Raw genomic sequence first — 71539 nt, 5'->3', positions numbered from 1 at the left:
AGCAGAGCAAGGACGATGGGCTAAGTACAGAAAAGGTCACAAGGGTGGAAAGCCCTGGGTGCCTAGCAAAGGACAATTGCCGGGTGGGACCTTGTCCCCAGGGTGACCGTTCCTCCCCTAGGGTATCCCTGGTCATGTGGTTTGGACCCCCTTACTTTTCCTCCCTAGAGATAATATCTAGGCCTCAGTTGTATTTCAGCTCCAGGCCCAGAAAACCAGCAAATCCAGTCAAGCGACCCCACAGCTGACCTCAGGACCAGCTGCATTGAATAATGACCCCCTGCCCAGATGCCAACCAATCAATCAGTGGAGACCCCTACCCTGAAAGGACACACCTGGAAGGCTGCTGAATATTATAATGAGATCTTCCCATGAGACCTCCCCTAAAATCTCCACCCTTAAAACCCTTAGGATAGAGGACCCAGTGCACTCTCCCTCTGGGAGCACGCCAGCTCCTTTCTCTTTTCTTCACCCTCCTCCTCCCTGCAGGCTCGGTAGCATTAGCTTCCTCACTTTCAAGCTCCAAGGCCCTTCCTTTACCTCTATAACTTGTTTCCTGAGCCCATTTTTTTCTACAAATTACTTCTCCCACCTCTGTAACTTACCAAATAAACATTCTCTTATAGTTGGAGCCTTGGCTCTGAATTCTTTCCTAGCCAGAACCCAAGTACCAAGGTTGCTGAACCCAGGTCCAGTGTGACCCCACCAGTCTCACACCTGGTGCTGTTCCCAGCACCCACAACAGCCTCACCAGTAGGAACTCTTGCAGGGCCTTGTTTCCAGAAACCAGAGCCATGTGCAGGAGTGCAGCATCAGCAGCACCCTGGGGCGAGAAGCTAGGAACACGTGGTTGGCAAAGGTCCCCGGATTGTCACAGGGGCAAGCTGCAGGGGTGGGGACAAGATGGCAATCAGCTGAGCTTCAACAGACTCAGGAGTTATGTGTGATGTCAGAGCCATAGAGGCCTCTCACGCTGGGCAAGCTCCACATCACACTGTGGAGAGCTGTAAAGATTCCATGCCAGGATTCCATGCCAGGTTTCCTACCATGCACGGCTGGAGGAAAGAGGTAAGTCCTGCATATGGTTAAGGCTAGAAAGGCATCTGACCAAAGTGTAGACTACGCATTCTGGGAAGCCCATCAAGTGGATGGGCAAATTATCACAGGAGTGATTTATGGCAAAATCAAACCAAGGATCTTAGAGACCTGAAAGGCCCTGACTTCTCATTGTGAAGCTAATTTCATTAGAGGAGAAAGGGAGACCACGCTAATTGTTCTTGGCTAATGAGACCAAATCATCACGTTGAAATGATTGGCACCAGTTCGCACTGGATGGGGGCAGGTGCAATAATGTGATTCAATTCCCAGGGGTCAGATGGAACAGGCAGAGTCCCAGGGAGTGGAGGTCAGTGGGTTCCCACCTCTGAACCTGAGCCAGTCTTCTGCTTTTGTTGACAACTCTGCCTGCAAATGTGCTTGTGAGCAGAGCAGGTGAACAGGGACTCACCCTGGCACTCTCAGGCCCTGGCCCACGTGGGGCAGATTGAGAAGCACTGCTGGACCAGATGCTGTTAGTGATGTCTGGAAAAGTATGGTCTCGGGAAGGAAACCATGGCCAAGGGGGTCACACAATCATAGTTTCAAATCCTGACTCCATTACTTGCCCCCATATGACCCACCTTCTCAATTTCCTCACCTGCAAAACAAGGACAATCACAGCACCAACTTCATAAGACTAGGGAAGGATTAACTAGGCTGATGTATGAGAGTGTCTGGTGCACAGCAGGTGCTTGGTGGGTGAGAATTCTCTTTCTGGAGCTTTCTTTCTGGAAGATTCATCAGGGTGGGGCTGAGGAATGGGTCTTTTAAAGGCTCCCAGGTAATTCTAGGGCAAGGGCAGGTGACACAGCTTTGTGATTTACAGAACTAACACCTGGAATTGTGCCTGGAGAGTACCCTTGTGCCCTGGATGAGGTTGACACGTGTTGGAAGGTGAAACTCCCTGCAGTGGGAAAAAGGGGCACCCTCCCATTGGCCATGGCAGTGAGCAATGGGCCAGCCCCTCAGAAGCAAGGTGGGAGATCAGACTTTTGAAGGCACAGTCCGACACCCGTGACAGCTCATTGAAAAGACAGGGGAGAGAGAAGTGGAGGCGGCAGGTTTAGCATAGACATTTCAGGTGCTTGGCTGGGAAAGGGAAGCCAAGATTTGTGATAGCAGAGAATCGAAGGGACTTTTAGAAAGGAGAGACCTGAGACCGTCTTGGGGAGGGTAACTAAATTAGCATTTATTCAACACCTACATTTTCTTCTGTAGGTTTGCTTTTTTAAAAAACTTCTTTTGGAAACTGTATAATACAGCATACATACAGAAAAGTGCACAGAACAAAATGTACAGTTGAACAACTAATTATAACTCCAAGTTGTGTGTAGCCACCGAGTAGCTGAAGAGGTAGAACCATGCCAGCACAGCAGAGCAGAGGTGTGCAGAGTGGACCCCCCGCAGGAGGTGGCACACACACACACACGCTGCTTTATTTGTGACCTTATTTTACCTATGAGGAAGCAGAGACTCAGGGAGCTTAACCACCTTCCCCCAAGTCCCCACAGCTTGTAAACTGCAGAGCCAGAATTCAAACCCGCTTATGTCTGATTGCAGGATGGTGTAGGGCTGAGCTCCTTCAAGGGAGGGGGTAGGGCAGGACTGGAAGGCCAGGAACTGGAGGAGGCAGGCAGGAAGGGAGTGGACTGGGCACCTGGGGTTAACTCTCCTGAGCTGGGGAGGGTGAGAGGAGAGGTAAAGAGCAGTTACTTTGAGCACACATCCAGAAGGTGTTCATCCTCACCATGGCTCTCACCTCTCCCAGGCAGTGCCAGGGTGGTCAGCCCTCAGAGAGGCCTGTGAGAGGCAGCCCCTGAATCTCACTATTAGACAAAGAGCTTGGCAAGCAGGTCTGGGATCTGGGCAGTGCAGGGTCACCAAATGAAAGACCCTCCATGGAGACATTAGAAAGCCAAGTGTAAAGATGGAACTGCCCCTCTCAGTGCCCCTGGCCCTGCTGCTCCCAGGGGGTAGGACTGTCTCCAAAGGAAAATGCTTTGCTGGGTTGGCCTGAGGGCTCATGCTAGGTTTCAAGTGAGATAAGACCCAAAAAAAGTCACTGGTCAATGGCAGGCCAAGGTGAACCCCACCAGAAAGAGCTATTATCCTGAGGAGGTCACATGGCCATTAGGTAACCTTTGAATAGGGACATTTCTGCTTTTCCATCAGCAGCTGGGAGTTTCCAAGACCTGTTGATATAGAATTAGAACTTCTTATAAAGGGTACGTGACAGTTGTCACATCTACCCTTGCCCTCCATCTGCTCAGTTCCCACACCTTCCTAAGTAAACTTGACTCTTAGTTTCTTATGCTTCTTTCCAGAGCTTTAAAAATACACATCCAAGCAAATCACTATTACTCATGCTGGTTTGCACCTTGCTTTCCCTCCCATTAAAAAATTTGGTAAAATACACATAAAACTCACCATCCTAACCATTTAAAGTGTACTATTTAGGAGTGTTAGGTACATTTATTTTGTTGAGCAGCCATCACCACCATCCATTTCCTAGTCTTTTTATCTTACAAGACTGAAACCTCAGCCATTAAATACTAACTCCCTATTTCTCCCTCCTCCCAGCCCCTGGCAACCACCATTCCGCTTTCTGTCTCTATGAATTTGACTGCTCCAGGTGCCTCAAATAAGGTTCCATTACGATGGCTTATTTCACTTGGCATAATGTCCTCAAGGCTCATGCATGTTATAGCGTGTGACAAGACTTCCTTCATTTTTCGGGCTGAATAATATTCCGCTGTGTGTATAGACCACCTTTTGTGTGTCCACCCGCCCCCTCAGTGGACAGCTAGTGGCTTCCACATCATAGTGGCACATAATGCCGCCGTGCATGTGGTGCACAACCACCTGTCTGAGTCCCTGTGTTCAATTCCTTTGGTATATATGCACCTCACATTTTTACTTAACAGTGTCTTAGAGATATTTCCGGGCCAGTAGAAGACTCATTTTATATATGAAAAGCTGGGTCCCAGAGAGGAAAACTTTGTTGAAACTAGAACTGGGCCTCCAGACAGGCCTCCTATTCCCACGTCAGTATTTTTCTCTAGCATGCTACCTTTTCCCAGTATTTGCTTATTTGTATTAAAATTAATACTAGTTCAGGGCCTAAAAATATCATTCTGTAAGTAGAAGATGAGGAAATTGAAAATGCAGTTTCCACCTCCAAGCTGCACTCACCCCCCCCCCCCCCGACAATGACCCTGGATGGATGTGGCTATACATTGGTTCTTATTATCACAACATTCCTTCTGGGGTGGGGGGGAGGAAGGCCCTCCCGTTTCAAGGAGGGAGCATCCTCACAGTACCTCACCCCAACACAGGGACACCATGTGACCAAACACAACTGTCCACTCTCCTTGGCAACACTGGTGTCCAGTAAGGTCTGTTATGGGTTGAATGTGTGTCCCCCTCAATTGCTCAGATGTTACAGCCCTAATCCCCATAACCTCAGAGTGTGCCCAGGACCTCAGCGTTCCAACTTGGTAGCCAGCTATCCGCTGCCTCCACACCCTCACCCAAGCCAGGTCCTCACCTCCCGGCCACCTGACCCAGGAGAGGAAGGTCACCAACAGCCACTGGCCATGCTCAGACAGGGGAGAAGTGTCATTCTACCAATAAGGAAATCAGAACATTTGTTTCCATTTGCCTGAGGGACACTCCAGGCCTGGGACAAGGGTGAGGCAAATGAGACAATATCTTCTTAGGCACAGAATATAAAGAGGTACCAGGAAAAACTCAGCCATCAAGATACACAGTATTTTAATGCAGAATTTAAAAAAATTGTGGTAGAATATACGTAACATAAAATTTACCATCTTAACCAGCTGAGTGGCATTAAATAAATTTCACACTGCTGTGCAACCGTCACCGCCATCCACCTGCAGACCCTTTTCATTTCCCCAAAAGAAAACTATGCCTTAAACAACTCCCCTCTTCCTCCTCCCCTGCACCCCAGACAACCACCATTCTAATTCATGCCTTTATGAATTTGACCACTCTAGGAACCTCATAAGTGGAATCATACACTATTTGTCTTTTCGTGTCTGGCTTATTTCACTTAGTATAATGTCCTCAAGTTTCATCATTTTTAAGGCTGAATAATGCTCCTTTCTATGGATGGAGCACATTTGGTTTATCCTGTATCTTTCAAGGGCCACTTGGGGTGCTTCTACCTTTTGGCTATTGGAAAAAGCACTCCAGTGAACACGGGCCTACAAATATCTGAGTCCCTGTTTTCAGTTCTCTTGGCTGAATACCCAAAAGTGGAATTGCTGGATCATATGGTAGTTCTGTTTTTAATTTTTTGAGGAACCACCACACTGTTTTCCACAGAAGGGGTATCATTTTCCCATCCTACCAGCAATGCATGAATTTCAGTTTCCCTACATCCTTTCCAAGGCTTGTTATTTTCTGTTCATCTGTGATAGACATCCTAATGGTGTGAGGTGGTGTCTCACTGTGGTCTGATTTGCATTTCCCTAATAATTAGTGCTGTGGAGCATGTTTTCATGGGCTTCTTGGCCACTTGTATGTCTCTCTGGGAAAAAAAGCCTATTCAAATCCTTTGCTCATGTTTTAATTGAATTGTTTGTTTGGTTTTTTTGTTGTCGAGTTTTTTGTTGTTGAGGAGCTCTGGATATATTCTGGATATTAATTTCTTACATAGATTTAATTTGCAAACATTTTATCCCATTCTTCTTGTCTTTTTACTCTGTTGATAATGTCCATTGATGCACCTGTCTGTACTTAAGATTTTGATATTTTGTTCATCATAGGGCTTGGGAGGCATTCATTTTGATCTTTTAAAATATTGCATTAAAATATGAGTCATCACCCTGGCCAGGTGACTCTGTTGGAGCATTGTCTCATACACCAAAGGGTCTCGGGTTTGATTTCCAGTCAGGGCACATACCTAGGTTGCGGGTTTGATCCCGACCTAGGTGCGTATGAGAGACAACTGGTCAATGTTTCTCTCACACACTGATGTTTCTCTCTCTCTTTCTCTGTCACTTCCTTTCTTTCTTTCTTTCTTTCTTTCTCTTTCTTTCTTTCTTTCTTTCTTTCTTTCTTTCTTTCTTTCTTTCTTTCTTTCTTTCTTTCTTTCTTCCTTCCTTCCTTCCTTCCTTCCTTCCTTCCTTCCTTCCTTCCTTCCTTCCTTCCTTCCTTCCTTCCTTCCTTCCTTCCTTCCTTCCTTCCTTCCTTTCTTTCTTTCTTTCTTTCTTTCTTTCTTTCTTTCTTTCTTTCTTTCTTTCTTTCTTTCTTTCTTTCTTTCTTTCTTTCTTCCTCTCTCTCTAAAATCAATAAACATATCCCCGGGTGGGGATAAATAAAAAGAGTCATCTTGATTACTGAGTTTTCAGATGCCCTCTAAAATTTTACATCTAAAGGGAGTTCCTCTCTCACCTCCCCATGCCAACCCTGCTCCAGAGAGACAGCAGTTAGCCAAGGTGTTCTAGAGCTGCACAATTGGGCCTGTTCTTTACACTAGGCCAGTTCCCCTTTAAGACTTGGTGGAGCAAGCTGGAAACCCACCTCTGCGGAGAAGCCCAAACTCAATTGTTGATGCTGAGAGAAATGTACTTGTTAAGACAAAAGGTCACCTACGAAATATCATTATAATAAAGAAGTTGTTGAAAGAGTTGGTGTGATTCCCTAAGTCAAATTATGGCTCAGGCAAGGGTATCATCTAGCAGATGATAGCCAGCCAAACAAACAAAAAAACCCAAACCAAACCAAAACAAAATCAATACATGATTTGGAAACTACTAGAATGATTTGGTGATTTATTTTCACAATAATTTGTATCACTTGACAGGCCATTGTAGTATCCATATAATTCAGTTTCATTAGATACAAAGCAGAGTATCTAATGAAACTGAATTATATGGATACTACAATATATTTTTGCTGATTTGATTTGTATATGATTTACAGCTACACACTGCACATGAACATGAGCAAAGACATGTGAAAGAACCTCATTCAACAGGCTCATTAGATGCCAGGTGTGGGCAGGGGGAGCTTACTCCTTGTTTTAGTCACTCAACAAATATTTATAGGACACCTACTGTGTGCTGGGTGCTGTTTTAACTGCTAGGGATACTGCAGAGAGCTAAAAGGATAAAGATCCTGTCCTTTATGGACCTTACATCATGGGGGAAGATACAATCAGACACAGAGTAATTTTTTAAAAATTGAACGATTTTGGTGTTTAGAAGTTATACAAATCTCTGCCACCAGGGAGCACCCCAGTGTCAGGCTGGTAGTGGAGAAAGCATTTTGCGGGTTGGTGTTTGCTGCACTCGACTGTGAGACGGCAGGCAAAGGTTACTCTGCGTGCAAGGGTGCACCCTGGGGAGCCACATGTGTCTGAGGACGTGAAGAATCAGGTTTGTGTCACCCATTTTGCGCGGTATGTGTTGCACATAAACAAGGTACAATGAAAGTATTAATTTTACATGTTATGACATAAAAAAGTTTAGGTATAGTTCACTTTAATTTTTCAAATGAATGTGTGGGAAAATGGCACCTGAGTATGTCAACACTTGAGAAAGGATTGAGACACACAAACCTAAGAGGTGTCCATTCTGTCCTTCATGTTCCTTCCTCATGGTATCTGAGTCTCTGGTCTTGGAAAACAGGAATAACAGCCTCTGCTTTCCTTCCCCTGCCCTCCAAAGGCTGGGAACAAAGGAAGGGAATGGAGCTTATCACAAAAGTGCCCTTCCCTGCACCACCCCCTCTCCCAGAGAACTGTTTGTGATTTGAGGTACATGCGATAATATGTGAAAGAGGTCTGTTAAAATTTGTAAGGAAAGACAGGAGACCTTGGACTGTGCTTGCTTGACTTATCAGATTCAGGAGTTATGTTGACACAACTCCAAACTCAAAAATAACATTACCAGGTCTCAAGTAGCTTGGGGATGTCAAGGTCAAGACTTACGGCCCCGTACAGAGCAGCACTAAGTTCTGGACTCTGAAAGCCAGGTCTGATTTAAATTACCGTTTCCTATTGTGACCACCAGTGCCTTTGTACTTGTCAGAGCTGCCTCTGTTTGACTTTGGAAAACACCATGTGCTTCTTAGAAAACAGAAAATCCAGAGGAGTGAGTCACCAGGTGTGATCTGATGGGACTTCAGTAGGAAGTCACAGTGATAGGACCACACACAGGAGCTGAACAGGGTTTAATACTGGCTTTTGAGTTCCTGGAAGATAAGGACTGCACCTTATTCATTTCTGAATGCCCAGCTCCTAACAGTGCCTCACCTGAAAAATATTTGTTGAGCTGAAATACTAATAAGTAAACATAGTTAACCACAGCAAGCAGAGTTACAGCCACTCCATCCTCTGAGAAACACATGTGGAGTGGCTATAGCAAGAAAATGACTGTTACGTTAACATTCTGCTTCTTAGATCTGTTATTTTTCTGTTAGTGATAGTTGCTGCTCACGGCAATTCTAATTCGTTCCATAATAACCGAGCTACGTCTCCTGGGGACAGGAAGATAGGGGAGGTGAAAGAATTTGGAAAACAGAGTTCCTTGGCACTTGGACTTGAATCCCAGGCCTGTCATTTGCTGTGTGATCTTGGAAACATCACTAATTTCTCCGAGCCCCAGTCCCCTTTCCACAGTGATGGTGGTAACAAAAAAATCTAAGTCAAGAGCGGATGTGAGGGTGAAACAAGAAACGCAAGTGAAGAGTCTGGTCACAGATCATTTGATGCAACGTGGGCACAAAAGGCTCCTTGGTGGTGATTGTAACTGTGTGTAGGCACAGCCGGCCATTGGTACAGACAAAAAGCCCACCAAACTTACAGGTGACAATAGACCAGGTACTAAGTTCTTAAGGCAGAAGATTAGAAAAAATCATTTTAGACTTTTATCTCTTTCTAATATAAATATTTAAAGCAAAATTTTCTCTGAGCATTGCATTGACTGGAATATAAATTTTGGTATATCATGTATCTGTTTTAATTGGCTTAAAATATTTTCTGATTTCCTTTTTGATCTTTGACTCATGAGCTCTTTAGTAGTACTTAGTGGTATTCAGTAGTTATTTAGCAAACTGGTTAATTTCCACATATTTGGGGATTTTTCAAATAGAGACGTCCAGAGAAGGGGGAGATTTGCATAGGCTCACGGGGTTCACCCCTCACACCTCTGGTTCCTCTCTAGGACTTGGTCTGTTCAGGACTTTTTTTCATCTGCTATCTCTAATGTTTTCTTTTCTATGCCTGATTTTATTTATTTTTTCTGAGACCCAGGTGTGACGCCTTCATGCCAAGGACACTTTGAGGTTGGCCATGCCAACCTGGGCCAAGTTTTGATTTGCAGGTGACTTCCCTTATTCATTGACAACTGGAAGGACCAGCAGCAGAGGAGGCCACCAGCAGGCTCAGGCTGTGGAAGTGACCGTCCAGCTCCTGAATGCCCAGTTCTGGCCCAGCTCCCTCATAGCTTTGGAAATGTGCCATCTTCCCCAAGGCTCCAGGGAGCCACTTTCTGTAGACGCCTGAGGTGGATAAGACTCTTAGAATAGTTCTGAGGCTACTCATTCTCCCCACATTTATGGGGGGCCCCAACTGCTCTGGGTACTGACTTAGGTCCTAGGAGTTTAAGGAGGAAACTTACACTCCAATTGTGGAGTCATAATAAACACAAGAAAAGAGGACCGGAGGAAAGACAGAAACAGAGATGGACAGCGGGGAGCTTGAAGAGGCAAATTGAATTATGTGGGTCACTGTCTTAGAGAGTTGTCCTTCTTGAAGAGAAAGCAGATTTTAGCTACAAGCTGAGGAAGACCGTGAGAGCTTTGAAACTGAGCGAAGCCAAGGAGGAGAATTCCGGAGTCCCGGCGCTTTCATAGGAAAGAACAGAAGATAGAAAGATGTGTTCTTGCTTTTCAGTTGCAATGGGGGGAAATGGCCACGCTAATTAGGAACTGTAGCTTTTGAAAATGAGGAGAAAAGCACCAAAATTTAACAAGAGATTTAAAAGCTCATCCCACTATCTTCAGGTTAATGGCTATTTTATTTTCTTTATAAAGAATTGTATTCCACAACTGAGATAAAGTATGATTTCAGTTTAGATAACACGAATAAAACCAAGGCATTGTACATATCCTCAGTTTCTAGCCATCCTGCTTTCCTAGAGTGCGCACAGTGCTTGGCACACACTAAATAGTAAAAAGTATTTGCAGAATTAAAATATGACAGAGTGGTCCAACTTGAGATTTTGGTGTTCGAGTGGTTAAAATAGCACCAGAGTTTTGAATTTTCCAACAAATATGGAAAATAATAACAATTGGGAACACCAAAAAAATGCAAATATCAAGCCTATCAAGGTGTAAATTATTGGTGTTGCTAAACTATTTGACAAAAATCTACATGGGAAGAGACTTCTCTGTTCCTCCAGCAGGGGGCACTTTAGGATTTCCTAAACAGTGGGTTCTAACCAGTCTGATAACCATTTGTTTACAAGGGGAAGAACTTCACAGATTTGTTTTCTCAGGCCTCCTTCTCTGCATGATTCGTTCCAGAGAGGAGACCGTGGAGGTCGAAGGGCTGCAGGAAGAGAGGGTTGGGAAGAGCTGAGATGAGCAGTAAGGAGGCCATGGACTTTCCCAGCTCTGCACCAACCGGACAGTGACCTTGGCGGGCCACTTTAGCTCTTAGACCTGCTTCTTTGAAATAGGAAAAAATTCTATTCTGATTGCTAAAGCCCTCTGACTCTGACAGCATATGACAAGCCCCACCTCAGCAGCTTGGGGTCAGTATAAGGCCACGGCTCCTTTAATATTTTATCTGCTGTAATCCTGAGCCCCATTTTATCTTGGCAAGCCTGTCTCTCTCTTCTTTTTCCCTGAGACTCATCACTCCCCCTGGCTGCACTTTGCACTGTGCTTTGCCCCTTGAAATGGACGCTGTCACCTCCTCTCAGCTGGGCCCCCAGTGTCACAGTCCTGCAGGTCTGGGATTGCATCCCCACGAAGGAGTCAGGCGGTCTGGCATTAGAGGCGCTTCTGAGGTGCTTTGATGGCTTTGACTCTGTAAAGGAGTTGAGATCTCTTTCTTCTTGAAGGCTTCTTGGCTGGGCCCCAATTTGTCCACCCTGCCTGGCAGTCGGGAGGGCAGTCCTTGTCAATGCCGGGAGTCCTGGCCTGTCTTCCCCCAGAGGGACAGTTGCTGACTTGCATTCTATCTACTTCCCTGAAAAAGATCACTCGCCGTTTTTCCCAGGGAGACTCACTGTCTCCTCTGCTAGAAATAGACGTGGCTGGAAACTTTTAACAACTTGCTCTTAGAAAATCCAGTTCTACCTCCCGGGGTGCCCTGCACCATTTTTATGATGGTTCATTCAGTCTTTTGCAGATGAGAGAGAGAGAGACAGAGACAGAGACAGAGAGACAGAGAGACAGAGAGAGAGTGGGGAGACAGAGAGTGGGGAGAGAGGAGAGGGAGAGAAGAGGCAACTTTAAGCTGGGTGGGGATACAGGAGATGACATTTTGCATCCCTACAACGTCTCCCACAAGAAGCAAGCCAATAGGGACCTCCTCTCTCCCTGCATGCAGCCCCCAGATTCTCCAGGGGTTTCCATGTGCTCCTTCCTCTGTGGGCTGAGCTCTGGCCACAGAGGGAGGGCTCCCTGTGCAGGAGGCGGCCTGCCAAGGGGGCACAAGGAATGAGCGGGCACTGAGGCCCATGGGCTCTGGTCCAGCTGGGGGTGGGCTCATAGGGGCTGTGGGGTGACTGGCAGTCCTGTGGCTGCTTCGCCTTGGATCCTCTCCTGCCCCCTGAGTTTCAAACTCAGAAACTGTAACTTCTGGGTCTTGTTCTAAGAAGCAACCAGAACATTATTAAAAAGGCGGGGGATACAGTGCAGGAAGGGAAAGCTATTTTACGTTCTCCGATTCCGCGCCAACTGGCACTTAAAAAAAACTCCTCCCTTTTTTGCTCTTTTTTGCACCTTCTTTCTTTCTTGGCTTCATTCCTCTTCCCTCTTCCCCTTCCTCCCTCCTCTTCCTCTCCCATCTTCTATCTTCTGCTCCGTGGCCAGGGAAGCAGAGCCAGGGCAGCTGGCAGGAATGCTGCGCCTTTTATCAAAAGACTAAAGTGCGGCAATGGGCCTCTGGTGGCCACAGAGGGGCAGCGGGACGTCTGGCTTAGGAAGCGCCTTATCTCAGAAGCAGCAGCCGTCTCCCGGTGGCCCGGCTTTGGGGCTAGCAGCAGGGCCAAATCCAGTCAGTGGCGCTGCAGGCAAAGGCCGGGTCTCCCACGTGTTTCCTGGTGCTCTTTGCCAGTAGAGAGGTTTGCGTGTGCCCCCCCAAATTTGCACGTAACGTATTACTGTACCAGTACATTATGCACATTTAAAGCATATTAAAAGTAGAAAGGAAAAAATTAAAATGATTAATAGAAGTTCTCTTTTCTTCTCATGTGCCACTGCATCATCTTGGACACTCCCAGGTGCCTATCAGAGGCTGCTGGCCAAGATGTCCCTAGGGCTAGAGGCCGATGGGGTTTCCAGGCCGCTCTGGGTGAGGTCATTAGTACCTTGTTTATGAACATTCCGGTTGACTCTGCTCCAGGCCACATACTCAGCTTGTACTTCCTCACCCTTGGAGGTTCTGTTTGGCCATGAGACTTGTTTTGGCCAAAGCAGAAGTGACATGAGTCACATCCAGGTGGATGCTTTCAGAGCCAGGGGTGGAGGAAGACGGGGATTAGTCTGCTTGGGCTGCCACATGGAGTCCCACACACTAGTGGCTTCAATACCAGACATATTTTCTCACAGCTCTGGAGGCTGGAAGTCCAAGATCACGGTGTCAGCAGGGTTGGCTTCTCCTGAGGCCTCCCTTCTTGGCTTGCAAATGGCTGTATTTTCCCTGTGTCTCCACTTGGCCTTCCCTCCGTGTGTGTCTATGTCCTAATCTCCTCTTCTCAGAAGGAGGTAAATCATATTGGATTAGCACCCACCTACATGGCTTCACTTTACCGTAATTACCTCTTTAAAGGACCATTCGCTAAAGTCACATTCTAAAGTACAGGGGGTTAGGACTTCAAAATATAAATTTTGAGGGGACACAATTCAGTCCATGACAGTGTGTGAAGCAGCTATTTCCCAGTGGCGGTGGCAGGCAGAGGGGCAGGCAGAGGGCATCTAGAGAATCACGCACCAGCAGGTGCTGCAGGAAGCTCCAAAAGGCGCTTAATGAGTTTGCTGAAATTCAAGTGGTTTCAGATGAGTTCTGTGAGTCATCTCTTCTCGCAGCCACTTCCCTGACTCTTCAATCGTTCTGTAAACCCCAAATTCCCTGTATCAGGTCCTTCCCCTCTTGGAATGCAAAGCCACTTCCACTTTCTGGACCAAACCCTGGCTGATGCAGGTGGGGCAGAGTTGAGAGCTGGGAGCGTTTGTCCTGCACTGCCCCAAGCCTGGCACCCCTTCCAGGTGAGGCTCCCAGTGCAGCGGGTGGGGCCCTCCCTTTGATGCCTGCCCACCCAACCTGGGGAGGGGAGTCCCCTGGCTCATCCTTTCTAGCACGCATTTAACCTTGGGACTCTGGATGCTCTTTGGAAAGCTATCCTTTCTTGGAGCTTCAGTTGGCCCTGCATGGAGAAGGGGGTAGGACGGAGTACTCTCGAGGGGCTCTCTGTTTGACGAGATGGTGTAGTAAATCCACTACAGTCCTGCAAAGTGGAACTTCGCCTTGTGGGATTAGGCCCCAGGGAATGTCCACACCCTCCCTACTGGCCCGGAAAGTGTCCGCAGAGAACTTATCTCTGCAGTGAGCAGGGCATGACTGCTTTCCAGAGCCCTCAAGCATTTGAGGTTTCTCTTCCTGAATCAATTTCCTTTGGAGACCGCCTAGCTGTCTCCATTGCTGTTTGCTTTGAGACTGTGCACAGGGTATTTAAAAATAGCCAAGTCTGAAAGCTTCCGTGTGCAGAGCGCTTCCCATCAGATAGGGTCGGCGGTCGCGCCAGGCCTGTTAGTGCTGGCAGGGCCCCTTTGGCTACAGTGTGGTCGTTCTCCAGCCCACCCGCCACAGCCTCCTCCCCCAGACCACAGTCTGGGGGCGCTGACCCAGAGAATCAGGAAGGAGCCCATGCTTCTGGCCCTGCTGAGAAGCCCAAGGGAATGATGTCAACAGAGTTCAAAACCCTCTCTTTAAATAAGATAGATAAGATCTACGGGAGGCTCTGGAAGCCACCGTTTGACGTCACCAGGCCATGAGGCACCCACTTAGCTGGGGCCACAGGCAGCTAATGTAGCATCAGGCTGTGTCTCTCAAATCAGGAGCCGCACCCTCCCGGATACTTCACCTCCATTCCCCCCACACTCCCATCATCACCTTCATTCAGTGTCTTTTTTTCCACCAGTACCCTCACTCCAGCAATTCCCAGATGGCTCTGTGACCTCCCGCCAGGGACCCCACCACCCCAGCCCTCCTGTTACCCCCTAACCCCATGTACCCTCTTCCCTTCTAACTTGGTTTGGATTCTTTGGCCCAACGCTGTGATCGCTCCTTTGCAAAACACGTCAGCTTTTGCCTCCCCCCCGTCCTTCAGCATCCCTGCCTGGCACATCCCTCTCTGCTGTCGGCCTGGTCTGTGTCTGGGACAGCTGACCATGGCTGGAGAGAAAAAACACTCAGCTACACTCCTGGGATTGGCTTCACACAGATGACCATGAGCCTCAAATGGGCAGCCAACACTGGAGGAGGGGGTTCAATTACTTTTCCCTAAGAAATGAACATATTCATTTCCTGAGAGAATTATCTTAAACTTCTTTCTCCTCAAACCTCTGACATTCCACTTGCTCCCAGTCCCTCTCCTATTTCACAGAGAAAATAAGAAGAATCCAACGGGACTCTCCTCCTCTTCCCACCAGAGATTCCCCTAATCCAGGCGTCTTCACCCACCCCTGCCTTCCCCTGCGCTGCTCCTCTCCCAGCTCAACCTCCCGCTCATACTCCATCTCCCCTGCCTTCTCTCCTCCCCAAGAACGTCACTGCTGGTTGCCAGAGGGGAGGGGGCTTGGGGGATTGAGAAGTACAAGTTGGGAGTTACAAAATAGTCACATCCCCGGGGATGTGACTATAGGGAATATAGTCAATACTATCTTAATAACTATGGATGTGGTGCCAGATGGGTGTTGGTACTATCAAGGGGACCGCTTTGTAAAATATGTCACTGTCAAACCACTGTGCTATACACCTAAAATCAATACAAAATAATATTAAATGTAAACTGTAATTGAAAAATAAAATTAAAGAAAAAAAGAACTTCATTGCTATAATTACCGTCTCTCTCAAGCACCTTCCGTTTCTCCCTCTCCAATGATTTATTCCCACGGACAGATCTCAGATGCCAACAATTTTATCATACATTTTTATTGTTATACATAGTAAACAAGGTCACTGTTTTAGACATTTATTTTATTATAGATTGTCGCAAGAGAACCAAAACTGGTTTCCTTGGCTTCATGTCTTTGTCCAGCTCCTAGTCTCTGCTCCTTTGAGCAAACTGCCTTGAAGGACTGCTCTCTCTTTGTGGCCCCCATTTCTTCCCCTCCCATGTTCTCACCCCACACAACTCACTTCATTGCTTACCCCTAAATTGGAATGCCTATTACCACCGTAATGAGTGACTAAAGAGCTCCATCTTGCTGGAAACACTGTTTATGTCTGTCCGCTCCTTCCTCAGTTTTTCAGCAGCATTTCATATCGACGATTCTCTCCTTCCTGAGGCATCATCTCCTTTACTGCTCACCCGGGTCTGCTCCGACATGGCTAGCTGTTCTTGCTCAGTCTCCTGACCGCTCCTCCTCTATCAGGCCTCTGGAAAGGCCTGCTGTTCTTAGCCCCCTTTACTTATGTCTACATTCTCTTTTTAGAGTTTATCCTGGTCTGGTGCTTTTAATAGTATCCAAACACCCAAATCCAGATCCTCAAATTTATATCTCCAACATTGGCCTTTCCCTGAAGTCCAGGTCCTTGTATCCAGCCACCTACCCCCTTCCCACTTGGATGTCTAACAACATTTCAATATGATGTGGCTGAAACAGAACTATGGATGCCACCCATCTGCCCCTAGTTGTGGTCCCCTCACTTTCTTCATCTCAGTAAATGGTAGCCCCCTCTCATCCAGCTGCTGGCTAGAAGGCTATCCTTAATTCCTCTGTTTCCTTCACATTCCGCATCAAGCTATTTATCAGTGTGACCTGGTGGCTTCTCCTCCAAAGCATGTCCCAGAGAAAATCCCAAATGAGATCATTTGTCACCGGTCCACAGCTGCTGAGTCCCGGTCATTGTCATGTCCACTGTGACTGCCTCCTAGTTCTCCTTCTGGACTCTACTTCTGCCCCACTCCCCTTATTTTCCATGAAGATCTTGCTAACATTTAAGTCAAACCATATAGCACATCCCCACTCAAAAACCTCAAAACACTTCTTGCACAACCCAAATAAAAACCAGGACTCCTCACTCAGAATATGAGGCTGACGGGATGGGCCTGACAGTCTCGACAGCTCACCGCCCAGCACCGCCTGCACTCCAGCCACACGGCAGACCGTGCCCTTCCTGCCTCAGCATCTCCTCCCTGTTTTCTACCCAGAACCCTCTCTCTCCTCATCTTTGCATGGCGGCCTTTGCAGCTGAAATAGCACCTTCTCAGAGAAGCCTTCCCTGACCATCTGGTAAAAGCAGCCACTCCCACACAATGACACCATCATCACATTTTATCTTCTCTGTGGCACTTAAAAATTACTTAATTTGGAGGCCAAGTTAGAGGAATTTCCCTGTGGGGTGAAAAAGGTGTATATGTGGTCCCATCTGGAAAGGCCCAATGGCGTCTTGGGTGCCCTTTGAACCACACGGCCAATGACGATGGTGGGTTTCCAAGTGCCCACCCTGCCCCTCACCTCATAACACATACTGTGCACTCTACTCTTTGTGGAAAACAGATCTAGTCGCCCATGATCCTGTTGTAGGCAGGTGATACAATCTCAAGGGACTGCAGAGAGCTTCTTTTCGGCTGTTCTTTCCACAAAATGGGATTACTAATACCTGTTTGGACCCTCCGATGTAGTCCTCCCCTGAGACTACTGAGAGAGCAGTGATTCAAACAATGCCTTCCCTTGCCCACTCTGTCCTTTGGAAGGTTTCTCGAAGGCCTGTGGACCACCTGTGTCAGTCTCTTGGGATATTTGTTACAAACAGGTTCCTAGGCCCCATGCGAGAGCTGTACAGCTGCATCCCTGAGGTGGAGCCCAGGAATTTCCCTGGGAATATGCATGTGCAACAGGCGCTCCAGGTGATCCTCATGCACACTTAGCTTTGAGGACTGCTGCTTTAAGAGGTTGAAAAAGTTTAAGGCATAAGTTCTCAGAGCAAGGTAATGCTAAGCACCACATTTCAATGATGGAACTGTGATTTGAAATGTGTGTCCTGTGGTTCCACTGCTAGGCATTGCTATGAGTCTGACCCAAATACTCTGAATTCAATCAGAGTTGCCTCCGGAAGGGACCACTGTAGGAGAGAATGGCGCCGGCCTTGGTGAAGTTCAGGCTCATGACTGCATCTCGTAATTCTACACTGAGGGCTCACTAAGCCCACACTGGGAAGCTCCTGACCCCAGCCACCACTAAGCATCCCCTTGGGGAAGGCACTATGGAGGAAAAAGAGGGATTAGGGTGCACCTTTTTCTCCATTCAATGGTTGATTGTTCAAATCTTTCTTTCCTTTCTTTCTCTTACTCACCTCCCCCCCCACACACACACCCGTCCTTCTTTCTTTCAGTTAAGTGCTTGGCCCTGTGCTGTAACAAGAACAGTATAAAAGGAACTAAATTTCTCCTCTTTATATAGATACCTTCTTTTGAAATATTTTTATTTCACTTTTTCTAACAGCAATATAGAAACAAATAATCATAAAAAATAAAATTATAAATTGTCCATCGATTATGTAATAGCACTTGGTATTGCTACAAGGAGGCGGCCTGGGGCCGGGTCAGGCCATCTGAAACCTGCCCAGGCTCTCCAGGTCTCTGTGATCGCTGCTGAGCCCATGAAGGCATCAGACATTACCACACACAAAGTGTCAATGGAAACTTTGGGGGGTGACAGGGAGGTGGGCAGATGAGTAAAACTGCAAACAGTACTGTATACATGTGGTAAGCCAGAGGGTGATCTGGGGGGCTGGCATCTCCTGCCCCACACGAGGCAGGGGATTCACAAAGCTGAACTGACTTGGTTAGTTATCTGTGTTCACTGTGGAAATAAGGAAAGTCACAGACACTGGACAACAGGTAAGAAAACACACCTGTCTTCTCCCTTCCACCTCTCTTCTCTGACCCCCTCCTCCTTCCTTATCCCAAAATAAAGTTCTCTGGGGGTGAACTAAGCAAAATAGCTGAGATATCTAACCTATCCAAAAAAGTGTGCCTTGAGCTCAGTTTACACACACACACACACGAAGGAAGCATGAGGCTAACTGAGCAACTAAATCGCCCAGTTGACTCCAATTCAATTGGGTAAATGAAATTCACTAACTTTAGTTGCTTTTAACTTTTTCAGTTACTGTGAATGACTGATTTCTAGAAAGGAAAAAAATCAATTTGGCTTTTTTTTTTCTTTCCGGAATATGGAATGAGCTTTCCTGTGTGAGTATGTGTATGTGTGTGTCTCTATAGCCTGCGTGGTGAGTGTGCAGTGCATAGGCCCTCCTGACACCCCACAACCTCAGGACTCGAAGAAGCCTGGCAGGAAGGCCTCTGTAGAACTTGGCAGTGCTTGTACCTATTCCTGAGGAGAGATACCACTAAGTAGAGAAAATCTCCCTCTTGTCCTGCCAGAGGGGCTGACCTTCCTCCAAGGTCGCCATAAATGAGTCCTTTGGGCCTTGGACTTTTGTCACTGCTCAGAGTTGGGCCAAAACAAATCTGACCACGTGGTTAAAAGTTCTTTGAAGGAAGCATAAACCCTCCAGCTCTCTGAAATCACAAGGAAGAGGGTAACTTCTTTTCTGCCTAACTAGGAACCATTCATTTGCATCTTCCCAACCCACAAAAGAAAAGCAACTGCCCTGGACAGTGTGGCTCAGCTGGCTGAGCATGGTCAGTGTACGGAAAGGTCACCGGTTTGATTTGTGGTCAGGGCATATGCGAGGGTTTCCGGTTTGATCCATGGTAAAGGTGTGTAAGAGAGGGAGAGGCATCATCTCCCTCACATCGATGTTTCTCTCTCTCCCTCTCCCTTTATATGCTTAAATATATATATTTAGAAAAAGAGACAAGCACCTTTGGGTCCTGGTGTGTGTGTGTGTGGGTGTGTGGGTGTGTATTTCAATGAGATTATACAGGAAGACAAAACATGAAAGTCAGAGCAGCAGGACACCTTACTTTGACTACAGATTCATGTTTGGTAATATGTGTTCTGTGGGTCTGCTGTTCAGACATGGCTCTGAGTTTGACCCAAAGATTCTGAATTACAATGTGGGAGGTGCACATGGGGGCTGAGTGAGGGGGGGAGGGAGTAGAGGGGTTGGCAGTTTGTAGGTTTGGCAAAGCATTTAGGACCATCTTTGGAGTTCAAGTTCATTGATACATGATCTGTCCAGGCATTATCAACAATGATTTAACATACCAATATTCTATAGCCACTAATGAGCTGTGTAACCTGTGGGAAGTCATTCTCTCCTTTCCTGGCTTCACCTTACTCCTTTGTGAATGAGAGGCCTCAGCTAGGTGACATCAAAGGTTAAAAATTCCCAGCTGCCGGGGAGCACCTGGCATGTGGTGCTCTCCCAGGTTAACTTTCCTAACCTGTTCAGGTATCAGTCATCACCTTCTTGATTCTCATGCCTGTAGTTAGGAAAAACCTTTTAAAATAAAATCCTGAACCTCTGTACTTGACCTACCCAACTGGCTTTGCTATTTGGACAAGAATCAAACAGTTATTAACAAGTTAGTGACAGATTAGTAACAGTCTGATTCAATTAAAATTAGTCATTTAAGTCAGGCACAGCATCTCATAGGAGCTCAGTGCGAGCGTCTGGGCTCCCTCAAGTTTTTCTGGGGAGGGCAAGTAGGTGACGTAAGTGACACTGTCAGAATCCACCAGGAGGCCTTTGCTGGCCCCTGGGAGAACTCAGTTATGGGAAATCCATGGACAGACCTGCCTGGTTCAGTCACCAGTGGTCTCCTAGGCACTCCCTCAGGGTGGTGGGGTGTTGGCAAAGGGACTCTTTGGAGATTGGCACTGGTACGTGTGGCCAGGCAGGCAACAGAAGGCATCTATGCTTGCTCCACCCAAGCTACACTGGTGTGTCCCAGCACACGCTGTACAATTTATGCTGTAAGCTTTTGGTTTTCCTTTTCTGGTGGGTCCCTGTCAGGGTTGTTGAGTCACCTATTTAGGATGAATTTGGGCCAGTACTTAGAGGACAGCCACAGCAAGATGGGCATGTCTGATATATACAATCACCTCTCCCTGGGGGTTCAGTGCCCGTGGGGAAGCCTTCTGCAAGAGTCACAGCTTTTGGTCCCCTCCCCCCTTTGGGATCCCAGTCTCATAGCACCAGCGATTCCAGGAAATGGAAATATGGATCACTGAGGGGAGGAGTGAGAAATGTCATGCTGGAAACCCAGGTCTTATTGAACATCCAGATGGAGTGGCCCTTCTGCAGGACTCTTTGGGTATAAAGTGAGAGCCAGTCATGGGGATGTTGGGCTCCAAAGCTGGGACCCCGGGATCACCTGCCGACAGGCCCTGGGGGTCCACGGTTCACCAAGGTCAGGGAAGTTCTGCCTCTGAGGAGACTCACTCAGGGTAACTGAGCCCCAGCTCCCTTCTCCCATCCCTTCTCCGCCTCCCAAGCCCCGCGTTCTGGCTCCTCTGCCCTGTTCCAGGGCCTCTCAGCAGAGGGAGAACCTCCGGGAGTTGATGTTCATCTTAGTGACTCCGATGAGCTTGAGTGGCGTGGAAAGACTGAAAGAGGAGGCCAGCGGGGAGTCGCAGAAGAGGTCTGACAGCTCATCCCGCTCCTCCAGCTCGTAGGTGGCGTCGTTGAGCATCCGCCTGTGGAGGTCGCAGGTCTGCTCGATCTTCAGCTTGTTGATGTCGCTGCGCAGGCGCATGAGCTGCCGGGCCAGCTGCTGATCCTGTAGGCGCATCTCGGTCTGAAAGAGAGCAGGGGGTCAGCGCCGAGCTGGGGGGGGGGGGGCTGCAGCTCCACCGACCCGCTCGCAGGAGACCGAACTAATGGTTTGCGTCATCAGTTGGTCCACTAGGAGATATTAGCATGTCCCCAGCTCCGGGAAGTGAAAAGGAACACCTAGCGAGGCGACAATACTTTGTGCTAAGCTAGAAGCCACGTCTAAATCCTTCTGGAGGAGGTGCATGTCAGTCCCGGCTTAATGGTATTCCCAGCCCAGTCTCCTTGTTTACAGATATGCGCAGATAGAGTAAGAGTATGAAGAAACTAATGGGAATGATAAATACTAAATTCAAGTCACCCCTGGGCAGGAAGGAGGGAATGTGATTGGAGAAGTTACATAGGAACTTCAACTTGTATTGGTAATGTTTCATATCCTATGTTGGGTGGTGGGTATGTTGCTATACTCTTCTTCTTTTTGAATTAAAAAAAAAATTATCCTCACCTGAGGATATGTTTACTGATTTAAAAAAAAAAAAAAATTTTTTTTTGAGAGAAAGAGAGAGAGAAAAACATTGATTGGTTGCCTCCTGTATGCACCCAACCAGGGATTGAACCCACAGCCTAGGTATGTGCCCTGACTGGGAATCAAACCCTCAACCTTTTGGTGTGTGGGATAACACTCCAACCAACCAAGCCACCTGGCCAGGGCTATAGTATTCTTTAAACATTTTAGAAATCCTGCAATATTTCTTAATAAAGTTTTAAAAGAGCCAAGCATAAATATACGCTAATATTTATTGAATGTTTTCTTATAAACCAGACACTGTTCTAAGCATTTTGGGTATGTATTAGTCAGCTCAGGTTGCCATACAAAATACCATAGACTGGGAGGCTAAAACAACAGACATTTATTTCTCACAGTTCCAGATGTCAGGAAATCCAAGATCTAGTTGCAAGCTGATTCAGTTCCGAGTGAGGACCCTCTTCCCGCCCAGCCAATTTCTCACTGTGTCTCACATGATGGAGAGAAAGTTCTCTCTTTCTCTTTTTATAAGGACACTAATCCTATCATGGGGGTCCACCCTTATGACCTCAAAACCTAATCACCTCCCAAAGGCCCCACCTCCAAATACCATCACATTGGGTTAGGGCTTCAAGGTGTAAATTTGGGGGGGACACAGACATTCAGTCCATAACAGGGTTTATTAGTATGTAACAGTCAATCTTCTACAATTCTGTCAAGTAAGTCTACCATCATCTCCACAATTTATATATGAAGAGGCAGAGGCTCAGCAAAGTAAGTCACTATGTCAAGTCACAAAGTTCATATGTGGCAGAGCTGGGATTAGGAACTCAGACTCAGGAACCCAAGCTAGTGGCAACTAAGTTCTTCTGCCTCTTCAGGTAGAGTTGGAGTGGGGGGTACGGAGTGAGTTCTGTGATCAGGGACCTAGTAGGAGGTTCATAATATTTCTAGTGCCTCAGTGTTTCCAATTAGGAAGGGATGTGATGATAACTCCTCACCTGGTCTAACATGTACAATTTCTATAACTCATCTACATGTTAACCTGGTTGGAACCACACAGCCAGTCCTGAGGTATTTGAGTATTTCACAAATCCAGGGAGTTTCGGTGAGTTGTTCAGTTTCACAGTTGTGCAGTAGCAGAGATGGAATGGGAGCTCGAGGGATCTATTGAGGGTCTTAGTGCAGAGCGTTTTCCATTAACAATACTGTCACTGAGGTCACCTGCTGCTCCCACTTGACACAAGGTCTGATTCCTTCTTACCCTTTATTCTGCCCATGCTCACAAGTAGTTATTGTTTTAGCGTGTTTGTGTCTTCTTTTTTGTGTGTCTCAGCTGTGTTGTTCACCTGGTGCTTGGAGCCAAACTGATTTAGAAAAACCAACCATGAGATCCCAGAGGGACCCTCCCTGTGTTTATGTAAAAAGATCCAAATGGTCTCTTTTCCCCTGTTCAGATTTCGAATCAAGTGCATTGCAGGGTAGAAAAATAAGCAACTTCACAGGTAAGCATTTCATTTATTTTTCTCTTTCATTTTTTATGTACTTCTACAGATCTCTTCCAATTTTATAGATGAAAGAAATCAAGATAGAAAGTCTTGCTTGGGAATAGCAAAGTATTTAGTGGCAGAATCAGGGTTAAAGTTTTTAGCCTCCACTTAGTTTACTTCTCAAACCTTAGGCATAACATCCTAAATTTATTGCCAATCAGAATCTATTGCTCTAGACGAACACCCAACTAATGATGGCAGGCATGCCCTGGGGCAGCTGGTCATTTATTCACTCATTTGGAGGCCCTAGCCATGCCCAGAACTGGGCTAAGTGCTGCCTTAACCCCTTTGAAGGAAACAGTGGTCAAATTTATCTGAAAGACAAAGCTGGCTCACACTCATGGTTTTATTTGATAAGGCCTTCTGGGAGTATTACTCAAACCACTTCTCCTTTGGGGTATTTTGTAATTTGAAAATAGATCTCTGAAAAGGTAGGAACCCTATGATTTAGATTTGAACTTTGGCCTCAGGAAGTGGATCTTTAGTTTGAAAAGGCCTTTTAAAGTTGGAGACTTTCTGGTTGAGAAGGTGACTGGGAGTAGCTGTGAGACGTGGCCTGCAGTAGGTACCTGGTGGGGGCAAGGGGCCATTTTTCTATGGCCATAGATCTAGTCAAAGGTCAGAGGAACAATTTAGGGTTTAAAACTCAGAATCAGCTGGACAGAGGGGTGATGGTAAGATACATGCCCAGTGTCCTTTGATTGGACAAAGACCACCTTGGTGGAGCCACCTCATGAACCCATTCAGGATGCACTCAACTCTGCAGAAGAGAAAGAAAAGAAAGAAAATCACACTTCCAGTAGGGCTGGCGACTCTGCCCATAGTGCTTGTTTGTACCCCAACACGAGGAGTGGGGGAACCTGCAGGCCTTAGTTCTGAGAGCCGCTCATAGTGTGAGCATCCCACCCTGGGAGTCTCTCAGAATATATATCTTGTTATGACCCCTGAACATAAATCGGCTATTTCATTTGATGCTTAAAGAAACAGTGTTTGCTCCAATGCTACAAGACAAACCGGCAGTGGTAGTCCTGTTCTCCCCTACTCTGTGGGCCACACAGGGGTTTTCCAGGGTGACTTTACACCTTAAACACTAACTTGAGTCCCTGTTAAAAGGTAACCCAACTGTAACCATATAGAAAAAAGTTTCCATCACCTCTGAAGAAACCTAAGCAAAATGTGCAGGGCTCAGAGGTGCTTTTTTTCTAGAAATTTTTTCAATTGTGGTTAAATACACATAACATAAAATTTATCATCTTAACCATTTTAAAGTGTACAGTCCAGTGGCATTAAGTACATTTATATTGTTGTGCAATGATCACCATCATCTATCTTGCAAAACTGAAACTCTGTCCCCATTAAACAACCACCTCCCATTCCCCTCCTTCCAATCCCTGGCAACCACCATTCTACTCTCTGTCTCTGTGAATGTGACCACATATGAGTAAAATTTATTCACCTCATATGAGTAAAATCTACAGAATTTGTCTTTTTGTGGCTAGTTTATTTCACTTAACACAATGTCCTCACGGTTCCTACAGCTAAGGGGATTTTTATAAATTAAATATTTTCAGAAAATTTTAATGAGCGTCTGTCTTTGCAGATCCTGTGTAGAGTAACAATGGCAGTTCCTGAGGATGGTTCTGGAGAGCAGGGTCTGGGGATGGGGCAACTTCTTCCTTTTTCTTTCTTTTCTGCCAAAGAGACATCTGGGGTAGCGATGACAACCCCCCTCCCGCCTTCTGCCACATAATGTCAGTGCAGTTTCCTATATTATTTTGACGCATTTTCCCTAGAGATGGATATTTTGATCTGTTTCATGGTTGAGGAAACCAACGCAGAGAAGTTAAGGAAATGGGCATGGTGGCGCTTGGATCACACGGGGGCCCATCAGAGCCCAGAGCTGGTGACCTCTCCATGACTTCTATTGACCTGAAGGGAGGCTGGGTCCCAGGGGCAGCAGAAATGGGAAATCCATTGCTCTGGGGTTAGACTCTGGGCTCATGGTAAACCTTACTCCTCACTAGCTGTGTGACTTTGGGCATTACTAATGCTCCTTGAATTTCTGTCTCTTCTACAGAAAAGGCATCGTGCCTATTCCAAGGGCGGTGAGAAGCAAATTAGGTGGTAAGTAACATGCCAAGTAAGCTGAACAATGCCAGTCAGGTAAAGACAAGTGGTTCACAGCTTAAGCCTTTTCTCTCCAGACCAAGGTGCAGGATATGGAAACAAGCCAGGGCCTCCCAGTTTTAAGCCTTTATTAAGGAAACTGAGATGCTGGCCCCAGTCACTCAACTATAATGTGGATTTAATGCACCCCTGGCAAAGGCTCAACTGTGGGATGTGACGATTTCTAATTCCCCATCCCAGGGAGAAAGGCACTTGCTGGATTCTCAGGGGTGCGGCCCATAATCCCAGCAATCCTGTAATTAGGGTATAATACTTGGTGAAAGGGCAAGAAATGTCACTGTGTCGCTGTCAGCGCACTGTGATGACAAGGCGTGTTCCCATCAGGAGAAAGTGCACGAAGGGGGTGCGGATGACCAGTGGTCTCTTGCAATAACTGTGTTTGTGGTCTGTGCTTGGCTGTAGCCAACACAAGTTTGTTTCCTTGAGCCAGCACCTGGTGGCTCTGCCTAAGTTATTCTCCTTGTCATGGAATGGGCATGGCTGCCCCGTCCCTCCTATGGGGCCATTATGAGGCTTTGCTAATAGCTCTCTGTAACCCTTGGCATGTGTCCTATTCTGAAACTGCAGGGTTTTAACTGCAGGTTTTTTGACAAATCATGGCCCCCCTGACTCGAACACTTGATGTGAGTACCTATACCTTGTACAGAGGAAAAACATCTGGAGCCAGAGCCAGGGCATGCAGGTCTCTGTCTTGATTTAGCCACATCCTTGCATATAACCTTGGGCAAGTCAACCTCTGTGACTCCTCAGGGAACCTCAACCTTCTCCTCTATAAAATGGGAATAGCAAATACCTCCAAGCCACTCACAGAAAACTGTATGAGTACCTTTGAGACCATAAAATGCTCCCTAGGTGGAGGGTATTGCCATGTCCCCCATCTTCACATTTCTCACCTCCATCCCCATCGAAAGGTGCTCAGTGAGTTTGAACTGTCATTGGCCATCTCATTCAGCAGAAATGGAGAAGACTGGCCTCAGAGGGCTGGCTTGGACACCCCAGTCACCTGCTTGCCAAGCACAAGCAGGAGAGGGTTAAGCGGGAGAGGAGGAACTCAAGCTGCCACCACAGAGGGGCCAGTTGAGTCAGGGCTGCAGCCTCCTGCCACAGCAGGCCCTGGAATGATGAAAATTTGCCAGGTTTCCTCTCCCTTTCTCTAACAACCATAAACACCTATGAGGGGCCCTGTCTGCAGGGATCTAACACTTGTAAGAAGCTAAAAGAAAAGTATCTGCTGACGCCCAAGGATTCTCGCTACAAAGACAACCCTTCAGGAAGCTGGAATGTTTTGTTTTCAGTTTTGGCATCACATGGGCCGAGCAGATTTCTCTCTTTTCTTTGCCTTTCAGGTTGGCAAAGGGAACATTGCAGCAGGATTAAAGAGAAGATGGAAGGAAGTTTCCTTTCTCCCTTGGGCTGCTAGCTCTGGGATCAAATGCAGTCAGACATGTTTGTGATATGTTCTGAATTCAGCCAGAGGGCTCAGTCCCACAGCTGCAGGGTCCTGCTCTTTCTAGCTCATCCCCTCCTGACACAGGCCACTTACCCCTGCCCAGCCCAGGCCACTTCGCCTGGCCAGGCTGCCCTGAAGGTGGGAATGGAGGCTGCAACTTTCTGGCGAGGTGAGCAGTCTGGAAATACCAGAGTTGCACAACAGCCATGTAACCAGGTTCCAAGTCGGTCTCTCACCAAGAGCAAAGCCGGATGTCACCCTGGAGGAGCCAGGTGGCCCAAAGCCACCCCAGGCAGAGGCGGCAGCCCTGTCTGAAGCTGGGAGCGGAAGGTCAGGCCTTCCTAGCTGGAGGGTCAATGCCAACAGCTACACCTTGCTGAGCAACACCTTCTTGTATCTCCCAACTAAGGAAATTGAAAAAACCCTACTTTACTTGCAAGTCCCTGGGGCAGTCAAGAGTGACAGTCATTTCCTGCTGTGGAAGGTGAGAGTGAGAGTGGACCCCTGCGGGAGCTGTTTGGATCCTTTAATGTCTTGGAAATAAGTCAAGATCCAGGCGGTCTCTGTGTGTCTTTGAGCTGAATTTGTAGGAGGCAGGGAGTGGACAAGCCAACCTTTCCAGACCCAACATCACTTGCTTCTAAAAGGCTTGACATTGATAGCAAACACCCTGTTGATTGCAGTAACTGCTCGTGGGACCTCCTTACAATGGTCAGAGAACCACTGGGCACAAGCCCAAAGCTGAGCCCAAACTCCAGTCATATTGAGTGTTTGATTTTGTGTAGGGAAAACAGCCACACAAGTGACTGAATTACAGATTTCTCATGTTCTCTCGGCCACATCACAAGAAAAGACAAATATGCACCTGAGCTTGACAAATTGTTGGAGAGAGCCTGCCCAGGTGGAGAGAAAACTTGGTTCTGGGCTTAAAATACAACAAAAGTTATTTGAAACCACTTTCATGGGGTTAAAAAAATTGGTTAATTTTAAATGATACCTTGAATAAGTTAACAGATGATGAATTAGAAAAATAATGACATGAAGTTTAATGTTTTGACTGAGACTTAAAAATAGTAGAATGGATTTATTATTCAAATATTGAACTTTTGTTTTTAATTCAATCAAAGGATTTTACAAGTTGCCTTATTACTGTTTAATCTCCTAAAAGGGCAGAATTGCACACATTTGAGTTGACTGCCTGCCAGTCTGTGTTTGGGCTGCTTTTGGCCTCAGACATACCCTCTTCTGAATGAATTCGATTCTTGGACCTTCAGTGTGGATGCTGTGAGCAGTTCCCGGAAGCCCATTCACTGGCTGAGCCTCAAGCCAAAAGGGCGGTTATGGCAGGGACAAGCTCAGGGTGCAGGCTTGGGGATCCTTGGGGCTTCCCTCTGAGGTCCCCAGTTAGTCCTCTGCCTGCCTATCACTCCTGATTCTCAAAGTGTGGTCCCTGGACCAGCAGTGTAGCATCACTTGGTGGGAATTCAGAATCATGGACCCTATCCCAGATCTTTAGGGTCAGAATCTTTACCTTAACAAGAGGCCCTGGTGACCTGTGTGCACATCAGAGTTTGAGTTGCAGCCCCCTCTGCAGGAAGGCCACCTCTCCAGCCTCATCTCCTGCCTCTCTCCCTATAGCTCTCTACTCCAAGTGGGGAAGGCTGAGTTCAAACTCTGGCTCTGCCACTTACTAGTCATACAATTCTAGGCAGGTCGTCTGATTTCTATGAGCCTTGGTTTACTCATCTGTAAAATGGAGACAATACCACAATCACATAAGCCTATTGTAAGAATCAGAGATAATGAAGTGAGGGCTAGAACTCCCTCATCTTGTTTCTCCCTTTGTCTTCACACCCATGCATTCTGTTGACTGCTGACATCTTTGTGAATTTACATTTTTAGGAATCACACAGCAAGGTCCAATGCCCTTGAAATATCCTATGTAGTATGGCGGCTAAGAAAAGCATAGGTGATCCAACCAGATGGGCACTCTTCGAATTTCTACTCTCTCACTTATTGCTACATTCCTCTCTGGGCCTCAGTTTCCTCTTCAGTAAAATGGGGTAACGGGAAGGTGATGTGACAATCAGAAGCGGTAAGTAATGCATGTGAGGTACCTAGCTCTCGGTGAACACTCCATTAGTGACACATCTCCATCTTATTATTATTACTCACCCTGGCAGCAAGGGGGAGTAGGGGGAGGGTGGAAAATATCATGCAAACACAAAGCATTAGTAATAATGCTGATATTGCCTACACTTATTGAATACAGCTTTTGGCAGCCAAGTTGGTCCTGACAATGCTCCTCCCTCCACCTATAGAGTATTACTCGATCTGTTACCCATGGTTGTCCTTGACCTGGCTCACCGTCTTCCTCTCCACCAGCATGCTTTGTCCTGCTTGGCTTGCAATGGCTTGTCAAGAAAAACGATCATGGCCTGTAGGTCTGCGGTAATGGTTCACCACCTAGGCTGTACTTCTGAAGTACCTGGGAGCTTTAAAAACCACTGATGCCTGAGTACTCACCCCCAGGTATTCATTTGATTGGTCTGGGGTGTGGTCTAGGATCTGGGAGGTTTCGAGGTTTCCACGGTGATTTTAATACGCCCTGGGTTGAGATGCGGATGACAGCTGTAGGGAATGAGGAGCAGCTCTAGAGAACTCCCTCCTGGTTCGCACAGGGAATTCCTTCTCTGATCTCCACCCCAAAGGAAGGCTGACGGGGAATGCTCACTTAGAAAGTAAAAGCCTCTGCTCTCCAAAGCAATAAAACCTCAAATGAACTCTAAATCAACAAATTGAATCCTTGATTAATGGAAATATTTTTTGTTCCTCTTTATGAAAACAAATGAAAGCAATTCAGCCTCAGGAATTTAAAGGGCAGCTCCCAGGGGCTGTCCTGGCCACCTCAAGTCCATCTCTCCTCCCCTCTCACACCCCCTTGAGCACCCAGTGGTGATGGAGCATCTGGTGACATATCAAGAATCCACAGGTACCCTGTCTTTCATGCAAACCAACTTACAGCCCAATTACTAAAGACAGACATAGTGAAATGGTGCGTTTTAAGAAGCAGTCTCAGCATCAAAGATTAAAAACCAAAAAAAGGTTTCCAATTAATCGGATGCCTGGGTCCCTGAACACCCCCTGCCCCAGCCCAATTATTTATTTCAACTCATGGGGAATTCCAGGTCCCAATGGGGATGTATTTTTTTAGGATTATACAGAACAAACCAAACAAGCCTCTGCCTACATGGTTGACTCAGAAGTTACTAGTGGCTCTGGAAGGCAGTTGGCCCTTAATTACTGGCTCACCTGTGGTTAGAGTGGCCTGACTAGGTGGGTGTGACCTGGGCCACAGGTGATGGGGTGGAGGACAGGAGTTGAGGGCATGGGAAGTATAAGTATCAAGCCTGGCTCTGCTGAGAAGCCATCAGACCTGTGATCAGAGAATCTCCCCTGGGCTAGGGGCACACAGCGCTGGAAGCCCACCCCCATTCTCACGTGTTGAGCGATGCCACTGATGGGAGCCAGCTGTGCCCGTGGGCAGAAAAAAGATCAAACTTCTAGCCCCAGCTCTGAAACCTATGCCTGCTACTTACACTCATTTCACCTGGATGGTCTCCCAACCCTGACTTATGGGCAGATTCCTACTTCGCCTCTGAGGCCCAGCCGAAAGCCTTCATCACAGGCCTTATCAGTCAACCCGCCCTCTGTGCAGCTCTGTACATGGTTCAGTAGGAGTACTGCTGGTCTGAGCCTGAGCTACTTACAGCAGTTCCCCACAGCTCTGTGCCCCGACAACTCTGCCCTGAGCTCACCCCACTGTCCAGCACAGCACTGTGGGGAGAATGGCCACTCCACTTGCTAAATGAATGGTCACAGGAGCCAGGCAGCAGCTTGGGTGGGTGGCAAGATGAGAGGGCTTCAGAGAGGAGGAGCAGTCATACTCTAGGAGCCCCCCGAGCAGTCCAGGGACCAGAATATGAAACTCTGATGTTGGGAGTGGCACTGGAGAAGGTTGGGGACACCTTCATGGGCTCAGGTTCTCATGGGAAACATTTGCTTCATAAGTACCTGCGATTAGGGGCTTATTGATGCATGGATGTCATGTAACCACATAGCAATAAAGTCTACCTTTGATTTAGTAGGAAGATGACAGATGTGCAATTGGGAGAGGTAGAGATGGGGGCAGAAACAGAGACATAGACACAGAGATGCAGAGTGCACACACACAGAGAATGGCATCTTTTCTGAGGATCCTTGGAGGGGCAGCCACTTACCAGTTCCTTCCTGAGCCAGGCTATCGCTTCATCAATATTTTCAAAGCCTTCCAGCTTGCCAGTGGGCCGGGTCACAGCATCCTGGCTGGCACTTTCAGTAGGTGGCGGATGCTGGCTGGGCTCTCTCCGCAGGGAGGGCTCTTCCTCCCCACACTCTCCCTGCTCAGCAGCCGGCCTCGGGAAGGGCCATGCCTGCTCCTCCAGCCTAGCCTGCCATTCCAGGTAGGACGGCCTGCGGGTCTCCAGCCTCAGTTTCTCAGTCAGGGCCTTCAGGCTCCGGAGGTGGTCGTCAGGAGGTGGGGCTGCTCCTGCCAGCCCCTCTTCCCCCACCACTACTTCTTCCACTTGGATCTGGGGCACAGACATTCTAGAATCTGCTGGTGCAGTCAGACCTGGGAGGTGGTGGAGGTGATGAGGGAGTCCTGGTGGGTGGTAATGTTGGGCCTGCTCTGAAATGGTCTCACCCCGCTGGGGCTGAGGCTCCCGAGGGCATCGCTGAGGCGTGAGCAGTTCCCAGAGCCGAGAGGGACCAGGGAGGAGCCGCACAGGGTGCCCTCCAGAGCAGCTGCAGAACTTTGGGTTTAAGGTTCTTTCCGGAGTCCTGTGGGCGCCATGCTTCACATGAGGCAGGAACAGACAAGCATTAGCAGGAATCTTTGGGGCAGCTTTGCCAAGAAGATCTATCAGCCCTGGAGATGCAGGCACATCAGAGATGGGCTGGGAAGCGGCTCCCTCTGCGTGGGGAGGGGCAGGTGGCAAGAAGCTGCTGGCCGGTACAGGCCCTGCAGGAAGGATGCGAACACTGTCAGTACGGGGTGTGAGCAAGACCTGCGTGCTCCTGAGCTCCCCAGGAGGGGGCACTGAGGCTCAGAGAGGTTCAGTGACAAGGCTGCTAATTGCTACTTCAGGACTAGAAGTGAGGCGATTTTAATGTCTTAATTTGATGCAGAGAAGTTAATAATAAATCAATACTTTGTACAGTTTTCATGATTTATGAAATGATTGCACCTCTATTATCTCATAATCCTCGCTGCAAGTCTATAATTACTTGCTTTTGTGCCCATGTTACATGTGACACCTGAGTCTCTGAGAGGTTAAATGACTCACCCGAGAGCTCCCAGCAATTAGCAAGGACGGGCCAGGCGGTTTGGTTCTGAGGGCCCACGTCTCTCTGAACGGCAGCTGCTTGCGGGTCCCCAAGCAGACGCAGGCATTGGGGGGGGGCGCGGGCCCGAGAACCACTGACCCGCCCCGCCAGCCACAGCGCCTGTCCTCAGGCACCAGTTCTTCAAGGCCAGTCTTGCAGCACACTCTCAGCTTCCTCCTCCAAGGACAACACCTTACCTCACCTCTCAGAGGAGGAAGCCCGTAAACCTGCAGCCCATAAAGGAGGAGCCGATGTACTCAGCCTGATTGTCAAGGACTCATTCTAGAAAGATGGCTATCACCTGCATGCCCCTACGGCAGTGCCTCCTGGGCAAGGGCTTCAGCTCTCTCATCTGATTTGGCCTCCCCAACTCCAGGGAGAAGGTTGAGCCAAGGTGCTTGCTCCGTATGTCAGGGCACAGGGTAGAGAAGTAATTCAGAGTTAGAACTTGCCCTGGGCCCCAGACTCCACATCCCTGCACCCACAGGGCACATCAGAGCAGGAACATTTGACTATGGAGAGAAGTGTTTGGTTTTCAGGGTGTTTTAAAAATCTGTGCTGAGGGCAAGCTGTGGTAAAGAGTAAAGTGATAGGGAACAGTGTCCAAGATAAAGTTTACGTGCAAAAATGAGACGTTCGCAGCCTGGAGAGGATGCCGTCCTTGGTGTGGAAAAGGAGGGGAAGGAAGAGAGATTTTTATTGACTTGTATGTGCTTAAAAAGACCTCTGCAAGGAGGGAAACTGGAACGGAGTTGTGATTGCTTGTCTGTGGAGAGGGGACTAGGCATTGGGTGACGGTGGGCAGGCAGAGGACTAGGCACAATTGGGGGGTGGGGAGCACAATCAAAACACAGGCCACCCAGGGAGGCTGTGTGGTTTCTCTGCAACTCTGGCATGGAGATGCTCAAAGAACAGCAGAGCTTGCTGTTCCAGGCGTTTCTACAATTCCCACCTGCAATTCCTTTGACCAGAGGAAGGCCGGCTGCCCTCTCCCATGCTCTGATGCCCCTGCTTTGGGCACCTCTGAGGAATGAGGAGGAGTATTGCATCCCAATTGATGGCAGAGAAACCTTGATCTCACCTCCAGCCACACAGGTGGGAATCCCCTGAGGAATTTCCACAAACATGATTGCGCGGCCACACTCCTGGGGGTTGTAACTCAGTTAATCTGGGGTGGAACTCAGAGGTTGGAGTGGTTTTAGAGCTCCCCAGAGGGTCTGAGTGAGCCAGCGGGGCTGAGAACCACTGGTCTTGAGATAGAAACACTAGATGTGGAATCAGACTCCCTTAGCTGTAGGTGCTGTCAAGATAGCTGAGCCTTGGTTTCCTTGCTTGCGAAATGGGGCCATAATATCAGCCTCCTAGGTGTGGGGCATTGGCAGAACTAAGGTTGGCCCGTGCACTCTGTAGGCTAAGCATGCTCTGGGAAGGTGGGGTGTTCTCATGGGTGTTTTCCTGTGCAGTCTCCTGGTCACACAGGCGTCTTTAGAATCTCTCCTAATCTAAAGACCTATTAGTAGCTTTCTGGGGCCCCTCCCAGGCGCCGTCTGCCTCTTTGCTGAGGTGCCAGAATCTGTTTTGAGTGTGCCTTGGGACAGCTTTACCCTACAGGGCTTCTCACTGACATAGGAGCTCTTATTGTATCCAGCAAAGCTTTTGGGAGAGGATCTAATTGCAGACAACCACCAGGAGATGAAACTGATGGGAAGTTTCATGTCCCCCCCACCCCCATCTTCCCCAGCTGCACACCCACCGAAGAGGGCAGGGCCATCTACAGCTGGTGGGGGGCGTGCTGTTAGGGAAGTGTCTTCCTTTGGGGTGGGCGACAGTTACGACTGGATGACTTTATGGCTGCCTCTTCAGGAAGGGGGAGGCTATTTTAACTAGAGGTTTCTAAATCAATTCGTTGAAGGCCTGCAAAGACAGTGTCAGGGCGATTTGGGGGCATTAACAGAAGCACCAGTGCGCTGTGAGCCAGCTAATGAAGATCCTTTAATCTGCTGGACTTTAGGGCCTGTGTAAAAGCACCTCTGCACATCACTGCTCCTCCAGTAGCCCAGGCAACAGGAGGGATCACCCCCTTTCGCAGATGAGAAAATCAAGGCTGGGAGGGCTGAAGGGCCCTGCCCATGCCCACAGGCAGGTGGCAGGAGCTGGACTTGGGCACAGGGTCTTGAGATTCTGGTCAGCCTCCTTCTGCTCCAGAGGGTGAGAGCCTTTGGGTCAGACCCTGGGGCATGTCCCATTATGACGACTTTGTTTCTGCATTCTCTTCTCGGAAGTAGGGGTCCCCAGGACGGGCTATGTAATTTGTTGGGTTTGGTGCAAAATGAGAAAGCAAGGCACCTGGTTAAAGAGAACAAAGAGCCCTGGCAGGTGTTGCTCAGTGGTTAGAGCACCAGGCTGGGCACCCAAGGGCCACCGGTTTGATTTCGGTCATGGTCAAGAGCACATACCTGGGTTGCAGGTTGGAGCCCCAGCCACATGCGGGGCGGGGTGGGGGGGGGAACCAATCACTGTGTCTTTCTCACACTGATGTTTCTCTCTCTTTCTCTTCCTCCCCCCCCACTCTCTCTAAAAACCAATGGAGAAAATATCCTCGGGTGAAGATTAACAACAACAAAAAAGAACTATGAATTTTAAGATGGCAACAGCAGAATGTTAACCCAGTGCAGGCCCCTGGGGACTGCCTGGATCCCTCGCACATGAAGCGGGCCCTGCACGTAATACCATGAACTTCATAGTCATTGTGAGGACTAAAGTAGCAAAGAGTGAGCTCTTAACACGGTGCATGGTGTACTTTAAAAAAGTATACCTTTAAAGTCACACTTTAAAAACTATTCTTCACCTGTATAGTTTCATTAACCAATGTCACCCCAATAAATTTTAAAATATTATTCTTAAGATGAAAAGACCTATTGGTGCCACATCAGTCATATCGCCAGATGGCCCCTTCTGGCTGCACTGAGCACTCATCCCATTGGTCCTTGACCTGTTGAGTGGCTTGAGCCCATCTCTGCACCCTTCCATCCTTCCTTGAAAGCCAAATGAAATAAAGTCGGTGACCCCGCCTCCCCCAGGTTTTCGGGTCTCAATTGCATTCTCATCATGCCAGACTAGACTAGAAGGTCTGCCATAGGAAGGAGAAAAAAAGCCCAGCTGACAAAATCACCACAATATACCCCACTCCCTTCCCTCCCTGCTCACATTTTAAACACTCCTGCTCACGGCTCGGGGCCCCAGGTGACCCAGAGTTGACTGTGTTATCCACATGTCGAGAGCAAGGGCGGGGGCCGAATGTCTTGGTTCTGGCTCCAGATCTGCTACCAACAGGCAGAGTACCTGGAACCAGTCCTCTCCTCTTGACCTCAGTTGCACTGGTGCCACCCTCCCCCATCTGCCTCATAAGGATGCTGTGAGAATCAGCTGGACTCTTACATGTGAAAGCTCTCTGCAAACTGTAAAGAATTCTACCCACCTGAGGATTATTATTATCATCAAGGCATGTGTGGTGGAGTCAGGGACTCACCACTTTAGGAGGTGTGGGCACCTGCAGCCTGCAGGGACTGAGTCCTGGACTGCCTCCTATTGCTCCCAGCACTTCCAGGTGACCAGATTTGCAGAGACAGAATCTGTTTTCCTGGTCACTGAACAGTGTCCCAGGAAACGCTGCCTCTCTGGATGTCCCAGTGCCCAGGAACCCAGTGGGGTTTCTCCCCTCCCTCCAGGTAGAATGTCACCCATGCAGGCCAGGCCAGGTATAACTGAGTCGGACTCAGTCTGAGCTGGTGCAGAGGTGCCAGCCAGATGCAGGGGGCAGAGGTCAGTGCTGGATAGCTTCCTGGGCTAGAAGGGCAGTGGGGACTTTCCCTTTGTTTGGACAAACAAGGAACTTCCAGAGCACAGGCCCTGGGAGGAAGAACCCTCCAACATCTGGGCAGACAGGCTTTCTTTACACCTAGCCTAACTCCTTCCTACTCCAGGAGCACATTTTCTCTCACTCTAGGCAAGGTGGAGAGCCTGAGGAGGAGAGCCAGGCCTGGGATCTGGGGCATCTGGAAAAACAAGGTCAGACCATACTCCTACCAGGCTCAGGTGAGCCTGCCAGGCAGTTCTCCACCCACCTCCTGCAAGGGACAAGCCTGGGGACGTGTTGGTCTTTTTGCAGCAGGGTCATGCCTTTCTGCACACAGGGACTGCTTCAAGCAGCTGCCTGGCTTGCTCTGGACCACGGGCCATGGTGGCTGCCTGCTGCAGGAGTGAAGGGGCTGTGCCAGCCATGAGCTAATCCCTCTGGCTGCTGGAGCCATGTGGGTGCAGCTCAGTCGTTCGGCCAACACCTCGCCTCAGGATGACCTAATCTGTTCACTTGGACAACTTTCAAACCCACTTCCTAGATGGGCTCCGAGGGCAGGGAGTGGTCCAGAGGGCTGCTGACCCATTTTCTTTCTCTGTCTCTCTGTCTCTCTTTCACTGGTAAAGGTAATGTAAACCAATTCCCTGGGAGCACTAACTTACTCACTCAGTCCCTACTGCCCTACGTTCTCTTGAGAAACTCAAAAGCCACCCTCTCTGTGCTTAGATCTACAGGCTTGTACCCACTCCTTCCAGTCTTAGGTTCTTCACTGGAACCGTTTCATTTCTTCTCCATACTACACAACCTGTCCAACACTCCTGTCCCACTGAGTTCCATGCTCTCTCACGCCTCTTGACTTTGCACAAGGTGTTTCCTCAGCCTGCAACGCCCTTCCCTCCCATCTGCACCTCAGTTCTCAGGAATTTTCTCCTTGAGGAAGTTTTCCTTAACTTGCCCAAGCTGTGTGTGCCATGAGAGCACACTGGAGAAACAATGATGTCATCACAACAATATTAGCTAATGCTTACTCAGAGCACACCACGCCAGCCATTGTTCTGAGAGCTTTACACACACTAACACATTTAATCCCCACAACAGCCCTCTGAGGCAAGTGTTATCATTATCTCCATTGCACAGATGAGGAGGCTGAAACACAGAGAGAATGGGTAGCTAGGCCAAGGTCACAGAACTAAGTGGTGAAGCTAGGATTTGAACCCCTGCAGCCTGGCTTATTAACCAGTTGGTTTACTGGCCCTTCCAAGCCATAGCACTTCTACCAGGGACCTTCTGGATGGTGTCCTCCACCCAGACGGAGCTTCATGAGGGTGAGAACCAGGCTTTGCATTCTGGGACCTCTAGTGCTTAGCACCGTGCTGCTCTCTTGAAATGTTCATGGGCTAAATGAGCAAACAGAAAAGACCCCACCACTATCCCACCCCCTACACATACTCACTACTCACTCACTGTGGCCTGTAGTTGCTCAAGCCTGAGCCAGTCTGAACAGGCTCAGAGAAGCAGAGCACACCTGGACTTCCTGCTCTGGCTCCTCCACCACCTGTCTGTCCTCGTAAGACCTGCCTTGACCTCAGAGTCCTGGACACAGACTGTCAGGCCCTAGGAAGACAGGAGCGGCCTCACCCTGAATCAGGTGCCAGACCTAGGAGCTGGCAGACGGAGTGATTCAGCACCCCAGGTGCAGTTTGAGGCCCTCCTCCCTGTCCAGCATTGTGAGGCAGTTTCCACTCATTGTCCCTTCCCTCCTTCTGGAAAGAGCTTTTTTTTTCCTGTGAGGATCCCCTCCATGTGGCTCCCTCTCTAGCCTCAGGGTAGTCATATGATTTGAGCTGAATCAATCAGAGCCCTCCTGGGTTTCTGCACCAGAACCATCCAGGAGCCACCTATTCCCTGCTGGCTGGGGCTGCTGGCTGACCATCTTGCTCACCACAGGCAGAGGGGCTGCCTGACAGACAAAGCTGAGCAGGTGAGAGTCAGAGGCCCTCAGGTAGGCTCCATTGGAAGCCACCCCACCTGACCTTGATTACATAGCTTATATATTCTCTGTTGCTTAAGCTTTTTTGAACTGGGTTTCTGGCATTTGCAACCAACATAAGCATGGGTTGGACAAAGAATATAGAAAAACATGGTGGATAATTTGTTATTTGTTTTTTGTTTGCCATTTACTATTTTTAGGGAGCTCTCCATTTTGTACAGGAGAGCAGACAGGCTGGGCACTTGTCCTCTGAAACCAGAGGATCATGTCCTCCCTCCTCTCTGGCCACCAGGTGCCCTGGCAACCAGGTCCAAACATGTGGCCACTCAGAGGCCCAGGCCTCTGAATATGGTATGCCAGAATGGAGGGACAGGTGGGGCTCATTTGTGGCCACGTCCAGCCTCAGAGGCAGATGTGACATGTTGTGGTGGGATTAGCTAAGCCATCCCTGGGAAAGAAGTGTTGGAGGGTCTGGTATTGTGATATAATAAGAAATATATATTTGGTCTCCATTCCCAGTTCCTGAAACAGAGCTCCTAAAACCCTTTTAATCTTCTAGGTGACAAAAGCGCTAGGAATACCTCTTGTTATAATGTCTGCTTTTTGTCCCCAGCTCCATGCTGATAAAAATGAAAGGAACATCTTTTGTTACTCGTAGCAAGGCCCTTTCTATCCCACCTACGTTGGTTCACATTAATGAGCTGATGTTTGGAAAGCCCCTCAGGATGGGGCCAGTGGTCAGAGGAAATAACCAGTTGATTAGAGAGTTGGAACGTTCCAACCCACGCCTGACATCTGGCAAGGAGCTAGATGTCAAGTTAATTGCGAATGGCCAGTGATTTAATCAATAGGGCCTATATAATAAGGCCTCCAAAAAAAACCCTAACTGAGGGGTTCAGAGAGCTTCCAGGTTGGTGAAGACATGGGGGTGCTGGGAGAGCAGCCTGCCTGGAGAGGTCATGGAAGCTCTGTACCCCTTCCCCACACCTTATCCTATGAAGGTACCACCTCTTCATCAGGCTGGTGAATATAGGGAAAAGTTTCCCTGAATTTCATGAGCCGTTCTCACAAACTACTGAATCGGGGGGGGGGGGGGAGGGCGATTGTGGGCAATTCCTGATTTATAGCCAGTCATTCAGAAATACAGGTGACAACCTGGGACTTGCAATTGGTGTGTGAAGTGGGGGACCATCTGGTGAGACTGAGCCCTTAACTGGCAGAATCTGATGCTAGCTGTAGGTAGACAGTGTCAAATTGAGTTAAATTGCAGGCCACCCAGTTGGTGGCTGCAGAGAATTGGAGAATTGTTTGGTGTGGAAACTCACACGTCTGGTGTCAGAAGTGTTCTGGGGTGTTGTGTGGATAACAACCTAGCACCCCTCCTAGATGGTCTCAGACCGATCACTTCATTTACAGAGCCTCTCGTTCCTGTTTTCCAAGTGGCCCTGGTTCTGCCTGTTTGCTCCCTTGGGTCTTTACTCCTGCCTGTTCTGTGAACGCCTTACAATAATGTTGTTTTTGGTTGCTTACAGCCAAGAGCTCTAGCTGAAATGAGGAAGGACATACAATTCATTTGGGGAGGCAAAATGTATAACTGAGGACTAAGCAGTGGCATAAAACAGTGTGACCCCCCCCTTTCCATGTGTCCCTGAGAGGGGCTGGTGCCACCTCCAGTGAGAACCACAGGGTGGTGAGCACTGTCCTCTTAAAGAAGCTTTTACTGGAAGTCCATCTGCATTCATAGTTGATGTTTCCTAATTTACAGTCCACTACAGGCAACGTTTGATAAGGCCGTAGCAACAATTTCCATATGTGTAAATTTACACTTACATTCTTCCTTCTGATAGACGTACCACCCGTGAGTCCTTGTGCATAAACTGACACGCTGATTTTAGGCTTGGTGATACACTCAGCACTCTCAATAGGGGAGCCACACGAGTGGGAGGCACTGCCTGCAGTCCAGGCTGGCCCTGGCTTCCAGCCACAGAGCAGTGGATAATAGGCAATGGTGTGAGACGTGGGGACATGAAGGCAAGAAGGGCCCCTTAAGACATCCCATCTCCCCAGACCAGCCTTGCTGAGTAAATTCAGATCCTGCGCCATCCTTAACCATAGTGTAGCCAATTCTTCATTGCAGAAATGTCCCTGCAGGAGTCAGCCCACAGCAGAGGGGCCTGTTCCTGAGGGACAGTGCCTCTGGCTCTGTATTTGCTGTTGAGCCTTCTGCCACCTCTGCTTAATCACCTTCTCTTTCTCTGGGCTGTCAGTCTCCTGAAAGAAGGTCAGAGGGGTCACTCCTGAAAGCCAGCACCTCTGTTGAGTGTGCTGCATGTGTCACCAAGCCTAAAACCCTCATTAGAGTCATTCCCTGAGCTCAGGAGTGGCCTAAGGACACGCAGCAGCTTCTCCCTCCTTAGCCAACGCTTGGAGGTGGGGGGGCCCCGGGGGCTACAGAAAAGGCAGCTGAAGGCCCGCTCTCACTTCGGGTCTTAGCCAGGCCACGCCCACCTCCCACTTCTCCAACCTGACACCAACGAGGCCCACAGGCGGCGGGGCTGTGACTGAGAGTGGATCAGAGGCTGCTGGGGCTGCGATCAAAGGGGGACCCCAGCTCCTCAGGCTGCGGGTCTGCATTCTGAGACCAGGGCCACCTCCAGTGGAAGCTGTGAGACTTGGGGAGTCACCTTGCCTCGCCTGCCTGGGTCTCTGCCCCTCATTTGAAAACAGCTGATGCAGAGTCCACCCTGCAGAGCCAGGCGAGGAAAAAACATGAGAGTAAGGGGAAGGGCTTGGTGGACTAGAACGGGTATTACAAACTGAAAGAAATTCAGGGTGGCTCAGGCCACACTCACACCTGAATCTTTTTCTTTCCTTCTCTAAAGCAGATAATCCCCACCACCCCCCCAGGTGAATGTGACAAGGCAGGCTTTTCCGTCTGGGTTTACTCATAGACCCTGATGCTCATCTAAAAGAGGGGGCTCAGGGCCAGGACGCAGGACTGACCTCGGGCGGCGAGTGAAGGAGGCTGTGAAATCCCCGTCTGTGTACTGCAGACTTGCAGGAGCTCTGATGACTGGGGTTGAGAGGCTGGGGGATATAGGCCCGCGCCCCACAGAGCTGCCCACAGGAGCCAGGGAGCTTCCAGGAGCTGCCAGAAATTGTGTTTTCTCTCCTCATCAGAGGTTGCCATGGTGACCGAGGCAGGAGGAGACACCCGCTGGTCTGGCTCTACACAGATCATCTATCCTGGCTCATCTTTATTCCAGGTCTAGGTCAGAGCTGGTACTGGGAGCGCCTGAGATGGGGGAAGGACATCATCCAGAGACCAGACCCTTGGTTCCAATTACATGTGCATGGTGGGAGAGAATTGTGTTGGGACACTGGGTATGTATGGGGGGTAGGGGGGTTACATTGTTGCCTGTGTGTTCTGATGTGCTGTGCGGATGCTAGTAAGGAAAGTAGGGTGGTATCAAGGGTGCACATGACAATGGGATCTTTCTCAAATGCACCCTTGATCTGCACCTCAGGGGAGAGCACGCCCACAGGGCCTGCATGCTGCCCACACAGGAGAACCCTCCACTTTCCACTCCCTGGAAGCCATCCATTTGCTGCCCGAATTATTCCTCCTGCCCTCCTGGCATCAAACCATTGTGAGAATCCAGCCATTTCTTCTAAGAGTCTGAGGCTAACGTTCCCTGCCCTCAAGCCTTAGCTCTATCACCTGACTTTTCTTGGAGGGCAGTGACTTTCTCCTGTTTATGCTATGACCCTAGCACTCAGAACAGTGCCTGGCACATAGTAGGTGCTCAGTAAATTTGTTGAATAAATCAATGAGTGATTGAATGGGTGAATGAATGAAGGAGAACTTTCACCTCTTTGTCATTGGCCCATCTGGGAGCTCCCTGCTCCTCACGGATTCTAAAGCTCTACTTTAGGGCTCAACTGAGGGTTTGCCTCTTCTCCTAAGCCCTCAAGGACACCCCACCTTCCAGGCCATTCTTTGTCTGAATTCTGGTGCTGGCTTCAGTCATGCTGATGACACACTGGCTTGTATGAACTTGAACTGTGAAAGTGTCCTGTCTCCTTGACCAGATGTCTAGCTCCTCAATGGGAAGGGCATTGCTTTCTCTTTTGTGTCCTGAATACAGGGCTCTGCGTACAGCAGGTGTCCAATAAATGCCCAAGACTGCAATGCTGTGAATCAATGAACAAATTCTAGCCTGAGCAGCTCACACCTCCAGATGGTTTCCCGCCCAGTCATGGGTAAGACTTTCAAGGTCAAGGTGTTTCTAGCGAGTCTGAATTAGGGGGCGGGGGGCATTTGGGAGGCTCATCTCAACTCCGTGCTTTATCCTTTCCCCAAAACCTCATGTTTGAATTTGACTAAGTCTTCGAACCTAGGTCACCACCTCATTCTACAGTCTTTGCTCTTTCTTAATGGAACCGATCATTTCCTCCCCTAACAAGTGTTTTTGGCACTTTTCTAAACCAGTCTAGGTACTGACCATTCATCTTCTTGATTGTATGAATTAGTTACACTTCTGATGTGCATGTTAGGTGGTCAGATATGTCTTTGTTCAGCATCCCTCCTCTGGGCACCACCCCTGTATCATTTCAGGTGGTCTGAAGAGACTGTGAGTTATAGCTCCCTGTCCATCACCCCTACCCCCAGGAACACTCTTGTGACATTCTTTTTAGGTCTTACTTTGGCAAGAGTGACTGGTCCATTAGATGTGCACCTTGCCAAGCAAGGCCATCTGGATATTTTTATGGGATTTAAATATAGACACTTATAGAAACAGGGTGTCTTTCCAACTGGGGTAGCTCAGCTGGGAGGATCTAAACCTGAAGTTTCCAGGGTTGATCTTTCTCAGCCTTATGGAGAAAGCCCATTTGCAGTAAGAAGAAATAAGCCTTCGGAGGAGGAGGGGGAGAGAACACTGATATATTTCAATCCATAAGACCCAGCAGTGTCAAAAGACCTAAATTTCTCAATTCTATGCACTAAAACATCCTCTCCTTTGCTTGAGCTAATTTAAACTAGGTTTCTGTCCCTTGCCATCGAAAACGGCCTGAGTGACCTACCTGCACTAGACTGTGAGATCCTAGAGGGCACAATCTGTCTCCAATTCTTCCCCATACTACTCATAGCTACTGGCTTGAAATAACCAGTTCAATTTTAATGTATATTTTCTGTATAAATAAAAGAAATAAATACATAAATGGTCACTGTGTCTCCTATCTGACAGGGACAAATGAAAATTTTAGACTCAAGAGAAAAAGAGGGAGAAAATCATTACCCATGTGCCAGGCACTGTGCAAATGTCTAGTCGAACCTTTGAAATGACCCCTATATAGGACTTGTATTATCTCTACTTTATAGGTCACACATAAGTAACTGAAGGAGCCACCATTTCAGCCCAGCTCTACTGTTATGACCATGTCCCCAAATGGCTTCATAAAGTAACAGGAACGCACACTTTATAGTGTTTCAATGTTTTTAAAGCCCAGCATCTTTAGAAATCCCAGGAGCAAATACTAACATTTAAATATTCTGATGGCACTGTTCTGGTTCCCTGTGAAATTGATCAGGGCAGGCAAGGAGGGTGAGGAGGAGGGTTAGACTCGAGCACCTGGACCGAAGTCCCTCTCTGCTGACTCTGGTGAGCGAAGCTGCTGGAGCCTGAGGGTCTCTCTCCTAGGCTGGAGCCCTCCTGCCATGGCAGGGCCTAGTGCTGAGGAGACCTGAACCTAAGGAAAGCTCTACCATTCCTGACTGTGAAACCCTCTGAACAAGGTCTGTGACTTCTGAGAACTTTATGAAGTGCCTGGAATGGGACAGAACTCATTGCATTTGTTTACTATGTCTCTGTTGGGGGGCATGGTGTCCCCTGGGCCAGTCCTAGGGCAGCTGTGATGCCTAGTTCAGAGGCTGCCAGTGTGAGAGGACAAGCAGATGGGTGTGAGGCCCAGTCCAGGACCCAGAGGGGACAGGGAGCCCTGGGGACCTGCATTCCTCACTCCCCTTGACTCTCCTGATTCAGGCAGCCCCAGGCCACCTCCCACCCAGGGTCCTAGCACTGCTGCTAGGAGATGGCAATGAGGCAACCATTTTGGACACCCAGCCTGGGGCAAGAGAGCAAAGAACCCCTGGCCTGGGAGTCAGCCCCAGGGACCTTGTCCCACCCTGAGTGACTACAGTAACTCACTTCCCCTCTCAGGCTCCTACTTCTCTCCCTTGGAAATGTCTTGGTGCAATGGCCTTTATGCTTCCTTATAACCCAAGCACAGAGTCTAAACCACAGCAGCCGGTGGGGTTGTCACCAGGTCACGGAGCCACACCCACAGGGAGCAGAGGATGCACTGACTTACTTACCTTGTACTCCCAGGTGTGTCTCAGTGCAGGTCAGTTTGCAACGTCCTGTGCTAATGGCTGCACCTCAGCTTGTTATTCAAAGCTTCTGTTTCCACTCCTGGAAGGAGTAACAAGAGCAATCACAAACACTGAAATCCCACTGAAGTTCACAAATTTTTTCCCTGCATGAGATTGCCTGGGCTGGAAAGACCTTCCTGAGAGTTATACCACAGAACCACCACAAACCAGGGAAGTCACCAGACTTGCCTGGGTCACACAGCCCTGTTAGTGGAGCTGGCTGGCTTGGGGGGCTCTTGATTCCAGGTTGAGCTTCTGTTGTCCAGAATACAGAGAAAGCTTGCTTTGTCTCTCTGAGATATCGTGAGGCTAGAATCTATAAAAATACTGTTAAGACTTATGCACACTGAGAGTGCTCAGTCTGTGCTGAATAATTGATGGGCTCTGCTCCTGGCTGCCTAGAGCAGACTCAGGCCTCTGCCATAGGCTGGGAATGTGGAGACCTTTCCCATCATTTTGCCCAGTGAACGGATTTGCCGAGAAAATCACCAAGAAAGAGTTGTGCTTCCCTGTTGGTGGGGGGAGACCCTGACTCCTGGGAGCCATAGATCTAATCTAATTTATTGCTTCACTGAAAAGAGAGGAGAAAGTGCAGGGCTGCTGCACAGAGGGGGCTGCTGGGCCACCCAGAGTCGCCAGCTTTTCCAAGGCTGCGAGGCCCTGGGAAAGGGCTGCTCCGCTCTGACAGGAAGGGAGAAAGGTGCCTGGGAATCTGAGAGTTCAGTGGGGAGGCGTGGACCAGCCATGAGAAAGGCAGGGTCAAAGCAGAGATTTTCCTCCATGAAAACGCCTGATAAGGCAGGGGACGCCCAGGAAGGGCTGAGGCAGCCTGTGGCCACCCCAGCCAATGGCCGCATGAGACCACAGAAACTTTCTGGCCAAAGGCCATGGTAGTAGGGGTCAGGGGTCAGAAAGTAGGCACAGAGTGGCTTTAAAGCAATTTGCAGAGATCAAAGTAGAATGCAGTCTGAGCCAGTATTCTGGCTATAAGGACAAGGAACAGGTCACAGCTGACAACTCGGAACCATTCACAGCGAACGACACCCAGGATGTACATCCTCCTGCTGTGGGTGTGGCCCACCCAAGTATCTCCTGATTGGCATTTGTCTCGGCCCCCCAGGGAAGGCTGATTTAGGACTATCCCAACTCACAGGATACTTTGCCCCAACTTCAAGTGAGCAGAATCAACAACCTCCAGCTCAAGTGGTATTTGTTCTGACGACTGGCTTTCTATCTTACTCTGCATGGCAAGTTCAAACCCAGTGGTTTCACAAGGGCTTCCGAAGAAGTTTCATGGTGTGCTCCATGCTGATACCAGTCACTTCGCCTTTGTAATTTATCTGGATGTGCTGGCCTCCCAGTGGTTGAAGGGCCCTCGGTTTCTGTGTGTAGGCAGGGCCCCATCCTAATGACTCCAGATAGGGAGTTGAGGGTGGTTCCAGGTGGCCTTGGCCTGGCTGGTAACATTTGGTGCTGCCTGTAACTCACTCAAGGTGCAGTACTGCCCCCACCCTGGGGCTTGGAGGGGATATTTGGCTCAGGCACTGCACAGGCAGAACGGAAAACAAGGTGTGTAACCTCCCTTCTGAGCTACCTGAGTTCACACCTAACAGAGCATGTTAGAAATTGGGGCAGGGCTGGGTGGGGTGATAGCCCAGCTCTAGCACTTACTAATTCTGTGACCTTGGGTCATCAGTTTAACCCCATAGTCCTCAGGTTCCTCGTCCATGAAATGGGGATCATAATGGAGCCTACCTCAAATCCTTGGAAGGATGCAATAAGATAGAGTGTATGCAAATTCTTAGTTAGGACTCTTATAACACTGTCACCTCTTACCCGTAAAAGCACTTGGCTGGACCTCTCCTGGGCCTATCAAAAGAGGGAATGGCTGCTGATCATTAAAGTTAGCTCAGGCGTATCTGTGTGTTCTAGAATGTGCGGAACATCAATTTACTGTCAGCCCAGTATGCTGGGCTGCACAACTTGTCTTTTTCTCATCTGCCACCCTGTTGTCTTACGTTTCCTTAGTAGAATGTCTATTATTGATCTTTTTTTTTTTCATTTTCATCTGAGGATATTTTTTCCATTGCTTTTCAGAGAAAGAATAAAGGGAGAGAGAGAGAGAGGGAGAATGAGAGACATCGATGTGAGAGAGACCCATCGATTGGTTGCCTCCCGCACATGCCCTGACCAAAGCCGGGATCGAGCCTGCAACTGAGGTACATGCCCTTGGCTGGAATCAAACCCAGGACCCTTCAGTCCACGGGCTTATGTTCTAACCATTGAGTCAAACCGGCTAGGGCTCTACTATTGATCTTAAAACCCTTCACAGACAATGGTGAGACATCTCTGAGGTATCATCGGGCTAGTTGCAACCAGCTACATTCCAGAAGGGTACATTCAGATCAGGACTCGCCACACCTGGCTGGCAGGCTCATGCAGTCCCCACTCTAGGGAGGACTATGGCAAGCACTTTAGCTGTCTTTCTGTCTGCTCAACACCAGGCACTTGATAATTAGCAGAGTAAACGTTAGAAATGCATGCTACTTGGTGAAAGCAAAGGTATTCAAGATATGTGGGTTGGCCAAGTGAATTCTGAGACACACTTGACTCTTGTAAGAGCAGGTGGAAGAATGCAGTGAGACCTCGAGGGAGGTACGACCGGTCAGGGCATCTAGAGACACAGATGGCTGCAACTAGCCCAACAAGCTATGTGAATGCAGCTGGACCCATTTGCAAATAAACAGTTGCTCAAAAAATATCTGCATGTGTGGCAGAATTTGGTCGGAGGCTTGCTTTTATTTGACCTGATAATGAGGTCTGCCTTCACTTCCTCAAAGTTTCCAGTGGCTGCTGTCAAACAAACAAACCAAACACCAAACACAACAAAACCTGAGAGTTATGACCAAGTGGACTCAGTCAGTTCACAGTATGGTGCTGTCTCCAGAGCGTAGCACATGTAAATGCTCACAGGAGAGGGAGGTAGTGTCACTTTTAACTTGATGGTGGTCAGGGGTACCAGGGCCTCAATGGCCTCCAGTCCAGGATCCTGATCCGGAATCTTCCTGGGTACTCATGAGAGTTCCCCAGCTGGCCTTCTGGGTCACACTGGGTCACACTCACAGGCTCTGTTGGTTTTCTGGAATGAGGAAATGCTGCTCAGTCTTCAAGAAACCCTGAAACTCTGACCATGGCAGAGGTCACTGTCTGGGCCCATTATGTACGTGGAAAATCAGCTCTGCCCTTTGAGTTCCCACAGGACAAGCCTTATGAGGAAGTCTTTGGGGACCCATTAGCAGCTCCTACACTTGGATCAGAATATCCGAGGAGAACTTCTGGCCACACTGGAGAAATTGCCTTGAAGAAATGGGGGCTCAGTCTGTACCCTGGGAGAAGCTGAACTTCCATGCCTTCCTGGGGCTCTGCAAAGGCTGCTGGGCAGGGACCCAAGTATGAAGAGGCTCCTGATGCTGGAGAGCTCACTAGCCCTCTACCACCAGAGATGAGAGAGCCCTTCCTTGACGGGCAGTGCCCACTGGGAGATGGGCTGCTGCTCTTTGCACTCCCTTCTCTAAGGAGTTTTTCATGGGTGAACATTGTTGCAGGGTTGGGAGTGGAGAGGTCAGGCAGCATTCAGGAGGAAAGAAGATGGGCATGGGGCAGCGCATGCCTCTAAGTTCTCCTCTTGCTCACCTTTCTCCCTTTTTTCCCCTTCTCTCCAGAGAGAATTGTGGTGGCAGTGGGGGGGGGGGGGGAGTCAGAGAGGGGGACCACTGGGTTTTCATGCACAGGGGCAACTCTCCTAACCACGGAGAAGCTGATATTTGTAGCCTTCCCAACTTATGTTGGCAGCTTAACCCTCTGTGGCAGCTCAGATTCTGCAGGCTGATTGAAAAGTTAGCCAGGCCTACATGTCACCCCCCTTCTAAACCCCTTTCCCACCTCCAGTCTCCCCTGTTCCCATGTGCCCACTGCCCTCATTCAGCGCATCCTCTCCTCTTCGAGGTCTGCTTCAGAATGTGCCTTTCCTTCCTTACTCCTCTCCTCTATCCAAATCCTAGGGTACATTTGCATTTTAAGAGCTATCTTGGTTAATCCTAAAGGATTTCCAATTCATGGGTGAGAACGTGCCCATCCCTAGTCCATAAACTAGGGATCAAACTGCTCAGATTATCATTCATCTTCCACCTTTGCAAGTAGCTCAACATCCCAGTCAAGCAAAGAGCCACTGTGGGGAGAGCACAGCCCCGGAGGGTTCTGGGAATTCCAGATGCTGTTGTAGGGCCAAGAGAGTTTTCTCCTAGCAAAATTTACCTACAGAAAACCACCTGAGTGTGTGAGCAGCCTAACAAGCAGTTTCTTCCTCATTGGCCTGGGGCTTGTGGATCTATCTCAGGAAATACTTAGGCCCTGCCTTAATTTACTTCCCAGCCAGAGTCCCTCTTGGAGGGAGGCCCAGCTGGTAAATATGGAAACGGGACTGATAATTTAGTGGAAATCCATGCATGTAATTGGGTGAACAAGACAAGATGAGAACAAGTGCATAAGAAGTTGGGGGTCTTCTAATGGGCAAGGAGAAAAAGAGGGGAGAGAGGGCCCTTCTCTCTGCTTCAGGCCAGCGGGGCTGAAGTGAGCCAGGCCTGATTACAGGGCCTTTCAGACTCCTGATACAAGAAATGTCTTTCCTGGCTCCACAGGGTCTCTGAAGATGGCAATGACCTTCCCTGGTCACAGGACAAGCCAGTCACACAGCTCTGGGTGAGACTGGTTTCTTCCCTCTCTTTAGGTCTCTCTCCTTGGGTCTTCTAAAGCAGCCGTCCTTTGAGAGCACTGTCTTAGGAGTCAGGCACGTGAGGCTGAATGAGTCTCTCTGCTCTTCACCAGCCATGTGAGCTGCACCAAGTTACTAAATCTCTCAAGCCTGGTGGGCCACATGGGGACATTATGTCCCTTGGAAAGGTAATTATGAAGATAAAATGACCCACAGATGTGAAGGCTTCTCAAGCAGTGTCTGGTTGGTAAATGCACTCAAGAAAGAAGAGCTGTCATCTTTATCCACTCTAAATACAGCTCGTGGCTGCTCTGCCAACCCCTTAAAAACATGCTGGCAGCAGCTCCCACCCTGTGGATGTGGTCAGGCTAGAGGCGCCCGGCCACCTCTGCTCTCCCAGGACTTTGCCTAGCTCTCTCCATCTGTGCCTGGTGGGCAGCAGGACTGTCTCCAACAGAAGGAAAGCTGCCGTAGAGCCTCGTCTCCCTTGGGCACTTTGCAGGTGGCCCTGTTGATGGGGACCTGGGCTCATCCCTCCTGGGACTCACCAGGAATGGCTGGGAGTTTGTGGAAACCAATCTGCCTTCCAGACTTTCTCGGGAGGAACCACGCACCAAGGGGAATGGAACCCAGATACAGGCTATAGCTGTGGTTTTTTGGTGTGTGTGGGTTTTTTTTTTCAAAGCAGAACATCCAACCTGGCTTGGTGGAAGGAAACACCTGCCCATTGCTGAGGACCACAGAACTTCCTGCCCTCTCCTAGTCACCCAGCCTGGCAGCTGCCTTGCTCATTCCTGAGGGCCCTTTGGGCTGTGCATATCCCCCTGATCACCCGGGCCTCAGCCCTACAGAGCACCATTGAGCCCAAGCATCCTTGGTGACTTCTCCTGAGTTACAAATGCCATCTTGGGGCAGGAACTTTGTCACCGAGTCTGAAGAAGACAGAGGGACAGAGTGGGCTTGGAGATGACCAGCCCCCTGGGAGTAGACCTGGAGAGGCTGAGTGGGGCTCCTCCCTCTCAGACCTGCTACCCCGAATCTCCACCCTGGAAGGGGCCGATGAGAAACGGAAGATGGAGTCCAGCCACTTGTCCCTCGCCCCAGGAGCCGGGGAGGCGGGCGTGCACCCAGAGAGCTCTGAGAGCCGGCGCTCCCGCGGACCCAGCAGGCTGCTCCGCGCCGCTCCCCGCCCCAGCCGACCCCCTGCCACCGCCGCCGGCCACTGCCACAGCACCCCGCCCGATCCCCAGCCCAGGGCCGCAAACCCACCTTCCGGGGTGCTCGGAGGCCCCTTTCAGGGTGTCACCGAGGTCCCCGCCTCCTCCTCCCGATGCGGGCTCCCCGATCCGCCGCCTCTGGCCCCGGCCTCGCGGGCTGAGCAGGCTCCTGCTTCCCTTTCTCTCGTGCTCTCGTGAATTCTCAGCACTATTCTTTTTTAAAGGACTTTTTTTTTTTTTTTTGCCTTGCGTCAGGACGGTTGCCTGGCGACGGCAGAGCTATTCCGCCGCCAGCCCTTTCAGCCGCGATCCCCTCCAGCCTCCCATTCAAGCCTCTGCTCCGGCCGCTCGGGGACCTGCACGCGCGGGGTCCCGGGGACGCGCACCGGGTCCTAACGCCCGGCGAGTTGCACGTTCCCGGACCAGAGCGGCCGCCCTGCCGCATGAATTTGCCAAACCCTAGACGGAAACCAAACCCAAATATCTTTTCTTTCTTTTTTTTTTAAACCCGAAACCAAAGCAGTTTTCCCGCAAGCATGGCAACGTGGCTTTGCCACTGTCAGCGATTTGCCCGCGGGAGGGGCAGGAGAACCTCCTTCTGGCGTCGCCAAGCCCCGAGCTAACACTCCACCCACAAGCGGCTTGAGTTCAAACTATGGGCAGCAGCTCCCATTACCCAGTGCCTAACATGGGCCACACTGTCAGAGCGAATCATCCGCCAGAGGTGGGCAATTCCAGCTCACAGATGAGGAAACTGAGGCTCAGAGAGGCTAAGTAGCAACGAGAAGTGAAGCAGAAAACAAGCATTCTTCCAGATCTGTCTCCCAGACCAGCTGGGAGTAGTTGAGGGACCTGCCCTAAAGCAGTGTTTCCCCCACTAATCACAGGGTGCCTCACGGCATATAATACTATGTGCTGTGTCAACCGCTAGAGATGGTTATATTCTAAATCTAGCTGCTGCTCCACCAGTGCCTAGAGCTCCAGGTACCTAAGACACATACAGGACAGCAGCCAGGGCTGTCCCATCCTGGCCTTTAGGATCCATCCTGACTGCAGACAGGGGGCTCCAGTCCAGATCCCTGGGCTCTGCCTCCTCCTGGGACCCCTGGCCCCTGGGCGGTTACTGGACATTGGCCTCATTCTCAGGGCAGCCTGAGACATGGCCAAGTTCCTTTCCAAGATGCTTGGAGTTGGCAGGTCCTTCAAAGTTATCTAATCTGCCGTGCACACAGTAGCACTGGGGGTGCAGGGCAGGTGTCCTTATCTCCATGGACAGATGTACACACAGGCACGGAGCTGCAAAGTGACTTGCCCCAGGTTCCATGGGAAGTGGCTGGCCTTGTTTTCTGTAGGGACTGGGGATAGGGTGGGGGTGGGGGGTGGGGTACAGATGCTGGAGATTCTTGTGCTGCCCCATGGCCCCTGTGTCTTTCACTGAGTCTCCCCATCAGGGCCCTAGACCCACTTTCCCACTTTTGCCCCTTCACCAGCACCTCTGCTATTGGACTTCAGCTAAGGAGACGTCTGCTAATGTGAGCATCTCTTCACGCTAATGGGTGAACTCTTCCAAGCTAGCAAATGTACTTGAACAGGGGTCTCTTGGAGAGCCACAGCATCCACCCAACCTCTTGATTCCAGCTCCTAAATATTGATCCAGTACAGTTCTTCCATCCCCTCTGCCTCTGCCCTGGCCCAAGTCATCATCAGCTTGCCCCACCTCCAGCAACAGCCTTTTATTGATGTCCTGCGCCCACTCTTGGCTCCCCCCTGCCTCCTCCTGAGCCAGTTATTCCTCCACAGCCAGAGCAAACTCTTCAAAATGAAACTTCGACCCTGGCTTCTCCCTGTCTAAAGCCCTCCAATAGCTCCCATTCCTCCCAGGGTTAAAACCCAGCATGGCCCACCAGGCCAGCGTGGTCCAGCTCCGCCCACCTCTTGGGCCTTACCTCTGCTCTCTAGACAGATGCTCTTGCAGGTCCCTTTAGACGCCTCCTCCTCCCACCCAGGGCTGGCTGAACTTCTGCCTCCTGAGAGAACCCCAGATTACCTGTCCTTACAGCCTCGCCTACCTCTTCTTCATGGACCAGCAGCCATTGTATCTTTATTTGTGAGGTTATTTGATCAGTATCTGTCTCCCTCCAAGTCTGTAGGATCCAGATGTCAGGAACCATATTTGCAAGGTGAAGGCTCGGTTCAGGCTTGGGGAGTTGGCATCCTCCTGGGCTGGCTGTCCCTGGTCACACTGCCCCATGCTGAATACTGCTCGCCAGTGAGTTCTGGCCCCAGCATGTGGTAAGTGCTCCAATGTCTTCTTGGTGGAGCCATTCCACCCCATCTGGAAATGCTTTCTCCCATCTTCAGCCTCCTAGCCCCTCATTTGGCATGGGGCTCCTGGTGCTGCTTTCTCATGGCTGCATCGTCTCCCTTCTTCACATAGGCAGGTAACCTGTCCCGGGCAGGGATGGGTCTTACCCTCATGCTTCCCGCTCTGCCTGGCATATGCCTGGGCAGGAGGGTGGTCAGTGATGAGGAACAGGGGAGTCAGGGAGGGAGGGAAAAGGAAGAGGAGGAAGAGCCAGGTCACTGCTGGAATAGTTTCAACTCTCACATCTAACCAGATGCAGGGGCTGAACGAGTTCTTGGTCAGGCTCTAGCATAGAATAGTATGTTGCCAGGCAAATAATATTTTTAAAAAAATATTTGATGACATAGGAAAATGCTAATGATTTCATGCTAAGTAAATAAAACCGGAATACCAAATGTGTAAGTAAATAAAACGTTATAAAAATGTTAATTCTAATATCTAATTCCTTTAAATGTATAGTAAAAAGATTGAGAGGGTATATGTGGATATTAGCTGTAGTTATCTCTGGGTGGCAGGATAGCAGAGGATTTTAAATGTCTTCTATAGACTTGTATTAATTTTTTATATTTTCTACAATGAATAGTTCTTGTCATTAGCAACTTCAAGAAACACTATTACAAAGAAAGATGGCCCTGTGTTTTGGTACCTGACATCTCCTTCTTTGTATGGAGCTGCCTTTTATATGTGAGGCTGGGCAGGAGCCCAGTGATGGACTAGGGCATCCCTGTGACCCAGAGCAGCACGGCCACCTGGGGACTCTTCCCCTCCAGTTGGCCCTTTGGACCAGGGAACACTGAGCCAAGCCCGTGAGTCTGGACTTGGTGACAACACACTGGTTCTAGAGCTGCCTTTTGGATCAGCCCTATTGATCCAATTTGACTTTCAAGACATAAGATGTAATGTGTGAGACGGCCGACCCAGGTGTCTGGACCACCTTAGTGAGTGCATGTGTCGGCAATAGCCCCCTCACTGGCATTATCACAGCACTTTACAAGTTACAGAGCAGTTTCCTGTCCAGCAGTCCCAAGATGAGTGAGACATGGTCTCTTCTGGACCTACAGAAATCCTGTGAAATGAGGGAGTCAAGAAACATTTTCCTTATCTCACTTATGAGGACACCAAGCTTGGAGAGGCTCAGGGGCTCACTCAAAGGCACACAGTGAGTAGTGGCAGGGCTCCCAGGACTGCCCAACTCTGAGTCTAGGGCACTTCGTTCTGCACCACACTGACCATGCAGTCCCACCAAGCACAAGCAGGACAGCCTAGTGACCACAGTGTGCCTGATCCACGCACGGTGGGCAGGGATTACCTGATTAATACGGTGATGTTTGAGCAAAGATTTGAAGAAGATGTGGGAGATGGTCATGAGTTATCTGGGGGAAGGGTGTTCCAGGCAGAGGGAACAGCCAGTGCAAAGCATGTCTGCTGTAATCAAGAAAGAGCAAGGGAGACTCACACTAGAGTGCAGCGAGCAGGGGAGTGATGAGAACTATGGGAGATGATGCCAGGGAGGTGACAAGGCAGGGCAGGGGTGCTGGGGCAGATCCCATGGACCTAGCTGACTATTGTAAGAGGCATCTTTCCCCAAAGGAACACAGGATGCACAGCTGGGTTTGTTCTCGGCCTTCTTGGCACCCCCACAGAACAAAGCAGTCTCTACATTAGTCTTACCAGTTCCCACCGGAGTCTTTAAGCTACTCAAGGGCAAACTCCATTGTCTAAGCCTCCTGGGTATCCTTCATGGTGATTAAAATTTGGTCCCTATTGATTGAATGAGAGAAGGAAGGAAATAAATTTCTGTTTGGCTCTGTTGTACGAAGGACATGGAAGGTGGTGACACCCTCCCCTGCTCCAGGGAGCAATTAGAACTCACAGTCCTGGGCCACAGTCCACTAGCTTCTACCATCTGCCTTTGACAGGGACTTTTCCATCCGTGGGCCCAGCGTTTCAAGAGGATCCAGGAAAAGTTTATCATTTGGCATTGCTGCTGGTGTCAGGAGTGGCTTTTCTCTGCCCTTATCTCTCAGGAGGGGTTGAATCAGGCTGAATCACAGAAGGTTCTCATCTTGTAGGGAACCCATTAGTTCAACAAGCAGTATGGGTGGCTCGCTCTGTGCCGCCTGGTGCTAGGCATGGGGATGCAGTGTCTGCAGCTTATTAGTGCAGGGAGATCATTTAAAAAGCAGCCAGCTTAGAACTGGAGTCGAGGAGGTTACAGCTGCCATCTGAACCACGATGAGGAGGATGGGTGGGAGCTGGCTAGGAGAGGTGGTGGGAGGTCTGAGGGAGAGCGTGGCAGGAGAGGAAATAGCATTTGCAAGAGCATGTTGAAGACAGAGAGGGATTCAGTGTGGCTGAGAAGAAGTGTGCGAGATGGTGTGATGGGCCAAGGCAAGGTCTGTGGATGTGATCCTGAAGGTGAGGGGTTAAGACAGGAGCATGTCAAGGCTTTTACATCTCAGAGAAGCTGGTTGGATAAGGGGACAGACAGGAGGCAAGGAGACCAATAAAGAGAATGTATCCATTCTACCAGCTGTGAGAGGGATGGATGTCCAGATCCACAGCAAGGCATGGCTTACTGCGTTCCCCAGGTGATGGTGGACAAGGAGAAAAGTAACACCGGACAAGAGAACAGCAGGGGATCTGGAGGCAGGAAGAGCCAAGTTCGAGTTCTGACTCTTCTGGTTACTAGTGTGTGCCTGTAAGAAGTCACTTAAGTTTTCTGAGCTGCAGCTACTTCATCTATAAAATGGAAATAATTTTAATAATCCTGTTCCTGTACGTGGGTACAGGAACCTATGCTTTAGACCTACGCTTTAGAGAGCCTAGCTCTGGGCTTCCTTAAAGTAAGGTGGTGATGGGGTCAGGGGACATGCCCACTCACCATTCACTCCTTTTCTCCTACTCCATGCTCCACGTATCAGGACCTGGAACTGTTCTGGCCAAATGGCCCGAATCCAGGCCTGTGCGGACCTCTGTCCTGGTCTGTGGAGTGTGGGTGACGGTTGGACTCTCAGTCTGGGGTGCCCCTGCTGAAGCACAAGAGTCCTCAGGTGCGAAAAGAAAGAGGGAGGGCCATGTGAAGGGCTGAGGCCTCACTCCTCATGACCCTGCACGTTCCAGGGTCCAAGGGTGCAGAATTATAACCTGCCTTTGAGGTTGTTATAAAGGTATATTTGTCAAGACGAGGAAAGAACAAACATTGCCTAACAGTTTGTTAGCTTGGTTTATAACTCTCAAATATTTAGACACACGGCATGTGAGCCTCCATTTGTGCATTTGCTTTGGACCTCTCCAGTGTCAGGGGTGGGCCTGATTATGGGCCTGGCTCTCTGGTTTGTTTAAGAAGCAAAAGACACTGCACACAGCACACACACGAGCTGTTGCCATTCAAATCACTCGCCTCTCCCTCACGGTGTCTTGGCTCCCCACGGCAGAATTTGCCCTTTTATCTGTGGACACAGAGGCATCAGCATCTGGAAGAGGCTGCAGAGGGTATTTCCAGGCCCAGGCCCAGTACATCCTGGTGACAACTGGAAGGAGGCCTGCCTGGAAATGTGCAGCATTTGAAGGAAATCAGAAATGATGCCACTAACAACTGCAGTGAAGTAGCCCTGATGGGTGAGGGAGAGCCTTCTAGATTCTTCTAAGCATCATCTCACTCAAGGAGCCAGCTCCTTTGAATAATGGAAAGAGCCCTGGATAGGAAACAGGAGTTCAGGTTCCAGACCAGGCTCTGTTACTAATTACACCTTTGTCAAATCACTTTGTTCGTTGGATGGTTTCCTCATCACTGGCATGAGGAAGTCAAGCTCTGGCATCTTCTGACTCACGATTCCATGATACCCCCCATCCACTGAATAGAACCTGTCATGCTAGGCGGTAACAAGAAGCAGGACCAGAAACTGCAAAGTGGGAGGGTCTGGCAGATACTGAAAGTCTAGGGTAGTAAGAGGTCAAGGCCAGCTGGACAGAGAGAAAGAGTCTGGTGGGCTTGTCTTGAGGCTGAGGTGAGAGTTCGCAGGTAAGGCACTCATAAACAAGGCTGTACCCCCATATTCTGGGGGAGAGCCTGCTTGTTCTCTGCTCTGCTGTGAATTTGGGCGGGGTTGGGGTGGGGAGATGAGGTGATCCTAGGCCCGAAGGCAAAATGAGGAAGTCTAAGGTCTCCAGTAGAACTCTGCCCCTTTTGGAAGCAAACAGATGCTCAATTGCTTCAGGACCTCAACAGCGCTCCTAGTGGTTGAGTCAACAGCTTCTGCTAATGAGTTTATTTTCATTTCTACCAGCCAGCCAATCTCTGACCATACTTGAGGCTAGGGATGGGTGTCAGAAGGAGAAATTGTCACAAACAGGGATGCAGTCGAACTTAATCATTCTATCACTAAGAAAACCTAGACTACAATCATGAGCTGTAGAGGCAGGATCAAGACAAGGTCACAGAAGATAAAGAGTGCTTGTCATCCATCACACAGAGCACTGAGGAGGGATTCTAGGGGAAGCTGGCCTACGGATCTTCATAATCAGCCCCTTTCCAGGAATTCTACTCCAACGAGGCAACTCCTTAACTGGAAGCAGAATCTCCCTTATACTTAGCTGCTCTCCTAAAATCAACTCAAAACAACTTCCCCCATAGATGTTAAAACAAATGAAATACACACTTTTTTCCCACCCCATCTTGACCAGTGATTTAGATGGGAAGTACAGTTGACTTGAACAACGCAGGGGTTAGGGGTGTCAACCCCCCTCTAGTAAAAAATCTGAGTATAACTTTTGATTCCCCCAGACTTAACTATTTTTTTTTTAATTCTCACCTGAGGATATTTTTTCCATTGTTTTTTCAGAGAGAGTAGAAGGGGGAGAGAGAGAGAGAGAGAGAGAGAGAAACATTGATGTGAGAGAGACACAATTGGTTGCCTCCTGCACGCGCCCTAACTGGGGCTGAGCCTGCAACTGAGGTATGTGCCCTTGACTGTAATAGAACCCAGGACCCTTCATTCCAGGGGCTAATGCTCTAATCACTGAGCCAAACCAGCCAGGGCAAAGACTTAACTATTAATAGCCTGCTGTTGACCAGAAGCCTTACTGATAACACACAGTTGATTACTGCATATTTTATGTTTATGTATTATACACTGTATTCTTACAATGAAGTAAGCTAGAGAAAAGAAAGCATTAAGAAAATCATAAGAAAAAAAAAGAAAATCATAAGAAGAATAAAATACATTTACAGTATTTATTGAAAGAAATCCATCTGTAAGTGACCCATGCAGTTCAAAACCATGCTGTCCAAGGGTCAACTGTATCATTATACTATACTGTTCAGACCTCGGGGAGCTTGGCTCTATTCCTGCCTCTGTCACTTGTTATTGGGCTCTTTCGGTCAAATATCTAACCCTTTTGAGCCTCAGTTTCCTCACCCACACATTGGGGGTAGCAATGCCTACCACTATGGGTTGTTGTGAGGATTAGAATTAATGCCTATGAAATGCCTGACATAATGTTTGGCACGAAGTAGGCAGCCAATAAATGATGTTCCTTACCATGTCTTGTGTGCCAGCTGCGTCTTCGATTGTGCACCACCTGAAACGGGGCGTGCCTGTGTCTCACTCTAGTCTAATGCACAGCGTGAGCAAATATTAAACAATCAAGCTGGCAGGGTTTCCAAATACCTTAGCGGCCTTATTTATCTTCTTTGAGCACGAGGTAGCTCTGTTTGGAATCTGACACCAGGAAAACAGGACGAAGCATGGAGCAGACAAACATACCCCGCAGTTCGGCCACAGCTTTCAGGCCCAGACTCAGAGCACTTCCCGGCGGGGACGCAGCCAGCCTCTTCAGCATGGTTGGCTGCCATTCGCCTGACTAACGTCTTATGACTATGACTGTTCCTGGTTCCCAGAGAGAACTGGCAGCAGGCAGGGGGAGAAAAATAAATGCAGGCACACAGAGGTGGGCTTATTTAATGCACTCCGGGATGAGAGAAACAAGGTACAGATAACAGACTGATGAACGCACAGCGAAATCACGTCTGCAGGACCCCCTGATGAATCACTTTCAGGTTAATGTCTCCTGATCGGATCAAAACGTTTAGCAAGTAGAATCCGCCCGTATTGAAAATGTTGGGGATGATGCTATAGGCTTATGAGAAGGAAAGAGAGAGTGAGGGAGAGAGAGGGGGGAGGCAGGAAGAAAAGAGAAGGGAAGAAAATGTTCTGAATGGGCGCTATGGCTTGAATGTGTCCCCCCAAAATTCATATGTTGAAATCCTAACCCCTAAAGGTGATGCTATTAGGAGAATGGGCCTTTGGAAAGTGATTAGGTCTTGAGGGTGAAGCCCTCTTGGATGGAATTCGTGCCCTTATAAAGAGACCCCAGAGAGCTCCCTCTCCCCTCCACCATGTGGGACACAAGGAGAAGGCACCAGCTATGAACCAGGAAGCAGGCTCTAACCAGACACAAAATCTGCTGCCTTGGTCTTGGACTTCCAGCCTTCAGCACTGTGAGAAATAAAATTCTGTTGTTTATAAGCCCCCGGTCTGTGGTATTTTGTCAGAGTGGCCCAATGGGCTAAGACAGTGGGACTAAGACATTCTTCTCCAGTGACTGGTGTCCTGGAGCCCACGGCCTGTGAAGTGAACAGGACACTGCCAGAATGAACTAACAGCTTGATTCCTTCTCCTGCCCCCTCACGAAGGCCTTGGGCCGTGCAGACCTGGGCAGTCTAGCTGTTGCAGGAAGGGCCAGGTCAGCCTGGGGCTAAGAGTTCTGCAGCCAAGCCCCATCTGTGGCAAACTCCACCTCAGGACAGCCTTGTCACCTCTTCTCGCTGTAGGATCCACTCCCTTCTCCTTGGACCTGATTTCAGTTTTCTGTATCCTTGCAAGTCAGACCTAGGGCTCATGGTGCTGAAGGGGTTGGGTTATCTTTGAAATTTCCCATTTGGCAAAAATGACCTGATGGCAGTTGGGAGAGAATAGCACCTTAGAGTGTATAAAATCCTCTCAACCCCCACCCCATCCCCAATTGACCCTTCTTACCCTGAAGTCTAGCCATGCATACAACTCAAGCCTATGGGACCTCACAGTCTAAAAGCAATCAGATCAGATAGAGGCAAAAAGAAATCAAGCAGAGGCTAAGTTTAAAATACAGTTAAGGTCCAAACTGTCCTTCTAAACTATGTCTTTACAAAAGATTTCTTGCCATCAGAAGAACCATTAGATTTTTGAAACCCATTCACATTCAAACATGCCCACACAAGTACATTCAGTACCTGCAAAATGCTAGGTTCTGGGCTAATCATTGTTCTTGTGTAATCTAAGTATTAGAGAAGAGTAGAGAAGTGTTTAGTAAATCTTGTCAGGTGTACCTATTTGCAGGCCTAGAATACATAGATCCTCTAATCTTTCCCTGAGTGTATTGATTCTGTTTCCCTCTCCCGTCATCCCAATATCTATTCCTCTAACAGGAATCGGTGCCCCTCATCTATGCTTTCCTGTCACCCAGGGCAAGAGCTACTCTAACACTCCACCCTGAGGTCTCTGATCTCTTGTCCAGCTCTCCTGAGAGATTCCAAGCCCTGTAAGGTCAGGGATGGCATCTCACTCATTCCATTCCTGGAAATGTTCCCAGTGCCCTACGCAGGGCTGGGACACCGTGGGTACCCAAATCAATGACATGTGTATGAGTGAACAAGTGAAGGAATGAATGAGCACACATTCTTATAAACCCTTGTGCTTAGTTTCCTCTGCCGAAGAATGAATGGGAGGGAAACAACCTGAACAGGGGATCCCAGGAATATTCTGGATTGGCAGCTGGTGATGGGGTGGGTGCTTTGAGTGCTGGGTCACTTGTCCTCTCCCATCCTAGGAAGGAGCTTGATAGGGTTCTCTTAGTTCACCTCAGATGTAATCTGGCTACCACTGGTCCCCCCACATTGACTTACAGAAAGACAGGAAGGGATCTCTTTCCAATATTAATGGGCTCATGTGATCACTCCTCTTTCCTAAGGCGCTAAAAGGTTAGTAGATTGCTCACTCCATCTTCTTTTTCAGCAAGGGGAAAAACCTTTCAATGTCCTTCCTGCAGATGGAGAGGGTGAGGTGAGAGGGAGGTCACTTCCCCAAGTGCCTCCACAGCTGGCTGGCAGTCGGGACTTCTCCCTCCCTCCAGCTCTGAGCTTGGGACAAAGGGACATTAAAATGTTTTCCACTCATTAGATACCACTTGGGGAAATTCCAAGACTTGCCCCACCTTTCCCCAAGGCCCAGACATCAGAGGTGTTTGCACCTAGATATCTGGAATGTGTGTGCACCAAGCGGACGCAGAGCAAGGGAAGACGGGACTCAGTGCGTTTCTGGGCCTTGAATTAATTTTCTGTGGCAGGTGGGTCCCTCCTGACGGCTTGAGCAAGGCCGTGAGATTTTAGCCTCTTCTGGCTTTAGGCCCTTTATAGACCAGAAACTCTCCTGTGTGTCCTGTGGGAAACAGGGTTACAGTGTGGGGGCCAGGGCTGAAGCAAGGCCAGTCTGTGGGGAATACACGGGCTAAGAGGGAGGGTGCTGCGAGAGCAAACCAGTACCGACTGGCCTCTTGGGAGGCCTGAGAAGGGAAGGGCTGAGGTCCAAAAGGCCATGGCAGCCTGCTGACTCTGGGCCTGGCCCTGCCAGACCCCAGCCTGCTTGCTCACCGCAGAGATTCCTGGGGTGGTCAGCCACAAAGGTTTTGTTGCCTTTGGTCTTAGTTTTGGTTCCATTTCTTTGCAGATATGAGTACCTTTGAAAAATAAGAAATCAAAAAGTTCAAAAAGAATAATCATTCATATTCCCACCACCCATAATTAACTATTATTAATATTTCAGCATATTTGCTTCTAAGTTTTTCCATACTATATATTATCTTAAAAAGTATATTAGTTGTAAATAAATTGATTCTTCTTTTAAAAAGATTAGAATAGTATAGGTAAGGGTAAGTCCCTTTTGACCAGCCCCTGTCACTCACCTCTTCCCAGAAATAATTCCTGCTACGAGTTTGGAGTGTATTTTCCATATTTGTGGTTTCACTTTTATACACATGAGCATATGAAACGCATGCACACACACGCACACAGAGTTTCATTTGGTTTGTTTGTACTTTTTCCTAATGGTATAATCCCGTATGTATTACTTTGCAATTTGCCTTTTCCTTCCCAGGAGGTGCTTGATGTTGATACACAAGGGCCTGGGCCTCTTCAATGGCCCACCCCCTTCTTGATGGACTTGTTCATTGTTACAGTCACAATGGTACAGTGTCATCCTCCTCTACCTGTGCGTCTCCAGTGTGGGTTCCTGGAGGTGACACTGTGGGTGACTAGGCCTTTTCCTTTTTGCTAGATACTGACAGGCTTCCCCCACTATAGTGATGGAACCATTTACATTCCAACCAGTAGGACCCATTGACCCACTAACCAAGCCAAGTGGAGAGGACTTCGTGGCAGGCTTGGGCCTACTATCCTCATTCCTGGCTCCGTCTTTTCTACTCTTATGCTCCCCCCTTGACTCATTTCTCCCTGTCTACTTAAAAATGTTTTATTTTAATGTATTGTAGATGTAAATGTTTTTAGTTTAATGACAATCCTTAATGCCATTAAAGGCAATCTGTAAATAAAAGTATTTCAGGTGGTGGTGGGAGCTATTTCAGGCCTAATCCCAGTGAGTTAGGAGGTCCCAAGGTCTTCTAGGGCCTCCTACACCTCCCTGGGGAGAATTTTCCAGATCCTAGCCCTTGTAGCCACTGTTCCTCCCCTGTCCCAGCCCCAGCTCTAGCCCTGGCCTGACTCTTCAAGCACTTGGGTCTTGGTCTGTGTTCCACTGAGCAATCAGTTTGGTTGAAGCTTCTGCTACTGCCCTTTGTGAGTCCAGGACCCTCCTGGGCACTTAGCTCCAAAAGAGCTTACACAATTCAGCCATGACTTACCAACGATGGGCTTCAGTAGGCAAGTGTGGCCCCTCGGAGGGTCTGGAGAGGGCCTAGAATTGTCAAGCTGCAGACATTGCTGACCTTTCTTTAAATGACTGAGAAAGTCTGATTTGTGGCAGCTCAGCCTAGGGTTTGAAGTTCCCAGAACATCTGCTCTCCACTGAAACCAGTCATTAGTGGGATTGTGGAATGGAAGTCTAGGAAGAGTTTCCTAAGAGCCAAGTGTTGGAGAAGAAGGGGGAGTGGACTGGGGATCAGGAGACCTGGCAGCTAGTCCTGGTGTTACTGCTGGCCAGCTCGCAGCCCTGAGCAGAACTTTCTCTTAACCCTGTGAAATGGGGATGATATGACCCAGATGGAAATGTTTTCAATCATTCAATTAACTATGACTGGGCACTTTCAATGTGCTAAAGACCATTTGAGGGACTGGGGATAGAGTGACAGACAACAATAAGGCTTCTTTTGGCGGCTACGTACATTTAATGAGCAAAGACAGGCAATTACAATCAAATGCACCAACCAAAGAGGTAACTTAAGCTACTGATAAGTACCATCAAGAAAATAAAACTGAGTGACTAAAGGGAGATTCTCGAGGAGAAGGCCATTTTCTAGGCCCATGATGCCTTGTACTGGGGTAATAGCACTAGGCGTGAACTTTAAGTGGGAAGATTCTAGATCACACTGGATCACACTCTACAGCACATAGGATTTGCTGATGGGGGGAAGGGATCAAGAGGATGGTTATGAGGCATTTTGGATTGAGCACTGGAGCCAATGACGGTGTTGACTCATTGAATCGGGGAAGAAATGGATCTGGAAGGGAAAATCTAGGGTCTAGTCTTAGACATGTTAAATCTGAGACCCTCAGGAGAAAACCAAGTGGGGACGAGATGAAGGCTGCAGGGCACCCAGTTTCGGAGCATGGTGCAGGGCTGCACAGCCATACAAAGGGCTCACCACGGTGAAGTGCTGCTGGAGGTGCAGGCACAGGCTTCTAGGGCTCTTCACACATCTCCCACCCACCCCGCCTACTTTCAAATGCCCTCAAACTGCCCCTGCTCCCCCCCCCCCACGAGTGCCCTAAATACTTCAGTGCTGGCGCCAAACATCCTCTGCAGGTGGCTCTGGGGCTGTTTCCACTTCTCAGCACAAATCCACACCCATTATGTCCTGGGCCTACGGGCCTGGCTCCCGGTTAGGAAAGCAGCTGCAGATACCTTTCACTGAGGTATCAGTGACACTACGTGTTTTATTCTTTGGGAGGTGGGTATTGCCCCCGTTTTGGGGAGTATTTACAGGCAAGGGAGTAATGCCTTGATCCAAAAGCACTGTTGATGGAGATGTTGGGATGTTTTAGATTTGGGCCTGGCTTTGAGCAGTTAAGAACCCTCTGAGTCCCTGGAGATTGGTGTGAGGAGCTTCCTGGGGCAGGGGAAGACCCCCTTACTGAGGGAGCTTTAGAAGACAAAGAGGATGCTGGCTTCTGAGAAGGGGGTACCCCAGAGACACACCCCCCCTTGGCCCCTTCCATCCCCTTATCAGCAAACACTGTGGGAGTCTTCAGTGGAGAAACTTTCTAGGCATATACAGCAGAGACAAGGGTTGCTGGGATCCTCCTGATCTCCTTTTCCTCATGTGGGAAGGTCATACACAAAGAGGCCCTCTTGGCACGGAGCTGTGCTGGACTGGGGGGTGGGATATTCCAGCTAGGACACTTCCTTTGCTTTCTCTGCAGCCATCCTTTGGTTTTATGCTTCACTGGGCTGCTGCAGGTTCTTCACTGCATTCCAGAGCTCTCCAGTGCTATTTTCATCTGTCTGTTGTTCTTTGTTACTTTTGTTGTTCTTGTTTTGTGTGGAAGGAACAAGCATTGGGACCTCCTAGTACTCTAGCTTGCAGAGATCACTTCTCCTTTTTACTTTTTAACCACATCTTTAATTTATCACAATTTACTTTAAACTGATACTGACTTTGGTGAAAACAAAGAAACTTGCTCCATTTCTCATGCTCCCTCCTCTGTGTTATTACTGTCAAATGTATTTATATGTGTTATTTTATAATTACAGTGTGATTGTATAATTTCTGCTTTGAGCAATCATATGTGTTTTTAAAAAGTTAAGAGAAGACAAGATAATATATATTTATATTATTATATATAGTTTTATTTACCTACAGGCTTGCCATTCCCAGTGCCTTTTGTCCCTTTCTGTGAACTGGTTACCATCTGGTATCATTTTCTTACAGCCAGAAGAACTTCCTTTAGTTTTTCCTGTGCTATAAGTCAGACAGAAACAAATTTCTCCAGTTTTGTTTATCTGGATCAAGGTGCCAGCAGATTTGGTGTCTGGTGAGGACCTACCTCATCGATGGCTATCTTTTTGCTGTAACTTCACATGGTGGAAGGGAGGAGGGGCTCTCTCTAAGGCCTGTTTTATAAGAACACTAATACTTATTCTTTTCTGAATAAATAAAACTGAGAGATTTTATTTCTATCTAGCTTACATGAGGCTCCACTCTCGTGACCTAATCATTTCCTAAAAGCTCTACTTCCTAATATCATCACATTGGGCATTAGGTTTCAACATATGAATTTTGGTAGGACACAAACATTCAGACCATAGCATTGACTTTTTAAGTCAGTGTTATTCACTAACAAACACTGGAGAATTCTCAACTAGTTTTTCTTCAAATAATTTTTCTGCACCTTTTTCTCTTTCTTCCCTTTGGGATTCCTATTACATTTATATTTGAACGCTTCACATTGTTTAGCATGTCTTTAAGGCTCTGTTCATTTTTCTTATCTCTTTTTGCTTTCTTTCTTTCAGTTAGATAACTTTTATTGCTGTATCTTCAAATTCACAGCTTCTTTCTGCTGCCTTCTCAGATCTGCTGTTGAACCTATCTAGTGAATTTTTAATGTTGGTGTTTGTAGTTTTCAGCTCTAGAAAATCTATTTGATTCTTTTTATAATTTCCATTTCTCTGTTGAGATTCCCTTTCTGTTGACTCACTGTTAATATAAGTTCTTTTAATTCTTTAAGCATATTTTCTTTTTATTCCTTGAACAGAGCTATAATAGCTTGGAGTCAGAATCTATTGACTTTTTTTCTGGTCACAATTTCCTGTTTCTTTGTGTGTCTAGTAATTTCTAGTTGAAAATTGGACATTGTAAAGAGTTGGAATTCTAATTTATTTTCCCAAAAGTGCTTGGTTGGTTGTTTTACTAACTTACCTGCATTTGAATTGCAAAGTTGGTCCCCTTCATAGTGTGCAGCCACTGATATCATTGTGCAGTGTGTGTTTTTAGTATTTTACTTTGTTTTCCAGTCTGGCTCTCTAAGGGTGTCCCCTGTTTCTGCATTGTTTAATGGTCAGGCAATTATTTAGACAGAAGTTATGCTCAGACTCCTTGACCATATAAACCTTCCACTTTCTTTTGCCCAAGATGTTTGTAGTTGGAGGAATAAATTCAAATCTATAGTAAGTCCTCAGGCCTCCCTCAACTCCACTTTTTGCCACACTCTCAGGCGTCCCTGACTCATGCATATTTTAGCAGTCAGTAAGGGGTATATAGGAGTGTGTTATCTCTGCCCTTTCATGGCTGTTTAAGTTCCAGGATTTTCCCCATTACATTCCTGGGTGAGTTCCTACCCACTCTGAACAGAAGTTTTAACCATTAAGAGGTTAAGCTGATAAAGCTGCAGTTTTTCACTTCCTATCTTGAACTGATTCCTTGACCTCTGACTTATAAAACTGCAGGTTTTCATTTCACCATCTCAGACCGAATCTGTCACCTCCAGGTAGCTGATAAAGCTGCTGGTTTTCACTAATAGCCCTCAAAACAAGCTCACCATTCCCACAGGGAAAGCTAAGGGATTGGGCAAAGGGGAGGAGGCATAGCCCTAAGCAAGAAGACCACAGACTCATGGCTATTTGGATGCAGGAGCAGTTTTTCAAGATTAAACACTTCTCAATTTGTTGTATGCTTTTGGTCATTTTCCAGTGTCTTGAAATGGTTGGTTTTGACAACTCTGTCTAGTCTCATATTTGTTTTCTTCGGAAGGGAATTGCCCAACTTCTCACACCACTGTTCCTGAAGTGAATCTTGGACTGGGTTATTTTGATGTTTCTTCCACTCAAATATTCTATTGCCCACAGCTTTTGATTTGGATCAGAAATATGCTGGTGTTGGGAGGCTGGTGAAGACACATGGAAGGAGAGCTCCGAATTTTGCATAAGTCACCTCAAATGTGCAAAAATAAATGAGGAAGCCAGTGAAGCTGAACCCTGAACTGAGGGGGTTTCAGAGCCAGGGTCTAGTCTCACTGTAGCCCAAGAGCTCTCTCTGAGGTTCTCTAACAAAGGAGTCTAAAAGGGCCTCCCCTACGATATCTCAGTGCTTCCCATTTTCTCCCTGGGTCCTTCCCCCACCTCCTCTCTGCCCTTCTCATGGATTCTGTGGCTCTCTCAGAGTGAAAATGGCTAAAATTAACTTTCACTTCTGCTCAGACATCTGAAACCCAAGAGCAAAATCATTTCCTTGTTCTTTTCTGAGTAGCTACAGGAATCGTTTCTGGGGTGTTTTTTTCCGACCCCTGTCTGTTGAAGGTGCACAAAAAGATGAACTTTTTTTCCAGACCACACAAGGCCAGCTTACCCTGAGCCTCCTCTCCCTGTAAACTCTCACATCCCTTCTTATTCCAACCTCAATGAAATAAATGAGGCAAAAGTCAGAGGAAAATGAATTTTCTCCTTAGGATAGAGTTCCTGTTTCCCACTTATATTCTCTGTATCCTCAGGCCCAAATATATAAAAGTTGTCCAAAAGTCACTTATTTAGTCCCCACTGGTAAAAACACTAGACGTAACTAGTCAACATCACTGGACCCCTGTTCAGTAAAAGATTTGACTTAGGTGTCTGCCTCTAAGCATTTGTAGGATTCTAAGACACAAATCATGTTCAAAGCCATCTCCTTGGTAACTTCTTCCTAATAATCCCTGCTAGAGTTATCGCCCCTGCCTCTATTCTAATACTGTGCCTTGTGGAGGCATCCATGACTGCACTTACTATACCCCATTATAACTGTCTGGTGGAGCCCTTCCAGGGTTCCTTAGGCTGAATCCCTCAGGGGAGAGTTGTGCCTATTTATATCCTTACCCCCGGCTCTAGTATGTGCTTACCACAGAGCAGACATTCACAAAATTTGTTGTGCTAATTGAATTTGTTGTGCTAATTAAAACAACAGAACTGAATAATCTCATCTCAAATCAAGTTTTTGAATTATAAGTTTAAGCATGTCGATATTCTCTCAACTTGTGTTTAATGCTTAGGTCCAACTCTCAGGCGTTGAATATAATAATAAATTAATAATAGCTACACTTCACTAAGCACAGCTGGTTCTGGACACTATTCTGGGCCCTTTGCCACCCAGGGTAGAAGAAGACAAAGCAGTTTGAAAGATCAGATTTGGGACTTTGATTAAGCATATTTACATCAGCTACCAGTTCTTTGGAGTTTACTAAATTCTAAATATCATCATAGACACTTTTATGCATTAATCTACTTATTCTCACAAAAACCTTTCAGGGAAATTAAGCAGATTGTTTCCAAGGAGCCCTAGGACCCAAGAGCTCTATGTTGCTCTGAACATCTGTCAAAAAGCTCTGCTCTACCAGGAACTCACAGCGAAGCATTGTCTTAGTCCTGAAATCCAAGCAAAGAAACTCCATGAGGAAACTGAGACCATGGACTGTGGTCCCAGCCCAGGGGTAGAAGCAGGTCTATCTGAATTCCATCTTCCCAGGGTCCCAGGCATAAAGGCAGGAGAAGAGCCACCCATTGGCTTCCTTTGGTCCATGGATCAGAAGGCGGGTAACCAAAAAAAACCCAATTAAATTAAATTAAAAATTTTTAAAAAGAAAGCAATGACCAGTGGCTCACCTGTCTGGCTGGACCAGCAAGTCTCATGAGATCATCTCAGCAACCTTCTTGGTGCTGTCTATCCCTCGGCTGGTGGAGTCCAGGACAGCACCTCACCACTCTAGACGTTTAAGGTCCTTTCCTCATATCCGCCATCATTCTCTACTCCTTTGAGTTTTCATAGCCAAGTGAAGGAGCACATTGAAGAGGCTCTGAGAGCAGAATCAATGACCGACTAGAGTGCTAAGAAAAACAAAACACGGGAAAGTAGCATTGATTGAGAGCCAATTCTGTGCCCCTCCGCACACCCATTCCATCATTTGTGCTCAAGTATGTCATGGGCCAGGTATTACCAGCACTATTGGGAAAACCAAACCAAACCAACAAGGCTGAGAGGATGGTGGCCCTGGCTCACACAGATAGCACCAGGCAGCGGATTCCACGCTCTTTATTTTCTTGCAGATAAATATTGCAAGGCAGAGCAAAATACCTGATAGAGTTAGCTGGAAGGTTTACTAACTCTGCCAGGCTCTCATAGGAAAAACACCACCCATGCTGGTAAACCAAAACTCCAAGAGAAAACTTTCTAGGGGCACAGGAGCACAGTGACAAATGTGGTCCAGAGCCAGAGAAAGACCAGCTGCTCTTGGTCCTTCCTCATGGGCTGTTCTGGGGCAGCGGTGCCCATTGGACCCCGTGAGCACATGGAAGCTTTTGAAGTGCTCGGGAGGGGCGGGGCTCCTTGGGGGCGGCTAGTGCAGCTCTGACCACAGAGCGGAGAGCCTGCCACCTCTGCCTGGGGCTTGCTGTGGGTAGGAAGCCACGAGCTATGTGAACTGACTGAGACCACTGAGATGGGCTTCTCCTTTAGGATTACATCAGGAGTTGCTGGTTAGAGTTAGAAGACCGCTGCACCACAAGGATGCTGGAATTTGAAGAGCTGTGGTGAAAAGCCACCGAGCGTTGCCAAGGTAAGACTCTGCATCTTCTGCCTTCTAGACCATCTAATTTCCTTAAACTGTGCAAACAGTGCTCTGAGGACCGTGGTTGAGAAAGCAGGCAGGAACATCACTATGGATATCATAGATGGAGAGAGAAAACACTAATATGATCTGAGCCACAGCAATGAATAGACTGTTCTATCGTTGGTTCGTTTTAATTTTAGAGAGTTTTTTTTTTGATTTATAAAAGTTCATCCAGGGTAGATTCTGCTTCTTGGGCTTTTGAAACTGGAAAAGGCAGTGAATGCCACAGAAGAAAGACGGACAAGGCTGTGGGTTGGGGATATGGGTGGGCACACACATGCCAGCTGCGGGGGCTCCAAGCAAGTTACTCTGAGTCTCTATAGCAGAGGGTAATGATATGTACAGGGCAGAGCTGATAGAGGCTAGTGTGATGTATGGGGAGCGTCTGGCTCAAGGTCAATGATTGGTTGTTACTTTTGTTTTATTTTGTTAGGTTTTGAAAAAGGTTTTCCATTTTATAGCCATTGGGGGTGAGGTGAGGGAAAAGGTTTACTGATGACTTTTTTAGCTAAGAGACCTATTTGGCCAACCGTGGAAAGAAAAGAACAGTTGATAACATACTTTGAAAGGATTTTTTAACGTCTAGGGTTTTGACAACCTTTCTAGTCATTTTCTAATTGACCACTGCTTTCACTCTCAACTATCCACATTACCAAGGAACTAAAGAATTGCTATCATTGTGCTTCCATAGTTATGGAGGAGAATTCTGCATAATCTATACGTAGATACTCCTCTTTCTTGGATAGGAGCTGGATTCCCCTCCCCTTGAACGAGGCCTGGACGTGAAGATGGAAAGAGAAAAACAGAAACTCTGTAGTAGTGAATCCTGGCAGACACCACCTGTAGGGCAGGTGATCAAAGTTAAGGTCCTGAGGGATAAGTCATGTATTGTGTAACTTCTGCTATGATACTGGGAGAAAATACTTCACCTCTGTTGCTGTTCTTTCCCCAAATGCACAGCCCCAGTCTAGTCCTGAAAAAACATCAGACAAACCCAAATTGAGGGACAGCCTATAGACCATTTGACCTTCAAATTTGTCATCAGAGGAGAGTAAGGAGACAGGACAACTAAATCCCAAATTCACATCCTGGATTGGATTGAATCCTAGAACAACAACAAAAGTCACTAGTGAAAAATAGGTGAAATCTAAATAAAGTCTAATATTTTCATTGATATCATTGTACCAATGTGAATTTCTTAGTTCTGGCAAATGTACCATGGTGGGGTAAGATGTTAACATTAGGGGAAGCTGAGTGAAGAGTGTATGGGTAGTCTCCATACTCTCTTTGTAATTTTTCTGTAAACCTAAAATTATTCTAAATTAAAGGGCCAAAAAAAAAAAAATTTATACTTGCCCTGCCTTAGAGCAGAAGAGGTCAGAATCTGAGCATGCTTAGGAAAACTGGCCTCCATGGCCCAGTGGTCCCCACTACCTCTTTGAACATTCTGGAACATAGCAGACCTTTTGCATTTTCTACCATTCTCTCTTCCAACTTCCACCTTATTCCAGGAAAGCTCTATATATTTCCCTCTCTTGATGACATCTCTCATCAATCATTTATTTTCTCATTCAGTGCACATGTTTTGAGCCCTCA

At 48.2% G+C, this 71539-nt stretch overlaps 1 protein-coding gene across 1 annotated transcript; it reads right to left on the bottom strand.

Moving 5' to 3' along the window:
* Nucleotides 1–21032: 21032 nt before the first annotated feature.
* FAM167A (family with sequence similarity 167 member A) lies at nucleotides 21033–31630 on the bottom strand. The gene is made up of 2 exons (XM_016210312.2): nucleotides 31265–31630; nucleotides 21033–21296 (listed from the first exon to the last, which is right to left on the bottom strand). Exons 1-2 carry the CDS (start codon nucleotides 31628–31630, stop codon nucleotides 21033–21035), a joined length of 630 nt encoding a protein of 209 aa, XP_016065798.1.
* Between the last annotated feature and the right edge of the window lie 39909 nt (nucleotides 31631–71539).

The sequence above is a fragment of the Miniopterus natalensis genome, chromosome 4, assembly GCF_054644295.1.
Source record: "Miniopterus natalensis isolate mMinNat1 chromosome 4, mMinNat1.hap1, whole genome shotgun sequence".
Taxonomy (NCBI): domain Eukaryota; kingdom Metazoa; phylum Chordata; class Mammalia; order Chiroptera; family Miniopteridae; genus Miniopterus; species Miniopterus natalensis.
This window is presented reverse-complemented; position numbering and strand designations above follow the sequence as displayed.

Bases quoted from the DNA above. Each gene is read 5' to 3' on its own strand.
- FAM167A (XM_016210312.2), bottom strand. From the start codon at position 31,630: ATGTCTGTGCCCCAGATCCAAGTGGAAGAAGTAGTGGTGGGGGAAGAG. The intron at 21,297-31,264 runs GTAAGTGGCTGC...GCTCTCTTTCAG, and splicing joins CCTGGCTCAGGAAGGAACTG to ACCGAGATGCGCCTACAGGA.